The sequence below is a fragment of the Hordeum vulgare genome, chromosome 6H (assembly GCF_904849725.1).
Source record: "Hordeum vulgare subsp. vulgare chromosome 6H, MorexV3_pseudomolecules_assembly, whole genome shotgun sequence".
NCBI classification, from domain to species: Eukaryota; Viridiplantae; Streptophyta; class Magnoliopsida; order Poales; family Poaceae; genus Hordeum; species Hordeum vulgare.
In genome coordinates, this window is record NC_058523.1 from 284643958 (window position 1) to 284716046 (window position 72089).

At 42.8% G+C, this 72089-nt stretch overlaps 1 protein-coding gene across 7 annotated transcripts; it reads right to left on the reverse strand.

Annotated features, from left to right (window-relative positions):
- Positions 1 to 53772: 53772 nt before the first annotated feature.
- LOC123401273 (subtilisin-like protease SBT2.6) lies at positions 53773 to 58449 on the reverse strand. Of its 7 annotated transcripts, none has more exons than XM_045095037.1 (9): positions 58009 to 58449; positions 57765 to 57900; positions 57275 to 57684; positions 56449 to 56774; positions 55836 to 56103; positions 54821 to 54858; positions 54623 to 54644; positions 54381 to 54522; positions 53773 to 54171 (listed from the first exon to the last, which is right to left on the reverse strand). In XM_045095037.1, the coding sequence occupies exons 4-9, from the start codon at positions 56701 to 56703 to the stop codon at positions 53943 to 53945; spliced, it is 954 nt and encodes a 317-aa protein (XP_044950972.1). In that variant the 5' UTR covers positions 56704 to 56774; positions 57275 to 57684; positions 57765 to 57900; positions 58009 to 58449; the 3' UTR covers positions 53773 to 53942. The 7 variants fall into 7 exon arrangements, with proteins under 7 accessions (XP_044950972.1, XP_044950975.1, XP_044950973.1 ...); XM_045095040.1 differs by lacking the exon at positions 58009 to 58449 and having other exon boundaries at positions 53773 to 53902; positions 54018 to 54171; positions 57765 to 57944; XM_045095038.1 differs by lacking the exon at positions 58009 to 58449 and having other exon boundaries at positions 57275 to 57375; positions 57765 to 57940.
- Between the last annotated feature and the right edge of the window lie 13640 nt (positions 58450 to 72089).

Here is a 72089-nt window from a genome sequence, read left to right on the forward strand (position 1 = left end):
AAGTCGTACACCACTCAACACATCAAAAAGTGTCTTGCCTTGGAATAAGAACATTCCCTCGAGGTCTATTACAAGGCGAAGAACATTGCTCAAGTTAGGATGATCTTCAGCAAGGCAAAGAACAAGGGTGCTAGCATAACAACCAATTGGAAGGATGTTGTGGACAAGACCAAGATGAGGAGGGGAGACATCTTTGTGTTTTGGTTCCACCGTCACTTTGGTGGACTCAAAATCATAGTTACTAAACTAGTTTAGGGTCATATGTAAGGAAAATGGACAAGTTATCTAGGTGTTATGGTACTGGTTATGCTAGGTGTTATGGTACTGGTTATGCTAGGTGTTATGGTACTTTTATCTAGGTGTTATGGCACTGGTTATCTAGGTGTTATGTTATGGTACCCATTTTATGGTACTGGCTATGTAAGATCATAGTACCCTGGTTATCTAGGTGTTATGTCATGGTACCCAGTTTGATCAGAATCAAGTTTGACAAGTACCATCTTATTAAATCAGTTTGACAAGTATGATGGTACCCTGTTATTAAATCAGTTTGACAAGTACCCTGTTATTAAATCTTGGTTATCTTTGTGTTATTAAATCAGATGATGGTACCCAGTTTGACAAGTACCATGTTATTTATTCAGTTATTAAATCATAGTTTATTACAGAATCAAGTTGCAAAAGAGCTAGAAGCAAAAATGAGCTCGGAAGTTGCCCATACATTACACTGATACATGCTCACAGTGAAATACATAGTTCAGGTATCATTCTCGCCGTCGATGATATTACACTGATACATGAGGGGAACTGTTTCTAAAAAAAGAAGAGAACTACAACCAAGACAATCTTCCTTACACTACTCGTCATCGTCGATATCATTCTCGTCGTCGCTACAATATTGGAGGATTGTATCGTCAGTCCCAATCTCTTCATCATCCTCGCTTTCATGACCATCCACTACCTCCTTCCTCCTTTTCTTCATTCTTTCTACCACTGCAGCCTCAGCAAACACGACTTCCATGTCCCTTTGCAGTCTGGTTTGCACATTGGCTTCTTGAGCTTGCACTGGAACTTCTGGGGTGTCATCATCTTGGTATGATAGCCCGATACCACCGGGACCATCTCCTATTTCATTTTCAGTCGCACTCCACAAATGCCTATGCTGAAACTTTTGCACAACTCGCCAATTTCCATGCAAACGAGTGTCTCGCACATAGAATACCATTGTTGCTTGTGTTGTTAGAATAAAAGGATCATTCTTGTACCAACACTTTCCAGTGTTAATGCTTATGAAGTGTCCATCATCATTGAATCCTATATAGGTTTTCTTGGAACTCAGATCAAACTAGTCACAACGGAATAAGACGACCGAACGATGGACACCTCTTATAGTGTTGTACTGCAGCTTTATGATGCTTTTGAGCTAACCATAGAAGTCGATGTCAGCGCCTTCATGTTCTCCCTCGGTAAAAATTCCACTATTCTGTGACTTTTGATCTTTCTCGCGGTCAACAGTGTGGTACCGGACACCATCAACAATACACGCAGAATACAATCTCACTCGCTTATCCCGTTCACATGCCAAGGCAAAGAGATCAGCACTAACATTGTTCTTCTCATGTAATTTTCCAATCTGCACAAATAAAACCATGGTAAATAACACACATGGAAAATTACGTGTCAATTGATCAAATGCTAAATATCTCACATGAGTCTTAAACCATTGAGAAAATCCCTTCGCAAGCCATTTATCAACATTGATGATACCTTGCTGGTTCAGCTCTTCCTTGCACAAGTTGTAATGCCAACAAAATAATAAATTAAAGCATCAGGCCTAAATAATGTGTTCATTCCAACCAGATAAAAATGATACAATTAAGTGCACAAGAGATGCCATACTCGATATAGGGTTGAACCTCAAGGCAACTTCTCAGGACATACCAAACCATCTTGTCATAGTCATCACCAGCAGGCACGTAATCTGAAGCTCCAAGAAAGCTCACACCATGCTTGAAAACCGAGAGATCACCACCTTGCGAATCATCCCGCTCTCTGTTTCTACCCGGTCGATTAAATCTCGTTTCCACATCATCAAAGTACCTCGAGCAAAATGTCAAGCACTCATCGACAATATATGCTTCGGCAATGGATCCCTCCGGTCTGGCCGTGTTTCGCACATACCGCTTCAGTGTAAGCAGCCTTCTTTCGATCGGGTACATCCAACCGTATTGTACTGGTCCTCTAAGCATTGCCTCTTCAAGTAAATGGATGGCCAAATGAACCATAACAGTGAAGAAAGATGGAGGGAAAATCTTCTCCAGCTTGCAAAGGATAATTGGGATTTCTTTTTCAAGTATTTTTCAGAACATCTAGCTTCAGTGTTTTGCAGCACAACTCTTTAAAGAAATTCCCTAGCTTAGCAACCACTTTATATATTTCCTTATCCATCAAACCTCGGAGTCCCGCCGGTAAAATCCATTGGAGCAGGATGTGACAATCATGTGTTTTTAAGCCTTGAAGCTTGCATCCATCAGGAGAAACACATTTTGCTAGGTTCGCGGCGTACCCATCTGGAAATCTCACATTCATTATATATTCACAGAATGCAAGGTTTTCTTCTTTAGTCATCGTATACCATGCTTCTGGCATTTCGAATGAGTCTCCGTCTTCAGAAGGACGTAGGTGCAAATCTTCTCTTATGCCCATGTCTTCCAAATCTAGCCTAGAGTTAACCGTGTCCTTTGTCTTTCCTTCAATATTCAGAAATGTCCCTAGAAGATTCTCACATATGTTTTTCTCGATGTGCATAACATCGAGCTTATGCCTGAACTTCAGGTGTTTCTAGTACGGGAGGTCCCACAGAATAGACCTCCGGTCCCAACATTGACCCTGTTGACGCTTTCTTTTCTTTCCATGCTTTCTTTGTCTCACATCGTTGACCTTGTCAAGTTGCTGCTCAAGCTCTTCTTGAGTGAATTCTGTTGGCTTGTCGCGAGTTTCAGTCTCGCCGTTAAAATCCTTGCTTTTCCACCAAGGATGGTTGCGACTAAGAAAACGGCGGTGCCCAGTAAAGCATATCTTGCTCCTTATTCTCTTTGAGCAAGGGTCCTTGTCACAACGAATGCATGCTTGATACCCCCCTGTGGTCCTCCCCGATAAAGTGTGCAGCACCGAGTAATCATGGATGCACCATAAGAACGCAGCATGTAGATTGAACTTTTCGGGACTTCCGGCATCATACGTAAGTACACCCTTCCATAGAAGGAGCAGTTCATCTACGAGGGGCTCCATAAAGACATCAAAATCCTTGCCGGGAAAATTTGGACTCGGAATCAGCAACACCATCATGACGTTGGACTGATCGATACATGCCCATGGCGGAAGGTTGTATGGAATCCCAAATACAGGCCACATACTATAGGATGTGCTCATCATTCCAAATGGATTAAAACCATCACCGGCAATGCCAAGTCTAAAGTTCCTTGGATCAGCGGCAAATTCTTTATCTAATTTGTCCAACTCTTTCCATGCCTCCCCGTCAGCTGCATGGCTGAGTTCACCCTCCACGTCTTTCCGATTTAGCTTGTGCCATTGTACCTCCTCCGATTGTTTCTTCGAAATAAACATCATCTGCAGCCTTGGAATCAAAGAAAGTGCCTCAATACCTTCACTGGTATCCGCTTCTTCCCATCAACATTTTTCCACCTGGAAGCATTACATATTGGACACTCGTCGTAGTGGGCAAACTGCTTTCGAAACAAGACATAGTTATTCGGGCAGACATGGATTGAAACATAGCCAAGTCCCAGTGTGCTAATTATACTCAATGCTTCATCATAAGATTTGGGAATTTCGCTATCTGGATATTGCAAGGTCATGATACGGAGAAATCCGTTGAATTGAACATTGGTCATCCGGTAGAAAGACTTGGCGTGAAGTAACTTCACGGTGAAGGAAAATTTGGACAATTTACCACCATCACTAGCTGGGCGCTTCGCCTCCTCTAACAGCTCGGCAAAGATTGTCTTCTGTCGATCACCTTGCGGTTCTGAATTGTAGAAATCCTTTAACAACTCAGGAATTATGTCATCTTCATTTCCACCCTCCTCAAAACCAGCACCCGCTGGCGGATCATCTTGTACAAAATCATTGCCTTCATCAACATAGTGTCGGTCTGCATCAGGTTCAGGTTCAGGTTCAGCATGTAAAGGTTCTCCATGATAGACCCACCGATCATATGTGCTTGCCATCCCATAAATTAACAGATGGGCCTCTATAGTTCCTAGAGGTTGTTGTGCACGGTTGAGACAACTCCGACATGGGCAAAGAACATGAGCATCCTCGACAGCACTTCTGCGAACAAATTGCCTAAATTCTTTGACTGCTTTTGTATGTTCAGGAGAAAGCCTTCTAACTCCTTTAATCCACCTCCTGTTCATCTTCCAAAGACCAAGAAATGTTGCAACTTAGCATTAATCAAAGCTCCGAGACCAACAGTAGCTAGCAAAAAGCAAACCAAACCTAGGTAAATCATCAGTGAGCAATATTATCAATATTGTTTGCATTCAAAGCTAGCAGTAAAAGGCACAAATTTACTATAATGGATTCAGGAGAGAATTTGTTCATCTAAGACAGCAAGCACATATCATATACTCCAGGAGCAAGCAAAGTGATATATCATATACTCCAGGAGTGAGCAATATTATCAATATTGTTTGCATTCAAAGCTAGCAGTAAAACGAAATGAGAACAACTTTATTTGGGATATATCATATACTCTAGGAGCAAGCAAAGTGATTTAGGCTGATTTAAACAATGGATTATTAAGAGCAATGCTAGAACCCACTACTGCAACATTCATCCATGAAACAAAATACTTAAGCAAATTAATTTGGCCATGTTCAGGAAGAAGCAACATTCATCCATTCATCCATGTTCAGGAAGAAGCAGGGGAAGAAGTAACATCCATTCATCCATGTTTAGGAAGAAGCAGTGGAAGAAGCAACATCCACTCATCCATGTTCAGGAACATACCTCGAAGAAGCAGAGGAAGAAGTGTGCGCCGCCGCCGCCGGACCAGACCTCCACCCCACACCAGCTCCCTCCGCAGCTCCCTCCGCCGCTGCCCGCCCCCGCACCAGCTCCCTCCGCCGCTACCCGCCCCCGCACCAGCCCCCTCCGTTGGTCACGGCCGCACCAGCCACCGCGGTCGGTCACCTTCTCATCAGCCCCCACCACCGGTCACCTCCGCATCAGCCCCCGCCGCGGTCACCAGATCCGCCGTCGGACTCCTTTTCTGAAAACTGCATCCCGACTCTGTTAGATTAGGGAAGGGCAGGGAAGAGCAGTTGTATCTATATAAAGTTACTATATATATACTTAGTTCTATCAACTAACACAAGCAGAATGGCTAGCGCAGTGGTGCGGACCATGAGTTCTGGACAGAGAGATCGTGAGTTCGAGTCCCATGGCGCTCGAATTTTTGCGATTTACCGGCGTGGTGCACACGATGTGCACACACCACAAACAAGCCCATTAGCAAGCCCATATAAAAGTAAGATGAAATAAAATAGCCAACAAAAAAGTGATATAAAAAATTCAATACATTTTACGACGTTTTTATAATCATCGTAAAAATTATGTTACATCATGTTACGATGTTTTTATAATCGTCGTAAAAATTAAGACGATCTAATCTTATGCGTTTACGACGTTTTTGACTCACGTCGTCGTAATTTATATGTAGATTTGATCCCCTCAAACGTCTTACGACAATCTTGGATGAAATCATCATAGATTTATGACGAATTCATCAACGACATTTTAAAAAACGTCATGTATGAGCATATTTCTTGTTGTGATAAAATTTGACCCTGCACGGGTGCCCCAACTAGTCCATCACAAACTACCACAAGCTTCCCTGGAGAGAAAACCTTAGCCTCAAGGTAGCCCGAGGTATCATCGATATCCCAGTGCACAATACGCTCAAGAAAGGTAAAACAAATCCAGCAAGACTGCCCGACAGGCCAGATCCCAATAGGAGCCACGCGTATGCCTTTCTCAGGGCACTACCGGATGAGCACTAGGTACGGTGGCCTGATAGAAATCCCTTGAGTTCCCCTGGGGTGGCCCCGCAAGTGCTTCTATTTAGGACAAACACCATCAGCACTGGCCCTCCCTATATTATGTTGTATTAATCCACGGGTAGCGCTAACTCCCTATGTGTTACTAACGGTGTTCAATATTATGATGTTGGGCAAATATAGTACCAATGTTGGGCCTTGCCGGAAGAGTTTTATCCCAAAAGGAAATCAAGGGGGTCCCCATAACACCCCAAAAATGTTAGGAGAGCTCAATATGGAACATAACACTAGTACACAAGTAACTAGGGCGGCAAAGATGGAACAAAACACCGAGCTAGAAGGCTAAGCCTTCCACCTTTTACCAAGTGTATAGGTCCATTAAATTAAATAGCAATAAACTGTGATATATCAAAGAATCCATGTTGTCACATTTTAAGCAACTTGCATCTGCAACTAGAAATGCTATAAGAAGGGTTGAGCAAACGATAACATAGCCAAACAAAGGTTTGTTGGGATACAGAGGGGTTAGAGGCTTTTCATGGCAATGTTGGTAGGCTTGACATAATAGGTGGTAGGCAGCGAAACATAGCAATAGAAACGAGACAACTAGCATAGCAATGATAGTAGTGGTATCTAGGGAAATGATCATCTTGCCTAAGATCCCATTGGAAGAAGAATGAATCCATGAAGTAGACGAACCGGCATAGTCAAACAAATCCTCACATTACGAAGCGGTTTCGGAACTCTATCAAGAAGAAATAATACGAAAAAAAACAATCAACACACGATAAACAATACAACATATTCATGTCATGATGTGCAAACAAATATGATGCATGTCCGGTTTGAATATGTGGGGCATGACAATCACGACAATCAAATATTACACATTAAGTGAAGCTCAATATGCATCGAATTGCATATTGACGAAACCTCACAATCAATTCATTTAATTCTCTCCGGTTATGTACTCGTTAATGTTAAATGTTGTTTAACATGGGTGGTCATGGCACAAGGTGAAGATGGAATTAAGCAATTTTAAATGGAGAAGGAGAACATACATATAACAAAATAATAACTCTTCATATTTAAGAGGAATGCGGTTGATGTTGTTTTACCTAAACAATCATTTTAAATGTTGTTAATCATGGAAAGAGGTGAAGCATGAACAACTACATCATCTAGGAATTTAAAATGAGGTCGGAAACAACATATAGCTTCTCTCAAACGACCCATATGCGAATTTAGAAATTGTTCATCTGAACTAACCATATTTCAAATTTATAAAACATGAAAATAAAGTGCAACATGTTATTCTATACATTTTTCTAGACAAATTACATATGTGGAACATTTTAATCGGAGAAACTGTTATTTAATTATGATGAAAACCGTTTTAGCATTGCATTATGCAAATTAATGCAAACGACATGTTTAAACATTTTAAACATGGATGAAAATATGTTATTGTAAATCTGCACAAAATTCGATCATTTTTCATATATAAATTATTTTCATCCGATGCACGGTGATTTAGTTATTATCATTTTTAAATCATGCATTTTTCCAGTAATTATTAAATGTCGAGATAAAATGGATAAATCTGCATGCAAGAAAAAAAACGATACTCGGCCGAATCTAGGGCATAGCACATGCGCAACATAGCTATACAGTAATCGGAGCGATATATAGAGAAGGAGCGATGAGCTCACCATGGGCTTCGACCCGTTGGTGGAGCTGGCTGCGAGTACTAGTCTCGGGTGCTGGCGCTGGGCTAGGGACGTTGCAGGGCTACGCATGGGCCTCGTGAGGTTATGCGGCTCACGAGGCAAGATGAGTCTGGGCCGCGAGCAGCTAGCTCGGCCGGCCCATGTAGTAGCCGAAGCGGGACGAGTCGGCACTCCCCCTCATCTTTCTGCACCCGATGCAGGAGGGCCGGTGCTAGCGCGATTGCAGGGCGGCGACGGCGGCGCATCTCCGACGAGGGGGCCTGGACAACGGGAGCGGCAGATCTGGTGAGGGCGCCTCGGATCCGACCGGTGGTGGGGCAAGCCGGCAAGGCAATGCGGAGGTGGGGCAAAGGGGTCTTCGGTGTGGTGGGGCGGCACGAGTCAGCTCCAATCGGCAGCACTTCGGCCAGCGGGCGCGATGGCGGCGGCGGTGTCCGGCGGGGCGAGCGATGAGCGAGTGAGGTGCAGGCTCGCGGGGAGGAGCAAGGGCGCGGCGTATGATACATCCATTTTGCATCATGTTTTCATGTTGATATTTATCGCTTCTTGGGTTGTTATTTCACTTCACGGTACAATACTTATGCCTTTTCTCTCTTATTTTTCAAGGTTTACATGAAGAGGGAGAATGCCGGCAGCTGGAATTCTGGCCTGAAAGTGGAGCAACGTTGAGATACCTATTCTGCGCAACTCCAAACGCCGTAAAAATCAACGAGGATTTTTTTTCCAGATTTATATAAAATACTAGGCCGAAGAAGCGCGAGAGGGGCGCCAGCATGTGGACACAAGCCTCCTTGGCGCGGCCACCCCCGTTGGTTGCGCCAAGGGGGCTTATGGGCAGCCTACTGGCCCACTGGCCCCCCTCTTCTGCTATATGAAGGGTTTTGTCCAGAAAAAAATCAGGGAGGAGCTTTTTCGTGGATTCACCGCCGCCACGAGGCGGAACTTGAGCAGAACCAATCTAGAGCTCCGGCAGGACGATCCTGTCGGGGAAACTTCCCTCCCGGAGGGGGAAATCATCACCATCGTCATCACCAACACTCCTCTGATCGGAGGGGACTCGTCACCATCAACATCTTCATCAGCACCATCTCATCTCCAAACCCTAGTTCATCACTTGTAACAAATCTCCGTCTCGCGACTCCGATTTGTACTTGTAAGGTTGCTAGTAGTGTTGATTACTCTTTGTAGTTGATGCAAGTTGGATTACTTGGTGGAAGAGTTTATGTTTAGATCCTTGATGCTACTCATTACCTCTTTGTTCATGAATATGATTATGCTTTGTGAGTAGTTACTTTGGTTCCTGAGGACATGGGATAAGTCATGCTAATAGTAATCATGTGAATTTGGTATTTGTTCGATATTTTGATGTGTTGTATGTTGTTTTTCCTCTAGTGGTGTTATGTGAACGTCGACTACATAACATTTCACCATTATTTGGGCCTAGAGGAAGGCATTGGGAAGTAGTAAGTAGATGATGGGTTGCTAGAGTGACAGAAGCTTAAACCCTAGTTTATGCGTTGCTTCGTAAGGGGCTGATTTGGATCCACTAGTTTAATGTTATGGTTAGACTTTGTCTTAATTCTTCTTTCGTAGTTGCGGATGCTTATGATAGGGGTTAATCATAAGTGGGATGCTTGTCCAAGTAAGGGTAGTACCCAAGCACCGGTCCACCCACATATCAAACTATCAAAGTAACGAACGCGAATCATATGAACATGCTTTTCTGGCGCCGTTGCCGGGGAGTGAAGCGCCTTTGGTAAGTGGAACTTGGTAAGGAAACATTCATATAGTGTGCTGAAATTTATTGTCACTTGTCACTATGGATACTAATCCTTTGAGGGGCTTGTTCGGGGTATCTTCAGCTCGAACAGAAGCACAAAGAGTTGTTCCTCAACCTGCTGCACCTACTGAAAATATTTGCTTTGAATTTCCTTCGGGTATGCTTGAGAAACTGCTGGCTAATCCTTTTACAGGAGATGGAACATCACATCCAGACTTGCATCTAATCTATGTAGATGAAGTTTGTGGTTTATTTAAGCTTGCAGGTTTGCCCGAGGATGAGGTCAAGAAGAAGGTCTTTCCTTTATCTTTGAAGGATAAGGCGTTGACATGGTATAGGCCATGTGATGATACTGGATCATGGGACTACAATCGGTTGAAATTGGAATTTCATCGAAAAAAATTATCCTATGCATTTAGTACATCGTGATCAGAATTATATTTATATTTTTTGGCCTCGTGACAGAGAAAGCATCGCTCAAGCTTGGGGGAGGCTTAAATCAATGTTAAATTCATGCCCCAATCATGAGCTCTCGAGAGAAATTATCATTCAGAACTTGTATGCTCGGCTTTATCACGATGATCGCACCATGCTTGACACTTCTTGTACCGGTTCTTTTATGAAGAGAGATATTGACTTCAAATGGAATTTATTGGAGAGAATTTAACACAACTCTGAAGATTGGGAGCTTGAAGAAGGTAAGGAGTCAGGTATGAATTTCACATTTGATTGCGTTAAATCCTTTGTTGAGACAATTACTTTTTGTGACTTTGGCGCTAATGATAAGGATGAATTGATCCCACAAAGGATTATTACTACCTATAGGATGGTGATTGATTTTACGAAATTGAATAAAGCCACTGGGAAAGATCATTACCCTTTTCCTTTTATCGACCAAATGCTAGAAAGGTTGTCTAAACACACACACTTTTGCTTTCTAGACGGTTATTCTGGTTTCTCCCAAATACCAGTTGCACAATATCATCAGGAGAAAACCACTTTCACCTGCCCTTTCGGTACCTTTGCTTATAGACGTATGCCTTTTGGCTTCTGTAATGCACCTGCCACCTTTCAAAGATGTATGATGGCTATATTCTGTGAATTTTGTGAAAAGATTATCGAGGTTTTCATGGATGACTTTTCCGTTTACGGGTCTCCTTTTGATGATTGCCTCAGCAACCTTGATTGAATCTTACAGAGATGTAAAGACACCAATCTTGTCTTGAATTGGGAGAAGTGCCACTTTATGGTTAATGAAGGCATCGTCTTAGGACATAATATTTCCGAAAGAGGTATTGAAGTTGATAAAGCTAAGGTTGATGCAATCGAGAAAACTCCATATCCCACAGATATCAAAGGTATAAGAAGTTTCCTTGGTCATGCTGGTTTCTATAGAAGGTTCATTAAAGACTTCTCTAAGATTTCTAGGCCTCTTACCAATCTCTTGCAAAGGGATATTCCTTTTGTTTTTGACGATGATTGTGAGGAAGCCTTCGAAATACTTAAGAGGGCTTTGATAACTGCACCTATTGTTCAACCACCTGATTGTAACTTACCTTTTGAAATCATGTGTGATGCTAGTGATTATGCTGTTGGTGCTGTTCTAGGGCAAAGGGTTGATAAGAAGTTGAATGTCATTCACTATGCTAGTAAAACCCTAGACAGTGCCCAGAGAAACTATGCTACTACGGAGAAGGAATTTTTAGCAGTCGTGTTTGCATGTGAAAAGTTCAGGTCTTACATAGTTGATTCCAAAGTCACTATTCACACTGATCATGCTGCTATTAAGTACCTCATGGAGAAGAAGGACGCTAAACCTAGACTTATTAGATGGGTTCTCTTGCTACAAGAATTTGATTTGCACGTTGTTGACAGGAAGGGTGCTGATAACCCAGTAGGAGATAACTTGTCTAGGTTGGAGAACGTTCTTGATGACCCACAACCTATTGATGATAGCTTTCCCGGTGAGCAATTGAATGTCATCAATGCTTCATGTAGTGCACCGTGGTATGCTGATTATGCAAACTATATCGTTGCCAAATATATACCACCTAGTTTCACGTACGAGCAAAAGAAGAAATTCTTCTTTGACTTGAGACACTACTTTTGGGATGGTCCTCACCTTTATAAGGAAGGAGTAGATGGTGTTATTAGACGTTGTGTACCTGAACATGAATAGGGACATATCCTACAGAAGTGTCACTCCGAGGCCTACGGAGGACACCATGCGGGAGATAGAACTACACACAAGGTATTGCAATCAGGTTTCTATTGGCCCACTCTCTTCAAGGATGCCCGTAAGTTTGTCTTGTCTTGTGACGAATGTCAAAGAATAGGTAATATTAGCAAACGTCAGGAAATGCCTATGAACTATTCACTTGACATTGAACCATTTGATGTCTGGGGCTTTGATTATATGGGACCTTTTCCAAAATCCAATGGGTATACTCATATCCTAGTTGCTATTGATTACGTCACTAAGTGGGTAGAAGTTATCCCCACTAGTAGTGCTGATCACAACACCTCTATCAGGATGCTGAAAGAAGTAATCTTCCCTAGATTTGGAGTCCCTAGATATCTAATGACCGACGGTGGTTCACACTTCATTCATGGTGCTTTCCGTAAAACGCTTGCTAAGTATGATGTCAACCATAGAATTGCGTCTCCCTATCACCCTCAGTCCAGTGGTCAAGTAGAGCTAAGCAACAGAGAGATTAAACTAATTCTGCAAAAGACTGTCAACAGGTCTAGAAAGAATTGGTCTAAGAAGCTCGATGATGCGTTGTGGACTTACAGAACTGCCTATAAGAATCCCATGGGCATGTCTCCGTACAAAATGGTGTACGACAAAGCATGCCATTTACCTCTTGAGCTAGAGCATAAAGCTTATTGGGCAATCAAAGAGCTCAACTTTGATTTCAAACTTGCAGGTGAGAAGAGGTTATTTGATATTAGCTCGCTCGATGAATGGAGAACTCAGGCATCTGAGAATGCCAAGTTGTTCAAAGAGAAGGTTAAGAGGTGGCATGATAAGAGGATACAAAAGCGTGAGTTCAATGTAGGTGATTATGTCTTGCTATATAATTCTCGTTTGAGATTCTTTGCAGGCAAGCTTCTCTCTAAATGGGAAGGTCCCTATGTTGTTGAGGAAGTATATCGTTCCGATACTATCAAGATCAACAACACGGAAGGTAATTGTCCGAGAGTTGTAAATGGGCAGAGAATCAAGCATTATTTCTCACGTACTCCCATAAATGTTGAAAGCGATATTATCGATACCATAACTCCGGAAGAATACCTAAGGGATATTTATCAACCTGTTTCAGACTTCGAAAACGAAGAGGTGTGTGATTCGGTAAGAAAACAGAGTCCAAAACTTTTCTAGTAGGAAATTTTCTCTGTTTTGGAATATTTGAAAAAATACAAAAATCGGAAGTAGTCCGGAAAGTGCGCGAGGAGGCGACAAGCCTGCACGACGCGGGCCCACCCCCTGGTCGCGCCGGGAGGGCTTGTGGCCACCTCGTGGGCCTCCCGGACTCCGTTTTCGTGCGAGGTACTCCTTCTGGTTTGAAAAAAATCATTATATATACTCCCGTTTGGTCTGACCCCTGCATCATGCAGATTTCCTCTGTTTCTCGTTTCGAGCCTGTTTTCTGCCACAGATTTAGAGCAAGATGTTGTCTGAGGAATCTGTGGGGGAGAACAATCTCCCTCAAGTTTATGGAGAAGTAAGTGCTGATCTAAAAAGGATGGAGGTCATTGAGGCTAAGGAAAGTCTACCTAAAGAAACCTAGGGCAAAACCATAGAGAGGAATCAGACGTGGGACGAAGTGCAATCTGTGCTCAACAGGGAAGAAGTTGAGGAAGTGGATTTCCTCCAACCCTACCTCCACCTACTGTCTCCATCCTTGGTTGAAATCTTGAGGTTTTGTGAAACAACTCGTGCTCGCAATACTTGTCTCACTCGTGAAGTTGTTTTGCTGGAAAAACATATCGCAGATCTCCAAGGTATAAATCAAAGATTAATGGCCCTCTTGGAGTCAAAGATTGCAACAACTTATCCACCATCACCACCAAAGGAAGACAACTAAACATGGGTATGGGCAATCCCCTTGGCTTGTGCCAAGCTTGGGGCAGTAGGCCCGGTATCGTATCACCATCACATCTTTTGCCTTTACCTTTATTTTAGTTTTCCTTTTCAGTTTTGTCTTTCTCTAGTAGAATAAAAGTCTTAGTTTTTAGTCTTGAGTTTTGCTTTATGTCACCCCCGATGTATTCGAGCTCGTGAGCCATATAATAAAGAGTGTCTTAGTTGAAGGGCTTTGCCTCTTGCCATGATCAAAAGAGTGAGAATAGAACAAAAGCATGAAAGATCATGTAATGATCTTATGGAAAGTGATGGCTTCACATATAAAAAGTATGAGGATTGAAACTTGTTGAGGGTAGGCAAACGTAGACCTTGGTCATGGTTGCAATTAATAGGAAGTGATAAAGAAGGAGAGGTTCACATATAAATATATCATCTCTGACACCATCTATGATTGTGAACATTCACTAAACTATTGCATGCCTAGAAGTAGATGTTGGACAAGGAAGACAACATAATGAATTGTGTTTGCTTGGTTCCGAACAATGTTATATGATTAGAGATCCCTTAGCATGTGACGATTGCTTCCACCTCATATTAGCCAAAACTCCCGCACCAAGTAGAGATACTACTTGTGCATCCATAAACCTTCAAACCAGTTTTGCCATGAGTGTCCACCATACCTACCTATGGATTGAATAAGATCCCCCAAGTAAGTTGTCATCAGTGCAAGCAATAAAAATTGCTCCCTAATATGTATGATCTATTAGTGTGTGGAAAATAAGCTTTGTACGAACCTGTGATAAGGAAGACATAAAAGCGGCAGACTGCATAATAAAGTTCTTTATCACAAGAGGCAATATAAAGTGACGTTCCTCCGCACTAAGAAGACATGCATCCAAACCTCAAAAGCGCATGACAACCTCTTCTTCCATCTGCGAAGGGCCTATCTTGTACCTTTACTTTTTGCCCTTGAAAGAGTCATGGTGATCTTCACAGATTCCTTATTTCGCATTTATCTTGGCTAACGTCATATGCTTGGGAAAGATCTATATTCATATGTCAACTTGGAAGTAAGTATTCATGAATTATTATTGTTGACATTACCCTTGAGGTAAAAAGTTGGGAGGCGAAACTGTAAGCCCCTATCTTTCTCTGTGTTGAGCTGAAACTTTGATCTCATGAGTACCACGTGAGTTGTAGCAATATTAGAGAACAAAAGAATGATTGAGTACGTGGATTTGCTTTACAAGCTCTTATTTGACTCTTTCTGATGTTGTGATAAATTGCAATTGCTTCAATGACTAAAGGCTATCGGTTGTTACTTCTCGGTAAGGTTCTTGATCCATGCTTTACTTTGTGAACGAATTATCACTTTAGCATGAGAGATTATATGTTGGTTTGGCTGCTCTGATCATGATCATGATGCATGCATGTTCGTATCTTGTTTTGTCGACACCTCTCTCCCTAAACATCTGGACATATTTATTGAGCTAGGCTTTTGCTTGAGGACAAGCGAGGTCTAAGATTGGCGGAATTGATACGTCCATTTTGCATCATGTTTTGATGTTGATATTTATCGCTTCTTGGGTTGTTATTTCACTTCACGGTACAATACTTATGCCTTTTCTCTCTTATTTTGCAAGGTTTACATGAAGAGGGAGAATGCCGGCAACTGGAATTCTGGCCTGAAAGTGGAGAAAAGTCGAGATACCTATTCTGCGCAACTCCGAACGCCGTAAAAATCAACGAGGATTTTTTTCCAGATTTATAAAAAATACTGGGTCGAAGAAGCGCCAGAGGGGCGCCAGCAGGTGGCCACAAGCCTGCTTGGTGCGGCCACCCCCCCTGGCCGCGCCAAGGGGGCTTGTCGGCAGCCTGCTGGCCCACTGGCCCCCTCTTCTGCTATATGAAGGGTTTCGTCCTGAAAAAAATCACGCAGGAGCTTTTTCGTGGATTCGCCGCCGCCACGAGGCGGAACTTGGGCAGAACTAATCTAGAGCTCGGGTAGGACGATCCTGCCGGGGAAACTTCCCTCCCGGAGGGGGAAATCGTCGCCATCGTCATCACCAACACTCCTCTCATCGGAGGGGACTCGTCACCATCAACATATTCATCAGCACCATCTCATCTCCAAACCCTAGTTCATCACTTGTAACCAATCTCCGTCTCGCGACTCCGATTGGTACTTGTAAGGTTGCTAGTAGTGTTGATTACTCTTTGTAGTTGATGCTAGTTGGATTACTTGGTGGAAGAGTTTATGTTCAAATCCTTGATGCTACTCATTACCTCTCTGGTCATGAATATGATTATGCTTTGTGAATAGTTACTTTGGTTCCTGAGGACATGGGATAAGTCATGCTAATAGTAGTCATGTGAATTTGGTATTCGTTCGATATTTTGATGTGTTGTATGTTGTTTTTCCTCTAGTGGTGTTATGTGAACGTCGACTACACAGCACTTCACCATTATTTGGGCCTAGAGGAAGGCATTGGGAAGTAGTAAGTAGATGATGGGTTGCTAGAGTGACAGAAGCTTAAACCCTAGTTTATGCGTTGCCTCGTAAGGGGCTGATTTGGATCCACTAGTTTAATGTTATGGTTAGACTTTGTCTTAATTCTTCTTTCGTAGTTGCGGATGCTTGCGAGAGGGGTTAATCATAAGTGGGATGATTGTCCAAGTAAGGGCAGTACCCAAGCACCGGTCCACCCACATATCAAGCTATCAAAGTAACGAACGCGAATCATATGAACATGATGACAACTAGCATGACAGAAATTCCCGTGTGTCCTCGGGAGCGTTTTTCCTCCTATAAGACTTTGTCCAGGCTTGTCCCTTGCTACAAAAGGGATTGGGCCACTTTGCTGCACTGTTGCTACTTTTGTTACTTGTTGCTTGCTACGAATCATCTCACCACACAATCACTTGTTACTGATAATTTTAGTGCTTGTAGAATTTACCTTGCTGAAAACCACTTGTCAGATCCTTCTGCTCCTCGTTGGGTTCGACACTCTTACTTATAGAAAGGACTACGTTTGATCCCCTATACTTGTGGGTCATCAGTGTGCGGTGGCTGCGGTTGGTGTGGATCTGGGACCTATGGTCGCTTGGACATGTCCGGGTTGGTCACGAACATGTCCGGTGGGGCTGCAGGACGAATCTGGCCCCTGTGATTTTAGATTCGAGGGCTGAAATTGGAGCGGAGAGGGATCTTAGGATTGGGGGATGTGGGGCTAGATGGTGGGGTATTCGAGGGGGGTGGCTGCAATTTTTCGGCAAGGGGAAAACCTAGAGGGTTAGGGGCTCTCTTCATAGGCTGGGTTTATATATAGGGAATGGTCTATGGTGGGATGAATGACGTCCGTCCAATTGCGATCTGATGACCACGAATGGAGGGAGGAGCTAGGTGGGTCTAGTGAGTTGTGTAGATGGGCTAGGTGGGGATGAGAGGGAGGTTTGTGGCCCGTGACAAAGTTTTAAACACAGAAAACGTCTAACCTTAAACCCAGCTATAGTGTCGCTATAGGTTTATCCGTTGGGGTATCAAACAACTTCCGATTGCGATGAAATTTGGCACGGGGTCTACCTACACCAAAATAAGACCGCACACTAACTTTAAACCCAATCCAAGAAAGTTTTGTACACGCTTTTAAAAACAAGGTTTAATAATGTCGCGGGTGCGTGTGTGTGTGGTTGGTCCCGAAACTTTCAATGACAAAAACAGGGGGAACTGGCAACTAATAACGGATGCAAGTTTTGAAAACACACAACAACGAAGCATCATTGCGATGCAGATGATGCGAATGATGCAATGATGAATGCAGCAACCAAACGAATCACACGACGACTATAGAATAAAAAGGGAATCTTGCGGAGCATCGGTTCCAGGCTATTACAACTCTGCTCCACTAACAAGAGATCTCGACCCGAGATCTAAGGACGAAAATGGGAAGAGGAAGAGGAAAGGAAGAGGTAAAATTTAGTTGTTTCTTTGACAAAAAGAGTGAAACCAACTAAACTTGAAGGATGCAAGAGATGAAGAATGATATGAGAAACAAGCTAGAATTGAAAAGAAATTTGGGCATCACTTCGCTGCGAAATAGAGGCAAAACTTGATAAGATGGAAAGTACTTGAAAAGAGAACACAACACTCGATTAAATGGATAAACAAGGAAAGAACATGATCTTGATAAAACAAAACAATGGATGAAAGAGAGCAACCTCACAAAGATTCCAGAACAAAAGAATCGAAATTAGATCATTTGACGAAGAAGAAAAATGACAACTCTACCACAATTGAATTGAGAAGCATCGATACAAGGAATGATTGAATGGAGTTGTTGGAAAATCAATAACGAAAGAAACAATTTGTTTTGGGCTGATGGAAAACATGTCAAAATTACGAGGTGACAACTAGCCACTAACAAAACGAAGATTGCTCGGGGGCAACGCGAGATACGAAACTTCTTTCACCAAGAGGATATATTGAGAACTTGGGTCAACGATAATCACCATAATAGCAACAATCCTAAGGTCACCATAATAGAAACAATCCTAAGGAAAAGCTTTAGGTGAAATCCATTCCAAGGTAACTCCAATGAAGGAAATCATGGGTTGAACACCTCCCATGATCAAAGAATTGGCGGATTTAAATATCTCATTCTTGAAACAAATTCTCTTCGAGACTCCTCATTAGTCAAGAATGCTATAACACACCTCAAAATATAATGGTGGAAGAATTGCACTTTGAAATGAAAGATAAAGAATACTTGAGATCATGCAACAAGAAACTTGAAGAATACTTCAAGGGAGAATTGAAACCTTAAACAACCACCATGAAGAACCTCCGTATACAAAAGGATAACCAAAAGACATGTAGATTGACACGAATAAGATTAAAGCGTTGCAAAGATTTAAATGAGACTTCACGAAGAGATACTTGAGAAAATTTGGAACTCCGGAAAAGAAAAGATGAACAACTTAGAATCGAGAATTAGATATCATGCACAACTCCGGAAAAGGATTGAAATCACTTTGAAAAACAAGAATAAGAGTTATGTTATGCTTATCCTTCAGCAAGTTAAATTCGTGGCTAGCGATAGATTTAACATACCATTTACTCTTCTTGAAAGATTGAAGAGAGATTGCACACACTTGAACAAGTCTTGAACAAGAACACCGAAGGAATTTGGCATGAATGGGAATACAATCAATGAATGGAGATACATGAGAACAAAGAGATCATGAGCGTCCTAACAGGGAGCTTGAACGAAGCATTGGATTAAATGGGATACAAATGAAGGGACAACAATTGAGAAGAATTTGAGAACGAAAGATGAAAGGTGAGAACAAAGAATTCTTCTGAAATGATGGCCTTCTCAGGATTGAGAAACGAAAAACTCTAAAATTCTTCGCATAGATATGGAAGGAATTCCTCATGATTGGAAACGGTTGAGAGGGTAGCACAAAGTTGAAATGATGAATATTCATGAGAATGAACCAAGATTCAAGAGAGACACTTCTTCGGTGTTCAACGCTGAGAATGGTGGCAAGAAACACTACCATGAATTATGGAGACATTGAGTTAGGAAAGGTTGAGCCAATGATGAGAAATAATTCGAAGCGATTTTGGAGAAGGTATAAGACTGATTTAAAAAGAATTTGAGATCTCCGGAATAGATTACAAGAGCGAGGTAAGATCCTATCATAAGCCTATGGGTTATGGGCCCACCAAAAGAGAACTATTGAAAAGATTTCTTAGGAAGAGAGATTGCACCGGTGCAAATGAAACTTGATGAGGTGAGAAACTCGAAATAATTGAAAGGATTTGAACAGAAACATGAAACTTCTGAGGTGCCTACAACACTCCAGATAGAATAGAGAGAGATGAATAATAAGATAGGCTTGCATTAGAATTTCCAACACAGAAATCATTTAATGAATGAAAATGATATGATGAGCACCCAAAGCTTGAATTGAATCCATTGGAGAAGAAAACAAGAATGAAGAAAGATGAACTCAGTACTTAAGCATCTTCACAATATGGAAGAAAATATAATGAAAGCATCAAAAAAACAAATGCACTTGGATGAGAATTTAATCATTGAAGAAAAGGGCGGGAGGGTGGGGAAAACAAAGACAACTTGGGACAGATGAGACGAACGCCGGAAAGAATAAGAGGATTGATATTGCAATATTGGAGAGGATTGAATTAATTTGAAGAGAAGCACACCTGATGTAAAAGAATTAACATGACAATTCCGGTTGATCAAAAAGATTAGCATTCCCATAGGAATATGAGAATACCGCTTAGAAAAGATATGAAATTACCACTTGACATCGGAGCAACTCGAATTATCATACTCCAACAAAACAAAAGATGAGGCTTGCCAGTTAAACTGGAAACAAATTCATGACACAAATTTTGCTCGGTATTTTCGTGGTAAGATTCGCACGGGCTCGATCGTACATCGGATTGTCATATTGAAATGACACTTGAATATGCTCCCTAGGCATAGCGAACTACAAGGACTCTTTAATATACAACAAGAACCGATGTAAGAAAGACTGTGAAGAAACGAATCCACTAGATGTCGAACCGCAACCTCAGATCATGCATCTCTTGAAAGATAAGCCTAGGTAACTATTGGAATTCCCACCTAAGAACTCGTGAAATTTTCTAGTTATGCAATCGGGTCCACGGATACAATGAGTAAAATCCACCACTCAACTCCTAGCATGATACTATGCTCCAAATGTATGACATCCATCAACACATAACCAGAGATCATGGAAACTCATCTACCTCAGACCCTCATAATCACAATGATACCAATTATGGCAGTTCATCTAGACACTCTCCTGAGTACTGGGCGACACCAAACTCCTCTCGACACAAATAGTATTTAATAAATTTCGAACATCCGCGTCCTGAGATACTTAGGAAACTAAATGATAGCTTGTGTGACAAGAATCCCTTAGAGCTCAACTCCCCAGGACACTTCTGTCCCAAATTGATAGAAGGCACTAGGAACAAAATCCCGGTCACAACGACATCATATAGTTTCCAAAATACCCGCGTGATCCTAAAAATATTTGAGTGAGAAGATGTGGGGATCGTGACTCATTAGTCGTGATCACCAAATGCACGTGTACAGTGATCCCAGAGATCAATGCTCGTTGAACACACATAAGCTGAAATATAAGAGTCTTACATCGTTACATACCGTCTGATACAAATAGCAACGGTTACGGTCAAGTCTTACATAGAATGGGCCTCAAAGGCCGACACACCAACATAACTAGTAGCAGAAATCTTGAACGAAAGCATGAACTCATGCCATCTGCCTTAACCTACAAGCATTCTGACTGAGAGGCATCCTAGTTCGCATGTTCATCACCAGGGAATAACTAGTGGCAAACCAATGAGTACTTTGATTGTACTTTCAAGCAACCCATGTCGTGGAACAAGGTAATGACAAAACATGATATAGCGCTAAATAGGTAATTTGCAGAAAGCTAATTTTTCTAGTGCAATGACATGATCAACTTCCCGTGAGGGCATGCATCAAGAGGTAAGAGATATCCATGCGAACAGGTTTCAGATATCAATATCAACTGATGTTTGAACATCCCATGCTCACCCATCATGCCGAATCGTCTGATTTAGCTCGGGTATCATTTTTCTCACACACACGTACACTGTTTGGTAAACATGGACGTAGGCCAAGAGAGGCCATCCGACTGTCCTTGACTGTGGACACGGCTATTCGAATAGTTTTACACTTTGTAGAGGTTGCACACTTTACCCACAAGACTCAGGAAAACTTTCATATCATTCTATGACTCGTGGTATTTCTCATACTCGAGGTAAGTACCCCGAACATTACCTTTCCCATGACGATACTAGAAAAGAGTCCACTCATTGGAGACAATCCCTCGTGATTTCCATCACACATAACATTCACGAGGACACGCAACAGTGTGCTTGGTGTGTGTGTAAACAGCACATGATCGTCCTTTCTTGGCATGAAACCATCTGGAGAGTGACCATGTTACTCCCGCAACTAGTATTGTGGGCTCTCTACTATCACCAACCATAGTAATTAGCAAAGCCCCGTCCATAAGGGGTTTCGTGGTTGTACATGTAAGGTTGGAGTAACGGTCGCAACTTAAACCAATCAGATTTCAAAAATCACACACTCACTAGCCTCGGTACACCACTTCTTTCTCAAGTGGCTACCTAGCTCACACCATCTCCGTAGGGCATTAGTGGCACCCGACGGTGTTTTTAATAAAAGCGTTTGACATCACTTTCCTTTCCGACACCATGCATACTACCATCCCATTTGCATAGCAACTGTTAGCAACCTAACTACTCCCCACTCGCATAACCCTCATAGTAAGGTAGAGTCACGCCCAAGTGCAAGTATCAGCAAGGAGTTTCTAGGGGACAACCACCAAGGGGGACACCGGTTCAACATGCTTCCATGCATTGGAACGGAGTACTACATGGCATGCATAAAAATAGTTTCTGAGACATGGTCAAAGAGCTGCTTACTTCGCTCAACAAAGTCTTCGGGGTCTTCAAAGTCTTCTGGTCCAAGTCCTTAATCAATAGTGCAATCTATCGTTGCAAATATAATAGAAATAATAAGACCACGACAAAAACAGTAAAAATAACACTCATAAAAATATCAACCATTTTTGTAAAATACTAATGTGAGTATATGTACTCTGAAAATTGTTGGGTTTTATTTTGAAGTGCAAAAAATTGTGAAAAACATTTTAACATAAGTTTAAAATGCCCTAAACTAGGTTTTAATATAAAATAATGCATGGAACTTTCTATGAAAATTACAGAAGTGGCAATATGAAATACTAAATAATATTACAAGATTTTAGGTGGATGAATATTGCGATTTGGATAAATACTCATCCCTATGGGACTTCTGCAAAACAAAGATAACAATAAATGGAAAAGGGCCACAATGCTTGGGCCAGAGTCGGGTAGTAGCTGGGCCAGACCAGAGGCTAACTAGCCCAGGCAAGCACGACATTTGCACCACACCAGGTTTAAATCTGACGGGCGGGGCCCGTGGGCCAGTGAGAGAGATGGGCGAGGGAGAGGCACGAGACACTCATGTATGGACCCCACCTGTTGGGACCGTCGTCAACCCCTCGCCAATGGGCGGCGAGGCTCACCGACAGCGACACGGACCACGATGAAGCAAGTAGGTGATAGGGATGGGCTCAGGAGCGAGTAGACGATCAGGTCGAGGTGGAGAGGACTGTCGGAGCACATGGAGCCGCCGGCGACGAGGTCTCACGAGGAAGGTGCTTCGAGAGGTGGTCGTTGGGGCCGTTTCCTACAACAAAAAGGACGGGGAGAGAGGGAAACACATCAGGGGAGCATGGAGGGCCGAAGGAAGAAGAAGAAGGGCCGTAGCGGCTCCCTACCGTGAGAACAATGACATGTCGAGCTGGCGGAGCTCCGGGTCTATCTCGAGCTCACGGAGCTTGGGAGGTGAGATGGGGGCGCTCTCTTTCGATTAGGAGGAGCGAAGAGAGATCAGAGTGGAGAGGGGGTCTCGGGGGAGCTTTATATAGGAGGGTCATGAGACCACCGTGGACCCATGCGCCGGAGTTGGTTGTGAGGGTCACTGGGGGCATGTGACATTAAATTGGTGGCTCGGGGTCTTCCTAGGGGTCGTCCACGACCATAGGGAGAGAGAGGAGAGGGGGGGACCACGTGCGTGAGAATTCATGCATTGGCCGGCTTAGGCGGTAGCGTGCTCACGCGGGAAGGGATAACATGAGGGTCACAAAGGAAGGGCCCCTTGCCCTGGCGTCTTGCGGACGACAGGGTGCTGCTCCAGGCACGCTAGAGGGGCTCGAGGAGGGAAGGCGCGTGAAGTAAATCTCCTAGTGCGGCGCGGTTATCCTGTAGTGCACTCCAGAGCGTGTGTATGGCTGGCATATGATGATTCCACTGACACACTCTGGTCCGGCCACTAACGCCCTTTTGCAGCAGGGGGATTAAACAAGAGAGGGGGGCCTTGGATGCTTCAGGAATTGCCCAGGAAGGAGAGTGAAGTGAGAGAGAGAGGGAAGAAAGTGGTTGTCCAGGGGCTTGCAAGTGGGGTTTTACCCCTACAATCATGGAGTTGGCCGTGAGGAAACTTACTCGGGGTTCTCGGGGTTCCTATGAAGTTGTGGTAAAATTTTGGGGTGAAGGGAAATAGCTTTGGGTACCCTAGTAGAAGATTTGACATTCTGCGAGAAGGTGTTTGATGGGGTTTTGGGCAAGATTAGTTTGCCCAAATGCCGTGAAACTTAATAGCATGGAATTGGGGGGCAATACCACGAGGAATAACCCAGTTTGAGCTCATTTGAGGAAAGTTGGAAATGCAAACATGAAAAACCCTAGAAATGGACAGAATCAGATTCCTGTTAACTTAGGTGATCAAATGAACTACCACAAATGCACAAGTTGGTGTACCATCATTATCTGGGGGCTGGATCACTGCTGTAGAGTTTGGGATCAATTGGATAAACTTGGCAATGTAAAGTTGCTCAAATTTGGTTCTGGACGCAGAAGGTATTCGGGTATTTTGGTGAAGCAAATCAACTTGGATTGGGATGAAACTTTGCAGGATCACCACATATATCATGTGCGACTTCCTAGAATTTTCCTTGAATTTGTTAAGAATATTTCCTATGGAAATATTTCAAAAGCTTGAAATAGGCACAAAAGGTTTCGAGTGGTTTTGTCCAATATTTGGAACATGACCATATGTTGACACTCTTATTTAAGGAAAATATATGTCCGCTGAGTTTCCCTAAATTTTCTCAAATATTTTTGAAGTAATAAAATAATGTTTCCCTCTGAAATACCATTTCTGGCCCCAGAAATAAGTGTTTAAATAAAATAGGAAAATAACTTTTAAAATAAGTATTTTATGGTTTTGGGAAACCTTTTTGATAATAGGTTCCAAATAAAATCTTTGGGGTAAGACATCTCCCCTAAATTGAGGACTTGTAGTGCAAATCTCAAATCACGGGTTTGAGAAAGCTTAAAATAAATAAATGCCTTTTTGTTGAAATAACAATTTATAAAAATCATTTCTGGTCCTATTCACATGAAATGATCATTGGTCAAGGATTTGGGGTCAAGTAGAGGAGTTCTTGAGAGAAGAATAATTTGAGTGATTCAAAACTCAATCAAACACACAAGCAAGTAGCAACGAAATCAATCATCACAAGAATGCCAAAAGTTTCAATTGTCCCTAATTTTTATAAAATCATCATGTGGCAAAGTGGTAAAAACACGGGATGTGACAAACCTACCCCACTTACAAGAATATCGTCCCCGAGATTCCTAGGATAGGCGCTAAAAAGAGAAGGAAACTCTGATCTAAAGTAGTCTTCACGCTCCCATGTTGCTTTTGCTTCGGTGTGGTTGCTCCACTGGACTTTGAAGTACTTGACGGTTCGACTTGTGGTGCAATGTTTCTCTTCAACCAAGATGTGGATTGGTCTCTCACGATAAGTGAGGTCTGGCTAAAGGTCAATGGCATGATGATCGACATCCGTGTAGAGATTAGGGCCGTTGGGAACTTGGAGGCATTTTCGGAGCTACGACACGTGGAAAACGTTGTGCACACCCGAGAGCTCAAAAAGTAGCTCAAGCTGGTAATCAAATTATCCTCGCCTATCGGTGATCTTGAAGGGGCCGATGTATCTTGGCTCTAGTTTTCCCTTGGCGTGGAAGCGCATTTTTCCCTTGAGAGGCGTAACTCGAAGATAGACATAGTCCCCAACATGGTATCTCATGTCTGGGTGACAAAAGTCAGTGTTGCTCTTCTATCTTGACTTTGCAGTCTCTAGATACTCTCTGGCGAGTTTAACTTGCGCCTGTGCTTGACGGAGCACATCCGGTCCAAAGACCAACCCTTCTTCGGTTTCTGACCAGTTGAGGGCACTCTGGCACTTGCGCCCATACAACACCTCAAATGGTGCCATCTTAAGACTGTACTGATAACTGTTGTTGTAGAAGAGCTCGGCAAAGGGCATAGAATCTTCCCACTTGGCTCCATATGCCAAAACACAGGCATAGAGCATGTCCTCGAGCATGTGACTTACTCGTTCCGTTTGTCCGCGTGTCTGAGGGTGAAAAGCGATGCTAAAGGATAGCTTGGTTCCCAAGGCTTCTTGAAATCTGTTCCAGAACCTCGAGGTGAACTAGGTACCTCTATCTAATACGATTGCCTTAGGGACTCCATGGAGGCTTACAATATGGTTGATGTACATATTTGCCAACTGGTTCCTAGTGTAGGTTATCTTGACGGGGATGAAGTGGGGCCACCTTGGTCAGGTCATCGACAATGACCCAAATGGAATCATGTCCCTTGCTTGATCTGGGAAGACCGGTGATGAAATACATCCCGACCTTGTCCCACTTCCATTCAGGCACTTTGCAAGGTTGTAGGAGTCCAGCGGGTCGCTCATGCTCAGCCTTGACCCTCTGGCATATGTCACACTTAGCGACATAAGAAGCTATTTCCCTCTTCATGCCATGCCGCCAGAATCTTGCCTTCAGGTCTTGGTACATCTTGGTTCCACCAAGATGGATGGAATAGGAAGTGTCATGTGCTTCTTGCAAGATCAGGTTCTTGAGGTCAACTTTTTTGGGTACGCAAATGTGATTCCCAAATCATACAACTCATTGTTCATCAACTGAGAATCCCGGGGCCTTGCCATTCTTGATCTTCCTCTTGATGCCTTCGATGCTCTCGTGTCCCTTCTGCGCTACCTTGATATCATCTATCACTATAGGCTTTGCTTCAAGGTTGGCCAGAAATCCTGGTGCGACTAGCTCCCACCCAAAGCTTTCAAGTTTCTCATACAAGGTGGGTAGCCTTTCCTTGATCACAGCGTTCAAGGAACAAGCCTTTCTGCTCAAGGCGTCACCTACCACATTGGCCTTTTCGTGGTGGTATTGAACAGTGAGGTCGTAGTCCTTGATCAACTCCAACCATCTTGGTTGCCTCATGTTCAATTCCTTTTGAGTGAAAATATACTTCAAACTCTTGTGGTGTGTGTATATATCACATCGCTTTCCCATAAGGTAATGTCGCCATGTCTGCAAGGCACGAACCACTGTTGCCAACTCAAGATCATGAGTGGCGTATTTCTCTTCATGAGGGTGCAGCTGTCTGGACATATATGCCACAACTCTGCCTTCTTGCATCAGGACACCACCAAGCCTAGTCCTAGATGCATCACAATATATCACAAACTCCTTGTGAAAATTGGGGGTGGCCAAAATGGGGGTCATTGTTAATCTCTTCTTGAGATCCTGGAAACTCTCCTCGCACTTTGGCGTCCACTCGAACTTCTTGTCCTTCTTCAAGAGTTGAGTCATTGGTCGGCTGATGCTTGAGAATCCTTCGATGAACTTGCGGTAGTATCCTACAAGTCCAAGGAACCTTGTGACTTCCTTCACATTGATTGGAGATTGCCACTACGTCACGGCTTCAATCTTGGCAGGATCCACTGACAATCCATCTGTTGTCAACACGTGGCCCAGGAATCCAACTTCATGCAGCAAAAATTCACACTTGCTGAATTTGGCATAAAGCTGGTGCTCTTGAAGCTTATCCAGAAGCATTCTCAAATGTTTCTCATGCTCTTCTTCAGACTTGGAGAAGACGAGTATGTCGTCGATGAAGACAATGACAAACTTGTCCACATACTCCATGAAGACTTTGTTCATGAGGTAGATGAAGTAGGATGGGGCATTGCTTAACCCAAATGACATGACCGTGTATTCATACAGGCCATACCTAGTTACAAATGCAGTCTTGGAAATATCCTCGGGCTTGATATTCAACTGGTAGTACCCAGACCTGAGATCGATCTCGGATAACACCTTGGCACGATTCAGCTGATCGAACAGGTCTTCAATCTGGGGAAGTGGATACTTGTTCTTTATTGTGACTCCATTGAGAGAACGGTAATCAATACATATCCAGATAGTTCTATCCATCTTTGACACAAATAGAATAGGCGATCCCAAGGAGAGGCACTAGGGCGATTGAATCCTTTTCCAAGCTAACCATCGAGTTGCTTTTTCAATTCACCCAACTCTTCGGAACCCATTCTATAGGGCTTCTTATAGGTGGGCCCTCCTCCGGGCATCAGCTCAATGATGAATTCAATGTCGCAGTCAGGAGTCATTTTGGGCAGCTCATCAAGAAAGACATCCGGGTACTCACATACCACTCACACTTGATCCAACTCAATTCCCGACAGACAATTAATTTGAGGGGCTTGAGTGAAGGTAGGGTTGGGAACATACTTGACTTCGACTCCTTGGCTATTGGTCATGGCAACGGTCCTCTTAGCACAGTCCAACAAGCCTTGGTTCTTATTCAACCAATCCATGCCTAGGATCACATCCATGCCTTTTGATTTTAGAATGATGAGATCTCCTAAGAAGTCTACCCCGTTGATGTTAATCCCAACTCCTTTACACCGTAATCATATGACTACCCATAGGTGTAGGCTACATGCCACTCTTTAGCGCAAACTTTTGGGTAATAAAAGAATGCAAAGCACCACAATCAAACAAAACTATTGTTGGGGTTGGGTTGACAAGGAACGTACCCAGTCTTACATCCGGGTCTTCGTGGCCTTCCTCAGCGGTGACATGATTCACACGGCATTTGCCATTGTTGGGAAGGTTGCAGGGAGCTTGATTCCTGGGTAGCACTCCACGACCTTGTCCTTGGTTTGGCGCATTGGGGCGGTGCAGGAGGCTTCTTGTTGGGGCACTGCTTCGAGATGTGTCCAGGCTAACCACATCCAAAGCATGTAACATGCCCGAAGTTTTTGGTCTTGCCACCAGTAACATTATTGGGGTTGTTGTATGCCGGCCTGGGGTTAGCATACTGCTAAGGCCGGTAGCTCGGATGAGGTGCACGAGTGCTAACCCGCTGAGGCTGATAGTTTGGCTTCGCTAGAGTTGGTTGTCAGGGGCGAGTCTTGTGATTGCTAGAACCACTTCCGTTGATCATCTTGCGTTTGTGTGTGTCTTCCATGGCACGACACTTGTCTTCAAGCATGAGTCCCCCACCAGATCTCAAATACCCATTTAGAGATTTGCCTTTTCTTTCTACTTGTTTAATATACCACTGTTTCAACAGAGACTGTTAAGTTGCACTTCTGCCTAGAACATTAAGCTACATCCATCCACAACTTGACAATGGACTATGCCTTGAATTGCTAGTTTTGTGTGAACAAGTTTCACTCAAAGTCCTAACTAGTACCTGGCTGCCAGTAGGCAACCCCATGGTTTGGAGCATAATGTCATACTCCCTAGTCTCTTCTCAGCTTACTAGAGATTACCCAAATCTCCTAGACTGTGACGTTTGATAATCGGAGATCATATAGGTACATTCTTTCAAGATTGCTGTGTAGGATAGCATATTTGCTATAATAGACAATAGAATCACATTAAGGCATGTTGCCAACCTGCCTTATAGCACTTAAGCCTTAAAACTCTGAGAGTTTTTCATCTTCACTTAGAGACGGTCACTTATTACTCTCCTCTGTTAACCAATAGCTTGTTCTTCCCAGATCCTAATTCACGGGATCTCCGATCACAAAGGTTGGGTTACTACTATGGTGTAACATTTATGGGTCTCAACACCATCTCCCGCGATGAAATATCTATCACATCTCCTGATATTCTCTTTGTGAAAATATCTCTCTCGATGAAATATCTATCTCAACTTCCTGATAGATTTCAAATGTATCTTCATGTGTCTTGATGACTTTGAGTTATCCTTAGAATTATTCACTTTAGCAATAACTATTTGGTTGTCACAAATCATAAGAATACCCGGTATGGGTTTTTCAACCACAGGCATGTCCATCAAGAGTTCACGCAGCCATTCTGCCTCAAAAGTGGCTATGTTTAAAGCAGTTAGTTCTGGTTCCATAGTTCACTTTGTCAACATGGATTGCTTGGAAGACCTCCATGAAACTGCACCACCTCCATGAATAAAACGTACCCACTTGTAGCGTAGAGTACATCAACATCGGAGATCCAATTTGAATCACTATATCCTTCTAGCACAATGGGATGCCCTGTGTAGTGAATTCCATAACTCATATTACCTCTCAGAAAGTGCGAGGCCCTTTCTAGTGCATGCCAAGGATCATCACCTGGATTGGACATGAACCTACTCAGTTTTCTCACAACAAAAGAGATGTGTGGTCTTGTAGCGCTAGCTAGGTCCATGAGAGTATATTAATTGATCTCTCATTTCTTTCTTGTTCTTTCTAAGTGTCACGGTGGGATCATAAGGTGTTGGAGAAGGCTTGCTATCCACAAATTACGAAACAGATGAAGACCTTCTCAACATAGTGAGATTGCGTTAGAGTAATCCCACTCTCATCCTTAATAAATTTTATGTTTAGGATCACATCGGCTACTCCTAGATATTTCATGTCAAAACCCTTTGATAGGAAAGACTTGACCTCATCGATCGCAACAATGGTTCACTACTGGAATCAGAGATTTTGCCATTTGTTGCTTCTTTGTCGTCTGTTGGCTGATGGCAAAGACCCTCTTTGCCATCATCTATCAAAAACCAGACGGCAAAGCGCAGGATGATGGCAAAGATACTATTTGCCATCAGCCAGCTCTTTGTCGTCTGGGAGCTGACGACAAAGAGCATTCAGGCAGACGGCAAAGAGCACGGGCGGCCCACCCCGGAGCCCCTCTCTCCCCCCTGATGGCCTCTCTCTTTGCCGTCTGCTTTTCTCCTCTCTGCCATCGGGGGGCAGACAACAAAGAGGATGCACCCTAACGGCCGTTGTCCCCCACCCCCACGCGCCTCTCTCCCCTAACGGTCATCGCGCCCCACCCCAGACCCCTCTCTCTCACCCCTGAAACCACCACCGCCACCGCGCCCTCCTCCTCCCCGCGTCGCCACGCCCTCCTCCTCCCTACGCCGCCGCGCCCTCCTCCTCCCTGCGTGGCACCATGCCCTCTTCCTCCCTGCGCCCCCTCCTCCACCACGCCCCCTCCTCCTCCCCGGGACCTCCTCCACCACTACCACCGCCGGAGCTCGCCCCTTCTCCACCACCGCTCGCTCCGCCACCACCACCCTCTCCTCCGCCGCCGCGCCCTCCTCCTCGCCACGACCCCCTCCTTCACCACCGCGCATCACCTCCTCCACCACTACCGACCCCTTCCTCCCAGCGCACTGCCTTCTCCCTGCGCCCCCTCCTCCTCTACGGTCGTCCTCCCTGCGCCGTCCTCATCGCCCGGCTGCCCCCCTCCGGTGAGTCCTTATTTTTTTCCTTTTTTCGTTTAATTTTTTAATTAGGTTAGTTAGGTTAGTTGTTTATTACCTACTGTTAGTTAGGTTAGTTGTTAGTGGTTACCTACTGGTAGTTAGGTTAGTTAGGTCAGTTGTTAGTTGTTAGTGGTAATTAAGTAAGTTGTTAGTGGTATTACCTACTGTTAACTAGGTTAGTTAGGTTAGTTGTTAATTACCTACTGTGTGTTAGGTTAGTTGTTAGGTTAGTAGTTGCCCGTGTAGAGCCCTCCGACCGCCGCCTATGCTTGCACTAGCCACAACGTTAGTAAATGTTGGTGAGCTTGTCACGCACCTTCCATCGCTACGACGCCATCGAGCTCACGGGTTGCAATAACTATGTTGCTGCAACCACCCCCATGAGGTCAGTGCAAAAACATTACTGCTGGAACCACCCCCTCGAGGCACCGGTGATATTCCACTTCAGCATCGAGGATACTACAACAGCTCACAAAATTATTTCTCGCACCCACACGACATATCAATGACACCCCTGACACCCGACACGATGCCCGAAACCCCGACACGACGCCCCGACACGACATCTTGACGACAACCCGACACGAATTTTTTTATGGAACCCTAGATGACATCTATATAGGTTATATATTTGTGTTAGGTCATATATTTTTCGACTTTATTAATGAACACAAAATATTTGTGTTGATCGGGTGGATTTACATGTGACAGTTGTCTCGTCGCTGTGAGGTCTGTTCTGCGAAGACCTCCGTTCTACGGGCTCCGCCCCCGCATTCATGCGTGAGTACAAATGTCATCTCCTCCTCGCCCCTTCATTTGATGTGGGTCGGTCTTCGGATGAAACTTTCTAGATATAGGTAATTAAATTAATTTATCAGTATGAGTGACCAGTATGCGTCTCCCGTTCAAAAGGGTTACACTTATAAATATGCATGCATGTGCATATATTTATAAACGTGATTCTTCTGAATTGTCCAACGATATCCATGGACAGCCCGAGTATGTGTAGATTGGGTTCGCTTTCCCATATGCTTTGTTCCGGATCTGATGCATAATTTCGTCAGTGCCTCCCTGTTGTTCTCCGCATACACATCCTCTCTGTTTATTGTGGAGACGTGTATCAGGAGAACAACGGGGAGGTGCTGCCGAAATTTTGCGTTGGATCCGGAGCAGAGCATGGGAAAACGAACCCAATCTACACATACTCGGTTGGGATTAGGACATATCTTTACCTATTAGAGTGTAGGTTGCATGGACGTAATAAAACTGGCGAACTTGATTAACTGATGAATATATATGCTGAATTATATATAAATATATTTATTATGTGTTTAGTAACTAGGCAAGATGAGTGATCGTGCGTGGATATACATGGGTCACCCTAGTCAGAAAGAGATGGCGAAAGAATGGTTTCTAAAAACCAAGGAGTTTGTGAAAGCCGCATTTGCAAATGGCTAGGAAACAAACTGGTGCCGTTGTCCTGAATGCGACAACTATAAAAAGAGGACGGAGGCTGTAATGATTAAACACCTGCAGAGGAGGGGTTTTAAGCCTAATTATACAGTTTGGGCATTTCATGGTGAGTCTATACAACGCACCAGAGCTGAGGTGGTTCGTCGTTGCACCGACGAGCATGGTACCGGGATCAAAGACGTGGTGCAAGACTTTGATGATGCTCGGGATTCGGAAGATGAGATGGAGGAATTTGCAAAGGCCTTCTATTGAATGTTGGAGTCTTCAAAACGTACTCTCCACAAGCACACTGAGCTTTGTCAGCTGGATGCCATTGCACAATTAATGGCTCTGAAGGCTCAGTTCAACTTGGGAAGAGAATGCTACAACGCGATGATGACACTATTTGGACGCTTTCTACCCAAAGGCCATGTCATGCCTGCAAACATGTATCAGTCGGACAAAATACTTCGTGTACTTAAGATGCCCTATGAGAAGATAGATGCATGTGAGAAAGGATGTGTCTTATTTAGGAAGGAGTATGCACACTTGGAATATTGTCCCAATTGCGAGTCTTGCAGGTATCTTGTGGTAGACAACGGTATGGGTGAGAAGAGGCAGGCCAAAATTGATGTTAGTGTTCTCCGTTATATGCCAATCCTACCAAGGCTTCAACATCTTTTCATGGTTGAAGAGACAACCAGACAAATGACATGGCACAAAATGGGCAAAAGAACCGAACTAGATGCGGGTGGGAATAAGATGGCGGTACACACATCGGATGGGGAAGCGTGGAAACATTTCGATGGATTGCATCAGGATAAAGCGGCAGATCCAAGGAATCCTCGAGTCTGCATCGCCACGGATGGTTTTAATCCCTTCGTCATGAAGGCAACCCAATACAGTAGTTGATCTGTATTTGTCATTCCACTCAATCTTCCCCTGGGCAAATTATGCAAAGAAAGAACATATTTCTAACATTGATAATTCCAGGGCCCAATTATCTGGGGAAGAATATGAATGTGTACATGCAGCCGCTTAAGGATGAATTGCAAGAAGCTTGGGATAATGGGGTCAAGACATACGATGCCGCTAGAAAAGAAAACTTCAAAATGCATGTGTGGTACATGTACTCTATGCATGACTTGCCGGCGTATGCGCTATTCTGTGGATGGTGTGTGCATGGAAGGTTCCCATGCCCCACATGCAAGGCAGCTCTTCAGTTTCATTGGTTGCAGGAGGGTCGGAAGTATTCTTTCTTTGACTTGCATAGACAGTTCCTGGATCCTGACCATCAGTTTAGAAAACACAAGAAGAACTTTACCAAAGGTAAAGTTGTCAAAACCTTGGCACCACCTGCGTTGACAGGCGAACAGATCCTGGATCAGTTAAATGCCCTCGAGCCTGATCCAGAACATCCAGGGTATTTCAAGGGGTATAATTCAAAACACGCCTGGACTCACAAGCCATGCTTGTGGGATCTGCCTTACTTCAAAGACCTCCTTCTTCCACACAATATCGACATGATGCACACTAAAAAGAATATCGGAGAGGCTATTTTTGGTACATTGTTTGATATAGATGGGAAGACAAAGGATAATACTAAGGCTAGAGTCGATCAAGAGACACTATGTCACAGACCGTTACAAAACATGCGAGAAGGCAAAGGAAAGCAGAAGTGGTCGAAGACAAAGGCCTGGTTCAATCTTAGAAGGCCAGCTATGAGGGAAATTATCTCGTGGGTCAAAATGCACTTGATGTTCCCCAATGGGTATGTAGGGAATCTAAAGAGGGGACCGAGTCTTGAAAAATAAAAATCTTTGGTCTCAAAAGTCATGATTGGCACATATGGCTTGAGCAGGTAATGTCGGTGATGTTACGTGGCTTTATTCCTGAGGATGAATGGCTAGTACTGGCGGAGCTGAGCTATTTCTTCCGTGTGCTTTGTGCGAAAGAATTTTCGCCTGCCGTGGTAGATGACATGGAGGAGTTTGCACCGGAGTTGCTGTGCAAGTTAGAGAAGATCTTTCCGTCGGGCTTCTTTAATACAATGCAACATTTGATTTTACATCTACTGACCGAGGCAAGATTCGGTGGGCCCGTGCAAAATCGTTGGTGCTATGCAACTGAGAGGGTGCAGAAGATGCTTCGAGCTAAATGTAAAAATAAGCATAGTATTAAAGCATCAACGACTGAGGCATTCATTACTGAGGCGGTGGCAAACTTTGTGACAGCACACTACGAAGCCAAAAGTCATCATTTGCATCATCCGAAGCATCAGTGCAATGATGCAGACCCTAAAGAGGCGGATCCAACATCAGCCTATTCAAAGGGAAGCTCGCACCAGCCGGTGCTTCGAAACCAATAACGTTGGATGTCAAAGAATGGCGAAACCTTTCGTTGTATATCTTCAACAACCTAACAGAAGTACGGTCGTACGTCGAGTAAGTTCTTGCCACATTTTTCCGTAACTTCTAATTCCTTTGAACTGCTCCTATTCCTAGATATTTCATACAGCCGATACGTCGCCAAATTCTCGGATGGAGCGGTGATCCAAAATGATTCCGTCGAAGAGTATGAGCTTCTGGCAAAGCATGGAGGCGACTATCCCGGTTTCATCTCTTGGTTCAAACAAACGGTAATTATCAATAATGGACCATTTCATTTCTTGGTATAACTTTCGGCTAATGCAACAATCATTTCGTATTAAACTTGTAGGCTAATTCAGAGTCGATTGACACCGAATTGAGACAAGACGCTAATGGTTTTGACTATAAGGTCCGTTCATTTGAGAAATACAACATCAACGGGTATCTCTTTCCTACCTTTGACAAAGAGTTATCTATGCCCAACCGGAAATCTACAAATTGTTGTGTCTCTGCTATCGGCGAAGGTCATATCGAGTATTTTGGAAGAGTTGAAGCAATTTATGAACTTTAATTTTATGGTTAAAACCCACGGAACGTCGTAGTCTTCAAATGTTATTGGTTTGAGCCGAAGGAGACTACAAGGACTCACGAACATATAGGACTAGTCAAAATCAATCCAAACACCAATTTAGATGTTCCCGATGTCTATCTTACGGCTCAACAGGTGACCCTGGTGGAGTCCGCAAGCCGAACATTGTCCTTGGTGTGCTTTGCGGGACAAATTTCCCGGGGTTTGTCACGTTGCCTGGTGAGGGTCAGGTTCCTACACTAGGATTTACCTCGGAGCACTACCAGGCTGCGCAGGCCCCGTCGGAGGAGATTATAGATGGTGTCTTGTCCCACACGAGGGCCGAGATGGTGATCAACAGCTTTTGGGTAAATTCTCGTTTTACACAATCTAAAAGTAACGATATAGCTAATTATTGTACTAATCGGTGTTGTCTCGTTTGATTGCATACCTTCTATAGATGTGAGGAGGGATATGAGGAGGAGGTGGCCAAGGTTATCGAGGCCGAGTGTAGGCGGTTATTACAGAACTTACGCCAGGAGGCTCGGCCGCAGGCCATTCGAGACTACTACGCCACACGTGGTATTAAGAAGTAGAAGAAGGAGTGCCGCGGAAAGTATCTGAAGAAGGAGCAGTACATAAAGGTAATTACCTATTCTTAAGGCATTGTACGTAGTTTTCTTGATTTGATTCATAGCCGTAGCGCTCAAAATTCTTTCTAATAACTTATAGGTGCCCCTGAGATGGTGTGCGGATAATATGGATTGTTGGGAGGCATTGGTGGATGAGTGATCACAGGCAACTGGCGAGCCATCCACGACAATGCGAAGGACCGGCGTAGCCAAATGGTTGGTGTGCCACAGCATCAAGGCAGCTCCAACTTACTTCAGTCCTGACGAAACTCGGTATGTGGTTTGCTTCATGATTCATGCAATTCATTCTTCATGCTAGCTTGAGCCCCTTACTAATACTTTGTTCCTCTCTTTTAGGCGCATCACAATAAGAAGGAGAAGCTAGAGTTGTACGACCTTTATGGCATGGCCCATACCGCCTCCTACAAGAAGGCGAAGGCAATCTCTGAGTCTGACCTGGATGATCCAAATAACTTCACCAACATCTCATCCCACCACAAGCTCGTGAAATACAAGGACACGGGGAAGGCTTGGAAAGGGGATACTTTAACCCGAGCCAGGAACCTTTGGATCCAGAGCTAGTGATGATATCTGGTGGCAGTAGGCCCCATGGCTTGATAGCCATTGGAGATGGGATAATACGTTGTCCACTCACTCTCCCAGAGATCAAGGCGCGCCAGTCGAGCTCTTGTCCTGAGATAACGCCTCGTCCACGGCCAGTCGATCTTGCCATCGAGGTTAGTTGTAAGGACTCTGAAAACTTTCATCCATTTCATTATGTGTGTGGCCATCGATCATTACGGTGGTAACAAGGAATGGTGTTGCAGGTTCCTCTTCAGAAAGAGAGAGCGGCAAACCAGGCTGCTCTTGAGAAAGAGAGATTGGCAAGCTAGGCTGCTCTTCAGGAGAGGGACAGGACCACGGCTCGGTTGATTGAGGAGGAGAGGGCCCGGAATGAGGCGGCTCACCTGGCCATGTACGAGCTTATTGTGGTAAGTTTCTTTTTTACATTAGCCAAATCATGTGTGCAATGTTTGTTTCATTACTAACTAATACGACTGACTCTTCAAAACAGAATGTGCAGTCCATGTGTGAGAAGACCTGTCAAGCCCCTCCGCCGATGCCCGTCTTCTCTGCGATTGGCACGGTGATTCTCATTTCAATGGTCATTATAAACTAGTATTAACAATTGAGTGTCATCATGCTAACTAAGAAATTGCAAAATATCTTTTCTGTAGAATAACTCCCGAGCGGCATCGCATGACCCTTCTCCACGGCAACCGTCTCCAAATGAAACCGACGCGAGCAACCCTGGTGTTTCTCCTCCTTGATGACCGATGTGGTAAGTTTTCTCCAAAATGACGTAATAAGCTCCTACTTGATTTCTACTAGGAAAAATGGTTAGTGAAACCACTAGTTTCATAACTTAGCTAATTTAGCTCCAAAATGGTTAGTGAAACCACTAGTTTCACAACTTAGCTAATTTAGCTCCAAATGACATAATAAGCTCAATCAAAATAGCAAAAATGAAAAGAAGGAATAAGAAGAAGAACATAAGAAGAAGGAGAAGAAGGAGAAGGAGGAGGAGAATGAGAAGGATCCCTCCTTCTTCTCCTTCTTCTTCTTCTCTCCTCCTTCTTCTCCTTCTTCTTCTCTTCTTCTTTTTCTTCTTCTCTCATTCTTCTTCTTTTTTTCTCCTTATTCTCTTCTTGCTTCTTCTCTTTCTTCTTCAATTTAGCTTATTTTCCCCAACAAAGACATACTTAGCTAATTATCCTCCAAACTGTATCATTAGCTTAGTTAGGAAAAACATCATAAGAACCTTGGTTAGCTCAATAAAATGACTAATTAAGCTCCTAAAAGACATAATAAGCTCAAAATGGCATAAGAACCTTGGTTATCTCATTAATATTATGTACTTAGCTTGTTTTCCTCTAGAATGACATAATTAGCCCATTTAGCTCCAAAAATACATAGTGAGCTAATTTAGCACCAAGAAGAGGAGAAGAGGAGAAATGAAAAGAAGGGAGAAGAAGAAGAATAAGATAAGAAGGAGGAGGAGGAGAAGAAGAAGAGAAGAAGGAGAAGGAGAAGGAGAAGGAGCCCTCCTTCGTCTCCTTCTTCTCCTTCTTCTTCTCTCCTCCTTCTTCTCCTTCTTCTTCTCCTTCTTCTTCTCTTCTTGTTGTTTTCTTCTTCTCCTCCTCCTCCTTCTTCTTCTTCTTTTTCTTCTCCTTCTTCTCTTCTTGCTTCTTCTCTATCTTCTTCAATTTAGCTTATTTTCCCCAACAAAGACATACTTAGCTAATTATCCTCCAAAATGGCATAATTAGCTTAGTTAGGTAAAAACATCATAAGAACCTTGGTTATCTCAATAAAATGACTAATTAAGCTCCTAAAGGACATAATAAGCTCAAAATGGCATAATAACCTTGGTTAGCTCATTAATATTATATACTTAGCTTGTTTTTATCTAGAATGACATAATTAGCCCATTTAGCTCCAAAAAGACCTAGTTAGCTAATTTAGCTCCAAGAAGAGGAGAAGAGGAGAAATGAAAAGAAGGAAGAAGACGAAGAAGAATAAGGGGGAGAAGAAGAAGAGAAGAAGGAGATGGAGAAGGAGAAGGAGCCATCCTTCTTCTCCTTCTTCTCCTTCTTCTTCTCTCCTCCTCCTTCTTCTTCTTCTTCTTCTCCTTCTTCTTCTCTTCTTCTTTTCTTATTCTTTTCTTTTTCTTCTCCTTCTCCTCCTCCTCCTTCTTATTCTTCTTTTTCTTCTCCTTCTTCTCTTCTTTCTTCTTCAATTTCGCTTATTTTCCCCAACAAAGACATACTTAGCTAATTGTCCTCCAAAATGAAATAGTTAGCTTATTTAGGTAAAAACATAATAAGAACCTTGGTTATCTCAATAAAATGACTAATTAAGCTCCTAAAATACATAATAAGCTCAAAATGACATAATAACCTTGGTTAGCTCATTAATATTATATACTTAGATTGTTTCCTTTAGAATGACATAATTAGCCCATTTAGCTCCAAAAAGACATAGTTAGATAATTTAGCTCCAAGAAGAGGAGAAGAGGAGAAATGAAAAGAATGAAGAAGAAGAAGAAGATAAGAAGAAGGAGGAGGAGGAGAAGAAGCAGAAGGAGCCCTCCTTCTTCTCCTTCTTCTTCTCTCCTCCTTATTCTCCTTATTCTCCTCCTTATTCTTCTCTTATTGTTTTCTTCTTCTTTTCTTATTCTTCTCCTCCTCCTCCTCCTTCTTCTTCTTTTTATTCTCCTTCTTCTCTTCTTGCTTCTTCTCTTTCTTCCTCAATTTAGCTTATTTTCCCCAACAAAGACATACTTAGCTAATTATCCTCCAAAATGACATAATTTTCTTATTAAGGTAAAAACATCATAAGAACCTTGGTTAGCTCAATATAATGACTAATTAAGCTCCTAAAAGACATAATAAGCTCAAAATGGCATAAGAACCTTGGTTAGCTCATTAATATTTTATACTTAGCTTGTTTTCCTCTAGAATGACATAATTAGCTCATTTAGCTCCAAAAAGACATAGTTAGCTAATTTAGCTCCAATAAGAGGAGAAGAGGAGAAACGAAAAGACGGAAGAAGAAGAAGAAGTAGAGAAGAAGAAGGGGGAGGGGGAGAAGAAGAAGAGAACAAGGAGAAGGAGAAGGAGAAGGAGCCCTCCTTCTTCTCCTTTTTCTTCTCTCCTCCTTCTTCTCCTTCTTCTTCTCTTCTTGTTTTCTTCTTCTCCTCCTCCTCGTCCTCCTTCTTCTTCTTTTTATTCTCGTTCTTATCTTCTTGCTTCTTCTCTATCTTCTTCAATTTAGCTTATTTTCCCCAGCAAAGACATACTTAGGTAATTATCCTCCAAAATGACATAATTAGCTTAGTTAGGTAAAAACATCATAAGAACCTTGGTTAGCTCAATAAAATGACTAATTAAGATCCTAAAGGACATAATAAGCTCAAAATGGCATAATAACCTTGGTTAGCTCATTAATATTATATACTTAGCTTGTTTCCTCTAGAATGACATAATTAGCCCATTTAGCTCCAAAAAGACATAGTTATCTAATTTAGCTCCAAGAAGAGGAGAAGACGAGAAATGAAAAGAATGAAGAAGAATATGAAGAGAAGAAGGAGGAGGAGGAGAAGAAGAGAAGAAGGAGAAGGAGAAGGAGAAGGAGCCCTCCTTCTTCTCCTTCTTCTTCTCTCCTCCTTCTTCTCCTTCTTCTTCTCTCCTCCTTCTTCTCCTTCTTATCCTCCTTATTCTTCTCTTCTTCTTTTCTTCTTCATTTCTTCTTCTTTTCTTATTCTTCTCCTCCTCCTTCTTATTCTTCTTATTCTTCTCCTTCTTCTCCTCTTGCTTCTTCTCTTTCTTCTTCAATTTAGCTTATTTTCCCCAACAAAGACATACTTAGCTAATTATCCTCCAAAATGACATAATTAGCTTAGTTAGGTAAAAACATCATAAGAACCTTGGTTAGCTCAATAAAATGACTAATTAAGCTCCTAAAAGACATAATAATCTCAAAATGGCATAAGAACCTTGGTTAGCTCATTAATATTATATACTTAGCTTGTTTCCTCTAGAATGACATAATTAGCCCATTTAGCTCCAAAAAGACATAGTTAGCTAATTTAGCTCCAAGAATAGGAGAAGACGAGAAATGAAAAGAATGAACAAGAAGAAGAAGAGAAGAAGGAGGAGGAGGAGAAGAAGAGATGAAGGAGAAGGAGAAGGAGAAGGAGCCCTCCTTCTTCTTCTCTCCTCCTTCTTGTCCTTCTTCTCCTCCTTATTCTTCTCTTCTTCTTTTCTTCTTCTTTTCTTCTTCTTCTCCTCCTCCTCCTCCTTCTTCTTTTTCTTCTCATTCTTCTCTTCTTGCTTCTTCTCTTTCTTCTTCAATTTAGTTTATTTTCCCCAACAAATACATACTTAGCTAATTATCCTCCAAAATGACATAATTTTCTTGTTTATGTAAAAACATCATAAGAACTTTGGTTAGCTCAATAAAATGACTAATTAAGCTTCTAAAAGACATAATAAGCTCAAAATGGCATAAGAACCTTGGTTAGCTCATTAATATTATATACTTAGCTTGTTTTCCTCTAGAATGACATAATTAGCCCATTTAGCTCCAAAAAGACATAGTTAGCTAACTTAGCTCCAAGAATAGGAGAAGAGGAAAAATGAAAAGAATGAAGAAGAAGAAGAAGAAGAAGAAGAGAAGAAGAAGAGAAGGAGAAGGAGAAGAAGGAGGAGGAGGAGGAGAAGAAGAAGAGAAGAAGGAGAAGGAGGAGAAGAAGGATAAGGAGCCGTGCTTCTTCTCCTTATTCTTCTCTCCTCCTTATTCTCCTCCTTCTTCTCCGTCTTATTCTCTTCTTCTTTTCTTATTTTTCTCCTCCTCCTCCTCCTTCTCCTTCTCCTCCTCCTCCTCCTCCTCCTTCTTCTTCTTCTTCTTGTTTTTCTTCTCCTTCTTCTCTTCTTGCTTCTTCTCTTTCTTCTTCAATTTAGCTTTATTGTCATATATATGTTGTTCTTCTTCTTATTCTGACTTTCTTATTCCCATTTTGTAGATTGGATGTAGTACATGCATGGAAGCCGGCATTGATGGAGTGCTTTAGTTCTAGTTTTCATTTGAGTTCATGAACAATGTGGAATTATATGTATATGTATATATGGATGAACAGTATATGTGGAACTATATGTATATGTATATATATGGATGAAACTTTGTGCTATGAATATGTGTTGTGACCTATATATGTGCTATGAATTATATGTGCTATGTATATGTATATGTGCTGTGACCTATATATGTGCTATGTATATGTATATGTGATGTGAAATAAACAAAAAAATGTGACGATATGGGATCTTTGTCGTCTGCAAGCTGATGGCAAAGGCCTTTGCCATCAGGCAGCTGACGGCAAAGGTGCCACGTGGCACCCAGCTGTGCAACCTGGGGCAGCAGCAGCTGGCCATATAGTCTCTTTCCTTCGACTGCCTTGGGAGGCTGATGGCACAGCGGGAGGGAGGCTGACGGCAAAGGGATGATTCCTGCGCTGGCCCAACTCTGTGCTGGCCCATAGAAGCAGACGACAAATAGAGGGAGGGAGGCAGACGACACATATAGGGAGGGAGGCAGACGACACAGAGAGGGAGGAAGGCAAACGGCACAGAGAGGGAGGGAGGCAGACGACAAAGAGAGGGAGGGAGGCAGAGGTCAAAGCCACCGTTAGCCCTAACGGAGGCGTTGCCTGTCGGCTGTCGTCTAAGAATGTGTGTCGTCTGCTCGGAGCCAGAGACTGACGACAAAGACCTTTGTCATACGCTTGAGGCAGATTAACAGCAAAGAAGGTGATATGCCGTCGAAAGTAGTCGTAGGAACATTGCCGACGGGAGGCTGACGGCAAAGATCTTTGTCGTCGGTGGATCACCTCCTTGCCGTCCATTATGGCAGACGGCAAAGTGTCTGATTCCTGTAGTGGTTGTACCAAAGATCAATATATCATCCACATACAAACATAATGTGACACTATTGCCCCCACCATGGCGATAGTAAACACACCTATCAGCCTCGTTAATGAAAAATCTCGTAGAAGTTAGAGTTGTTTCAAACTTCTCATGCCATTTCTTAGGTGCTTGTTTCAGACCATACAAAGATTTTAACAACTTGCACACCTTTCTCTCTTCTCGTTTTACCACAAACCCATGAGGTTGATCCATATAAATTTCCCCTTCCAACTCTCCATTTAGGAAAGCTGTCTTTACATCCATTTGATGAATGATCAGACCATAAGAGGCATCTAGGGAAAGTAGCACCCAAATGGTGGTTATCCTAGCAACACGTGAATAGGTGTCAAAGTAATCTTCGCCTTCTTTCTGAGTGTAGCCCTTGTCCACAAGTCATGCATTATACTTATTAATAGTACCATCATGCCTTAACTTATTTTTGAAAACCCACTTACAACACACAGGTTTACAACCATAAGGTCCTTCAGTTAACTCCCAAGTTCCATTAGAAAAAATTGAGTCCATCTCATTATGAACAGCTTCTTTCCAATCATCTACATCTGGAGATGCATATGCCTCTTCAATATACTTGGGAGTATCGTCCAAAAGGTATACAATGAAACCATCACCAAAGTATTTTGCAACCCTTTGTCTCTTACTCCTCACAGGAGCTTCATTATTATCCTTCTCACGAACTTCCTCAAGTGGTTTTTCAATATAATCATCAAATGTACTAGATTTGGAATTTATCTCAAAAGAAAATCTAGCAATGCTATGCATATCTTTTATAGGAAATATATTCTGAAAAAATGTTGCATCACGAGATTCCATTATAGCTTCTACGTGCATATCACGAACCTCAGATTTAACTACTAAAAATCTATAAGCAATGCTCCGCTAAGCATTACTCAGAATGACACAATCCACTCCCTTTGGTCCAAGTTTGCATTTCTTAGGAATAGGAATATTGACCTTCACCAAACATCTCCAAGTGTGCAAATAATAAAGTGATGATTTTCTCCTGACCCACACTTCATAAGGCGTTTTCGCTTTATTCTTGTTAGGAACTCTATTCAGGACATGACATTAATTCAACAAAGTTTCCACCCACCATGCCTTAGATAAACTAGCAGTGTCGAACATGACATTCACCAAGTTAGTCAATGTGCGTTTTTTCCTCTCGGCAGCCCCGTTTGATTGGGGTGAATAGGGAGGCGCACTCTCATGAATAATACCATGTTCCTCACAAAATTCATCAAATACTTTGGGAAAATACTCTCCACCATGATCCGACCTAAGACGATTGATCTTTCTTTGTAGTTGATTTTCTACTTCAGCTTTATAGATCTTAAAGCAATGTAGAGCTTCATCTTTAGTTTGCAACAAATATACATAGAAAAATCTAGTTGCATCATCAATCAACGTCATGAAATATCTCTTTCCACCTTTTGTCAACACACCATTCATCTCACGTAGATCAGAATGTATGAGTTACAGATGTGCCAAGTTTCTCTCCTCGGCAACCATGTGAGGCTTTTGAGGTTGCTTAGATTGCACACAACTATGGCACTAAGAACCTTTGGCAACCGTGAAATTAGGAATTAAACTCATACTGGATAGCCAAGACATTAAACTAAAATTAATATGACATAAATGAGAGTGCGAAATACTTGTATCATCATTAATACTAGCACAAATTTTGTTTACTAACTTATTGCAAAAACTCTGAAAGGGAAAAGCGGAACAAGCCTCTGCACTCATACCGTTACCTATAAATTGTCCAAATCTCGACACGATTACTTTATTCAACTCCAAACCTACCTTAAACCCATCTTGACATAGAAGGGAGCCGCTAACTAGATTCATATTCATAGTAGGTACATGCTGCACGTTCCTTAGTAGCACGATCTTCCCCGATGTAAACTTCAGATCCACCGTGCTAATGCCACGAACAGAAGCATGCAACCCATTCCCCATTAGGACAGAAGAATCCCTTGCGACCTGGTAAGAAGTCAAAAAAGAGACGTCAGCACACACATGAACGTTAGCACTTGAATCAATCCACCATGAAGATGATTGAAATACTGAAAGCACAATAGGTAAATTACCATACCCATCACTATTGCTAGTGGTCACCATGTTGATAGTCTTGGAGCTTGATTTCCCTCTGCGGTCTGCACGTTCTTGGAAGTCCTTGGAAAAGTGTCCGAGATTCCCATAGGCGTAGCACTCTAGCTCAGCCTTGTTGAACTTCTTCCTCTTGAAGGCAGTAGTATTTATAGGCTTACTGAAAATAGGCTTGGTATTTCCTTCGTTCTTGTTCTGTGGGTACCTTTGTACCATATTGTTGGTAGGCTGAACCTCACCTCCTTTCTCAGTAGTTTCTTTACCCTGAACTTTCTTTTCAACATCAAGAGATGCAACCAGATTTTCAACTGATATCTACTGTCTCTTATGTTTTAGAGTAGTGGCAAAGTTTCTCCATGAAGGATGCAACTTCGCAATCATGCACCCAGCCACAAATTTATCTGGTAGATCACAATTAAGGAGTTCCAGTTCCTTCACAATACACTATATCTCATGAGCTTGTTCAAACACAGAATGGTTATTCACCATCTTGTAGTCGTGAAAATTCTCCATGATGTACAATTCACTGCCTACATCTGTCACTCCGAATTTAGATTTCAGTGCATCCCACATGTCTTTCCATCTTGCATGTGCATGTACACATCACACAGACGGTCAACAAGAATACTCGAAACGCATCTGACCTCAGTGCATCATCAAATCCAGCCATAGTTAACTCAGGAAATTTCTAGAACATTCTCTGATCTTCATCAGAATCTCCCTGTGGCATACCACCACTAACATGGAAAACATTCACACCGATAAACCAGAGCGTGGATATCACTTCCCACCTCTTGTAGCGCACACCAGTAAACTTAGCTGGCCTCAGTGCATCAGCAAATCTAGCCATAGTTAACTCAGGAAATTGCATACAGTTAGGTTTTTGGATTGTTGGAACATTAGACAAGTTCATGATTAATGCCAATAAATAATTCTTGACAAGAATAGATAATAGCATGCAATACTCTAGCAATCTAGAAGAGCAACAGAACATGCAAATCATCACCGCACACAAAGTAGAAACTACAAAGATAAACATTAACAGATTATAAATAACATACTAATTGTTAGTTGCTGCAGGAGCAACGGTGTTCGTGACGATGTTGGCGACGATCTTTTGTTGATGGTGATGGAGACGATGATGAGTAGCACCGCCCGACTTGACAGTATACGACCCGTGATGACGAATTTGTGCAGTCACGTGGAGCACTTCCCAAAAACCTAATTCCTCCTCTCCTGGTGCAGGATCGCAAAGATGAACGGTTCCGGAGACCTGCTCTTTCGCACACTGCTACTTCTCAAACAACAGCGCCAGAAATTGACACGTTGACGGAGACTAGGCTTGCGCTGGTTTTTTCCCTTGAAGAGGAAAGGGTGATGCAGCACAGGAGCAGTAAGTATTTCCCTCAGTTTGAGAACCAAGGTATCGATCCAGAAGAAGGGTCTCGTCAAGTCCAGAGTACCTGCGCAAACACAAACAAGCTTGCACCCAACGCTTCAAAGGGGTTGTCAATCCCTTCAAGATTGTTTTGCAAAGTGAGATCTGAAGGCGGAAAGTGCAACGAAGTAAAAAGTGTAAGGCTGAAAATATGGTGTGGAGTAGACCCGGGGGCCATAGTGTTCACTAGAGGCTTCTCTCAAAATAGCAAATATCACGGTGGGTGAAAAAATTACTGTCGAGCAATTGATAGAACCGCGCAAAGTCATGATGATATCTAATGCAATGATCATACATATAGGCATCACGTCCAAGACAAGTAGACCGATACTTTCTGCATCTACTACTATTACTCCACACATCGACCGCTATCCAGCATGCATCTAGTGTATTGAGTTCATGATGAACAGAGTAACGCTTTAAGCAATATGACATGATGTAGAGGGATAATCTCAAACCAATGATGAAAATCCCATCTTTTTACCCTTCATGGCAACAACACGATGCGTGCCTCGCTACCCCTTCTGTCACTGGGTGAGGTCACCGCACGTGATGAACCAAAACAAAGCACTTCTCCCATTGCAAGAATCATAGATCTAGTTGGCCAGACAAAACCCACAACTCGAAGAGAATTACAAGGATATGAAATCATGCATAAGAGAGATCAGAAGAAACTCAAACAAGATTCATGGATAATCTGATCATAAATCCACAATTCATTGAATCTCGACAAACACACCGCAAAAGAAGATTACATCGGATAGATCTCCATGAAGATTATGGAGAACTTTGTATTGAAGATCCAAGACAGAGAAGAAGCCATCTAGATACTAACTATGGACCCGTAGGTCTATGGTGAACTACTCGCGCATCATCGGAGAGGTCATGGTGTTGATGAAGAAGCCCTCCATATCCGAATCCCCCCTTCGGCAGGGCACCAGAACGTGCCCCAGATAGGATCTTGCGGGGACAGAAACTTGCGGCGGCGGAAAAGTACTTTCGATGATCTCCTGATTTTTTTGGGATTTTTAGGGAATATATAGGCACAACCCCTAGGGCAGAGGGCGTCCAGGGGGGCCCAGAAGCCTGTGGGTCGCGGCCTCCCCCCTGGCCGCGGGGTGAGGGCTTGTGGGGCCCCTAGGGCTCCCCTGCCTTGGCTCTCAAGCTTCCCAATCTTCTTCCGTTACAGAAAAAAATCTTTTTGGGGATTTTCTTCCGTTTGGACTCCGTTTCAAAATCTCCTCTGAAAGGGGTCAAAAACATGGAAAAAACAGGAACTGACACTTGGCACTGAGTTAATAAGTTAGTCCCAAAAAATATATAAAAGGCATGCATAACATCCAAAGTTTGATAAGATAATAGCATGAAACCATCAAAAATTATAGATACGTTGGAGACGTATCACACACCAATGCACGCCGGTGTTCGAGATGAGGTAGACTACGATGGTGGTGCAAGTTGTGAGACGAGGAAAACCCTAGGTGTTTTCGGTGTGTCTTTGGCCGATCATGGTAAGCAGTATATATAGGAAAGGACCAGAGTCGGTACCATTTCGCGATCAAGATCTCAGAGCAACTTGGTTTCTAAGCCGTATACTCGTAGGACCAGAAATAATTAACTTGTGTGCCAAGACGTAAAAATAAAATGGCAAAAAGAAGTCGCATGCCTGCAAGGCAATGGACTAGAATTCGCCGGACTATTCACGCGTAAGTCGCACGTACACGAGGCGAGGTGAGCGAGCACACGTGCGGTCTTTTCATTTCTCTTCTCAACACACACAGAGTGGTGGGGAGAACTCACTATATAAAGAGGTCCAACTCTTCCTCAATTACTAGCGGTATGGGACTAAACTTTAGCACCACCACTTGCCATTTTACTCATGGGCTCATTTGAGATTACATAATTTTGTAGATGGGCCAAGCCCATTAATTCTAAAAAGGTTTAGCTCTAGGAGTGCATGCATCCTTTGGATTGTTGACGGCTACAACATGATGGACCGGTGGGGAACCAAGATTGAGAAACAAGAGGGGGAGGTCGCTGCATGGCGTGAGAGTGCGCCCTCCTACCTCACGCTGGCGAAGCCCCAACCTAGTCCACATCCTCGCCGAGGAGCTGAGGACGACCCCATGGTCCTTTCCCCTCTGCCTCCCTCGATCTTAAGCTCCGTGAGAGCACCAGTGTGTGTCACACAATGTTAAAGTAGCCACCGCCAACATGTCGGTGCACCGACGTGTCCAGGAGCACCACCACGACTTGCACATCCTCTCCGAGGAATATCATGAGCCGGGATGCCACACGACGACCAAATCGTCCGCGTCTTTAACCTAGATCCGCGAGCCGCCATGGTCGATTTCATCACCTTGCGAGCACCTCCAACTTGCTACCCTGCTCTTCCGCATCTCCGTGAGGTAATCTTCCTCTCACCTCATCCCTGTGGCTTGCGTCCACCCTCTAGATAGCCATCCCACTTTAGACGAAGCTCACCGCCGCCATGTTGCATAGCTGCTATAGCTAGAACACATTGTCGACGCGTTCAAGCACATAGGCGTGGTCCTAGTATCTCTAAGAACCCAATGCGCTAGCTAGCTCGCTTTGCCTCAAATTGCTTTGCCATGGCCATTGCAACTGAGCTCCTCGGTCGTCGTCGCTGCAGGCCACCCTAGCACCTACTGTCGTGACTGTTCGATGCGTGCCTCACTCTCATCAGGGCCCCTCCTACTACCATGTGTAACAAAGAGTAACGGAGAGTGGACTGTGTTAGGCGCCAACAAGGAGTGGGGAGACCGGAGGCGAGGAGAGGCCGAGAAGGCCGAAGGCGGAGGGGAGAGTCGGAGCCCGAGGGTAAGGGAGAGATAAGATATAAGAAAAGAGCATGCACTGAATTATAAATATTTCATGGGTTAATCAGTAAAATTGAATCGATTTTTTAGAATGCCACTTAACTCGGGACAGCGGGATTAATTGTCAAAAAAGAAGGGCCTTTTGGTAAACGACCACAACGGTGAGCAGGGAGAAGCGTTAGATGCTTTACACAAACACACACACACACACACACACACACACACATATATATATATATATATATATAGGAAACATACGTCCTATCACTAGGTGGTAGTTACCCCTGCTCCCATTTGCCGACAAATCTGCCCTTGTATTGGGTTTTGTTTAACGGGTATGGGTTGTGAAATTCAAATAGTTGGTTGCTTTTCATTTTTCTAAATTAAATTTACGAGCTGTACCCTATTTTTGTGGTCGTTTGTTGCCGATGTGTAACTACCTTCTATATATCAAGCCCTTCTCAAAAGTAGTCGTCAACACCATGTTCGACGGGAGATAGGGAGAAAAAGGTATTTATGTTGATTCTGCTTGTTTTTCATCTTATCCCACACGTACGCATACATGATTCATCAACTATCGATGTGGTCTCTCTTCTCTCATGTTGTAGGTTCGAGAATCCAATATGCTTCTTCTACTTAATCGATTCTCCGGTGACATGGACAATGTGGCCGTCGGCGGCCTAGATCCGAGCTGACAACACGACGTGATGACGATGTGCTACCCCAAGCTCCCACGCATTGTTCAGATATTTGCAGAAGTTACATCTCTAGAACGGGCTCTGCCGCATCGACTAGGAGTGGCAGTGCATCGTCTTCATGCACTGCGACGCCACAATGAGCTTGGAGGAAAATCGGTGCACAGAACCCTTCGTGGAATTCTCCTATTCTAGTTGAGTCATTGAAGATCTTGCTGACGGCTTCAACCGAATAGATACAAACCCGAGCAGGTTACTAGAACCTTCAGGCCTCGTTTGGTTAAGGGGATTGAAGAGGTTTTGAGAGGAAAATCCCCGGCGGGCTCAGAAGCCCCACAGATCCTCGGACGCCCATTTGGTAGGAGGGTTTTGCTCAGCCCAATCCCCTCCATTCCCCTTCAATCCCTTTCTATCCATGTGTTTCAAAACCCTCCTCGAGGGACTAGTGAAAACAAAACCCCGGGGATTCGAGAGGATTGGGTGGAACAAAGGATTCACCCAATCCCCTGAAATCCATCCCTCTCAAAACCTTCCCAACCCCCTTAACCAAACGAGGCCTCACGGAGAACATTTTTCCACGTTGATATGAATACATACATGATGTACATCTAAACTGTGTAATGTGCAACAGATAACAGATGCATGCATCAACTGCAAGTACAAAATAAATTTGATATTAACATGTCTTTATCCTCGCCGGCTGCTACATGCTACATATTTTGTACTAGTGTTCTCAAATATCAGATACTCGCTCACGACAACAGACAATATACAACATACTCTTGTTTTATATTCCATATAATCCATTAAAAAAAACTTGGTTAATACGTACTAGATACTTCACACTTCATACTAGTCATTTGCAATACAATATACTTTTATGTGTACTGAGAAAACATACAACATACTTCTCTTTTTGTTATATATACACTTGCACACTAAATTTTAGAGTCAATATATATAACATACTTCCATAAAAAATAAATACATACTGTATACTTGCCGAAGACGCATATACACACGTCTATTTCCACATTATATTAGATCAGATATATATTTCCATGCCTACAAATCATATGCACAAACAAAGAGTTGGATATGTAAATGCACCGAATCTGTTCTCTATAGAAAACTATATATATACACACATGTTTTCATCTAAAAATACTGCATTCCATACATACAGTATTATATTCCGTTCGGAGGGATACTCTTTTTCATTTAAGAGTATGTTACATTCTTTTTGTTGAAGTATGTAAGCCTGCCAACCGGGGGATAATTTCTTAAAGCATCTCCAACAGGCCGCGCAAAAAGACGCGCGCGCTAAAAAACGGCAGTTTACCGCGCGCGGGACTGAAATGCGCGCTTCAGCGACGACGGAAAAACCGCGCGCGCGGGAACAGCTAGCGCGCGCGAAAAGGCGGCAGCCCGCACGCCATTTTTGCGGCGCCGCGTCCCACGCGCCCATAAAAGGCAACGCGTTGCCCTGCCTCTCGCGCCGCGTTCTCTCTCCCTCTGCCTCTCGCGCCGCCGCCGCGTTCTCTCTCCCTCTCGCGCCGCGCTTTCTCTGCCTCTCGCGCGGCCGCCGCCGCCGCCGAGCCACCATGCCGCCGCGCCGCCGTTCTGCGTCGGGCTACCGCGGCGTTCGCCAGCGCCCCAACGGCGGGTTCTACGCCGAGATACGCTCCGGCGATCTCCGGCTGAGCCTCGACACCTACGACACGGCGCACGAGGCCGCCCGCGCGTTCGACGCGGCGACGTGGCGCCTAGGCAGGCTGCGACTGCAGATAAATTTCCCGGACGTCCGCACGCTCCAGCAGGCGTTAGACCTGGCCCCGCCGCCTCGTCTAAACTCCGCACAAGACCGTGCGGAGCACACTGCGCTGCAGCGCCGCCTCCTCGTCGCCCAGGAGGACGAGCGGGTCATGGCGGAGTGGCGCCGGCGCCACCCGGAAGACGTCGCCTACGAGCAGGAATACTGGGAACGACGCCGCGAGGTTGGACAGACGTCGTCGGAAGGCTTTAGCGTGTGCGCAGGCCGACCTCGTCAATGCAGGCGGGAGGTCCTTCTTCACTGAAGAAGATGAACGTTGGTTTGACATCTGACTGTCAACCTCCGACGACACCGACAATGATGGTGGTGCAGATGACTGGAGCGACTAGGATTAGTTTTTTTTTATCGAACTATCTATCTATGTTTTCGAACTACCTATCTAGTTGCTATCTATGTAAAATAACTTTGTAACTTTTTTATTTAATGCAATCTATTTATTAAAAAAAATTGTACGCGCGCTGCATTTTTGGGCACTGCTGGAACGGCGCCCACGCGTTGCATTATAGCGCGGCTGTTGGAGCCAGCGCTGCGCGACGCGCAAAACCAGGCTATCAGCGCGGCAAACTCGTTTTTTAGGCGCGGCGCGAAGCGCGCCTGTTGAAGATGCTCTTACGTTGAGTCTAATCCATTGGTCCATTTCCCGCAATACTATATACATTTTTCCAACTAAAAAGACATCCTATACTATTTTACAATATACGACATATACATACTTCATACTTTCTCCGTTCCTAAATATAAGTCTTTAAAGAGGTTTTATTAATGAACTACATACGGATGTATATAGACATAATTTATAGTGTAGGTTCACTCATTTTGTTTCGTATGTAGACTTTTAGTGAAATATCTAAAAAAACTTATATTTAGAAACGGAGGAAGTACATACATAAAACTATACAAGAGATATTTCCGGCCAGCCCGATAAGGCTACCAGAGTATCTTATCCATTCACCATAATGCAATCGGCGAGCCATGGAATTAGTAGGTGTCGAACTAACTCACGACATTTATTTAATTACTTAATTAAAGATCAGTTAGCTGCCAACTTCCACATCCACTAACAAGTTTTGTTTTGAGATGAGACTGGACACGTGGAGGATGCCCACCTAGCGGTAACTACCATCGATGCTAGATAAAATTTGTCATATATATATATATATATGCATTATTCGTCATCTTGGATGAGGAATAGTTATTTCTTCACCCCATCTATTTTAACATCAATGCATCGTAATTTTAAGTTCTGTAAATTTTATCTTATTTTATACCTAAAAGAGACCAAAAAATATAATCAACATAAAAATATTTATGTCACGTAAAAATATGAACATAAAAAATAGTGCAAAAAATATAATAAATTTAATTTTTTTCTCGTCGCGTGACATATATTTTGGTTTTTCTTTTTTAAATTTTACGTAATAATTCAATATAAATGTAACTATTTGTATTTTAAAAATATTTTTTAAAATTAATGACAAGATTATCTTGGATGAAGAATAAACGATTCTGCACCCTAGCAGATGAATAGTGTTTCTATATACCTATATGTGTGTGTGTAGGGATTGACTATTGGTCAAGAATAGTTATTCTTCACTCAGCCCTTCTATTTTCATATCAATGCACCATAATTTTATGTTCCACAAATTTTGTCTTATTTCATACGTAAAAAGAGACTCGTAAGAAAATATATAACGTAAAAAATATTTTATGTCATGTAAAATTCTAGAAACAAAAACATAGTGTAATTTATACATAAAATCCGATTTTTCTAGTCTTATAAACTATATTTTTGTTTTCGTATGTCAAACATTACATAGTGAATCATCATAAATGTAACTATTTGCGTATCAAATGTAATTTATTTATGAAACAGTTGTAAGATTACCTCAGGTGAAGAATAACATATTCTGCATCCTAGGTGAAGAATAACATATATATATACTAGTTGAGCGTCCGTGCGTTGCCATGGAATAACAAACTTATGTTGCTCACCGTTATTTCTAGCTGTTGAGTCCGACCCAACCTTATCAGTTGTCTTACCGTCATCGTAATAAATCCCTTGTTTCTCGTCGTCGTCAACCAATGGAACATGGGTTGTATCACCCTAGCAACCCCTCCATTACAATCCCTCCACTGAAAGCGTCTATCACATAAAATATCACCATATACTTTCTTGTCCTATAGAGTGTTTCACTAAAACAAAATACATGCGACTCATACTTAAATTTGAGTTGAACATAAGCAAGTCAATAATAATTTATACCAGTACGTTCTTAATCAAAACTCATACAAGTCAATAAATTTATAGTAGCACACCTGAAGAACCATGGGTCTCTCATATTCTACATAAGATCCCTTCTCTTTGTTGCTACAAAATGTATACAAATCAGAAAATATCATAAAAAAGATCAGAGGCTAGGTAGAAATGCTTTCACATTAAAAAAAGTTGGTAGAAATGCTTTCACATTAAAAAAAGTTCTCACAAAAATTGTGTCGACTTCATCACTACTATATGTGAAGGTAAGTTGATGCCGTGCCAAAGTATTTGTCATGCATAGAATTTGAAGATCACCCTTCAGGAAAAGCCCCTCAACAAGTCTCCGATCCTTTAAGCAAAGACCACCATTATGAAACCAACTGAAATTTGGAAATACGACTATGTTAGTGTAAATTTAGGCGACACCTAACATGAGTGTCCAGATAAAAAGACAAAAACACTGTAATCGGTAGCAAAATTAGGAAGGTCATGTCCCAGAGAACAAGGTTCAACATGACCTCCATGTAGGATACAAGACTGCAGGTGCTTGTCACTACAAGTTAAGGAAGCCTTTCGTAGATGTTCATACTGCTGCATAGATTTCATGAATGGATTTGAATAGCCAAGAGACCCTGTAGTTTGTGAGAGGCACTGTGCTGCTTCTTGTGCACCTTTTCTTGTAGAACAGAAAATAAGTGCAGACTTCCCTCTTGAGTGTTGCATCAGTATATCTGTATTCAATATTCACTTTCTATTTTGAGCACTTCATTTTGAAAATTTAACTTATGGGCAGTAGGCAGTGTAATTGACAGATGAGGAGATATGACTTATCGAAAATGAAACTTTGTAGCCTCTGAAAGTGAAAGAAACAAAGGAAATTAAGTTTAAAAAAATTATCCAAACAGTGTCCAATATTTTTAGAAGAAAACATTGTGCAGAAAGTATGATAGAATATATCCGAACACCCCTCCTTAATCCGTACCTAGAATTTCGAAAAAACACACATTATAGGACAGGAATTTTGCGTACTCTCTTGAAGAGGAAGTCATTTTTCGCTGAAGCATAACCTAAATAGCACCATGAAACAATTATTAATTAGGGAAAACACACCAATGGCTGACAGACAGTACTAAATATCATCAGAGATGTTAACTTCTATCAAATTGTTATGGAAAATCCACATGCTCCTGAATTTTTAGCAGCACAAAGTAAAGATCTATTTTAACATCATTTTATGACTCGTAAAATTTGCACCCCTTCAATGCAGAGGATGGACTCAGCCATGAGTAATGTTTTTCTTGCTTTAACACGATTAAACCAAAAATTGAAGCACATGGTATACAAAGCTTTCAAAATAATTGATAAGATCTGGAAGGGTATCAATTCTTTAAGGCAAGACAAAAAAAAGAATAGATTGAGTATTACTTTCACCATGTCGGACCAGCACAACAGTTGGCCTAGAGCATAAGAAAAGTTCAAGTAGCTTCATGATAAACAACCTTATGGGTTGCCAAAGTACGGCGTCAATCTTTCTTATGCACTCATATGCTCATCCAGATACTAAAATAACGAGAAGCCAGAATCATACCAAGAACTTTGGTAGTCAACTTCACTAGCCTCCATGGTGGATCTCTACCGCGCCGGCGGGGGGCGGATCGCACGGGATCAGGTGCGACCAATGGATCGAGGGGAGCGGCGGCGGCGACCTGACACGGGTTTGAACGGGAGAGGGGAGATGTGGGCAAGGCAGAGAGATGATAGGGGGAGATAGGGACGGGGACGTGCGTGCGGTTTGGCCGGTTTGGGGTAAGCAATGAGGGATGAGATGTTTTCTTTCTGTATTTAATCGATCGGTTTATGGAGGGACGGAAAAAAATCGATGGAACTGCTAGCGGTGGCAGTGCTAGTGAGGGGGATCTGTCGTGGTCAAACCATCACGACGGCAGATCTCCTTTAATAGTAGAGATTTTTATAATTGATTGACCATAACATGCAAACAAGCTTGTCTCCTACCACTAAGGGAAAAACTATTGCAAAAACTTACCGGCGTAGTTTGCTTCATCTATTCCATTAGGCGCCCACGCGGACCATATAAGATTGCCAGGAGCGAGTATATCAGGTTTAAGAACATCAACATCTTGAAAGCTAAAATATTTTACATCAAGCCCTCGGGAAGAGAACAACGCGACCTCGGGAGCTGAATTGAATAGTGTTGGTGCCAAACCATCTGCGATACCAACTGTTGCTTGGAACGTTGTAGCCCGTCCAGCCCAGTCTCTTGTTGTAGAAGAGTTGTAATAGTCTATAAGATCCTACATGGCCAAAATTAATGTCATTGTGCTGTATCAGAAAAATCATTATAGAACTTAACATGCATGGGTACTTTAAACAATTTTTCTCATTTGCAATGTCATCCTACAATAGCAGCAGTGCATACATGGTACGGTCCATGAAAGTACCTGCAAGTTAGTTTTGATATTTGAGAACAATTCTGTTGTATGTTAACTTTTTTTTATTCTGGCTTCTAAGTCGCTTATTGAGAAAACAAATAAACAGGCTGACCTACTTCACGCTTGTAGTACAGGTCGCATCTACTTTTACAAATGGTGTTTTGTCCATACAAATCTGCACAATTGACTCCATTGGAGATAAAATACCTTTATTTTGCTGACATTTGTGATGAGAATCTCAGGAATATTGACAGGCACATGATCAAACTTTGTCCCTGGGTAACTATCTTCTACAGCAACAACAAAGCCAGCTGCACCTAGACTCTTGGCTGTTTGAGACACTTTCTTGATTGAAGCTGTCCCAGAAATATAATTAAAAGAATAGCCACACAACAGAATTTTCCCTTGAACTTTCCTCTTATTTAAGAGTTCTGGCCTTTGACAATCTAGCGTACTGTACATGGTTGAAGATGAACCCACAAGAGCATCGGTAGCAGAAATCAGGCCAAACGATTTATTTCCATGTGTTGCAGCTGTAATCAGATGAGATATTTGTCAACTAACCACAGATAGAAGTGTATAGTTAATTGTCAGAATACCAACACCAGTCACAGTACTATAAAATGGACTTGTTGATAGTTATTGCAAGATTACACCAGGAGAACTACAACTCTGCAATCAAGAGCCTACAAAGAGAACAAAACACAGAATGCACCTTCCAACCAAAGTATTTTCACAATCAGATAAAAGATGTTGGATAAGTACTTAAGTAGTATATTAGGATTCCATAAGAGTCTGGGTTAGTATAACGGGAACTCGTGGTAGAGTTCATGTGTGGCCATTAGCACTATAAATGAGTGTGGGGCATAGCCAAGGATACTGTTATGACAGCGTCCATCAATCGACGCAGACACCAGTGGGACTACATCATTTTCCAGGGCAAAAAAAAAGAGAGCCAAGATACTGTTTACATGTTACAAATGCAGGATATTTCTTGTAACACAGTATGCACCAAATATCCAAATGAACTTACGTGATACTCCAAGTCCAGCAATACGCTTTCCATTTCCTAGTATCAAATGATTCTTGTATCTGCAGTCATCAACTCCAGCAGCAACAGTGGTTATCCATGGGCTGAATGACACCAGTGTTTTTGGAAATGGTCAATCTAATTCACGTTTTTACTAACCTATATCCTCAGCCTTAGGGATAGTTGCAGGAACTGCTATGAATCAAACATTTGCCAATGGAGCAGATTTCATGTTGCCAGGTCGAGAAAGCATTTTTATTCTACTGGCCACTGCTTCCAGGGCAGCTCCACGTGGATCATTGAGAAGATAAACTTCATCAATAAGGACCAGAGCAATATCACTGAAGAAACCCAATCTTCCATCCCTTATTCCATTATGACTCATAGAATCAAGCTTCTGCACGCAAATGTTGCTTGGGAAAAATAGGTAAATAGTTTGCAGAAGCAGAGGTTTATGTAGATCATATGATGCAAAACAAGTAGTGACATATACCTCAGGAGTGGTGAGGATCAAATTGGAATCATGTATGGCCTTTGCAGTATTCGCTATCACCAGTCATCTCCAAGCAATTTATCCCCAACGAGCCCAGCTTCACTTTCCAGTCGCGCATCTTCTCCTGCACCAACGCCTTCATAGGAGCGATATAGATCTAACCACGCAACCCAAGTGAAGCACGGATCGGGAGAGCCGCTGCTCGATTTGTTTTTACAGGGAGGAGAGGAGTCGGGACACATACCTGGATCAGCCGACCGGAGCCGCCGCCGGACCAGAAGAAGGAATCCGTGTTGCCCTGCTCTGCTTCTCTTCTCTCCAACTCACCTCCTTTCTCTCCCTCGTCTGTTCTTCCCAGGAGGCCGAGCCGCCATGGCCGTGGAGCGCCGGCGTTCCCCGCCTCCCGGAGGCGTGCCTTCTCTCCAACTCACCTCCTCTCTCTCCCTCGTTTGTTCTTCCCAGGAGGCCGAGCCGCCATGGCTGTGGAGCGCCGGCATTCCCCGCCTCCCGGAGCCATGCAGCCATCCTCCATGGCCTGCATGGTGAATCTCTACCGCGCCGGTGGGGGCGGATCCCGCGGGATTAGGCGCGGCCGATGGATCGAGGGGAGCGGCGGCGGCGACCTGACGCGGGTTTGAATGGGAGAGGCAAGACGTGGGCGAGGCAGAGAGATAGGGGGGAGATAGGGACGGGGACGTGCGTGCGGTTCGGCCGGTTCGGTGTAAGCAATGAGGGATGGGATGTTTTTTTTTCTGTATTTAATCGATCGATTTAATGAGTGACGAAAAAAAATCGATGAAACTGTTAACTGTGGCAGTGCTAACGAGGGGATCTGTCGTGATCGAACCATCACGACGACAGATTTTCTTTAATAATAAAGATAGACCTTATTCTAATAACAAACCGCTTATTCTCACAACACTTCCTCACACTACTCCATCCTACCGAACTCGACCGCACAACGACGCGTGAAAACGACATTAGCCCAAAACCACCACCTTCTACCCCCGCCCGAACCCCACCTCTCTGTCCACCTTCTTCCCCCCACATAACCCACACTCTCAAACCGACACACCACCAGTATCGCCGCCTTCAAAACTACCTCACCCACCTTCCGGCGGCCAACGCCGTCCGTAGGCTTCCTCAACCAAAGCCCTGACCTTTCACTCCCCTTCCTCACCTCTACCCGCAACCACCTCCCCATGTGTCCCGTCTGCCTCCACCAGAAGTGACCCCGCGCGGCTGCCGGCGCAGATCCAAGCGCGCCGCCCCCAGGTTTCTCCGCCATCTCATTCTTCCTCCACAGCCGGCTTCTCCACCGATCCTGTCCAGTTAGCGGTAGCAAGCGATGAGGATGGGCATGATTGGTTGCGGTTCTATCGGCATGGCCCCGCGTGCCCCGCCAGCCGCGGGTACGGCCACACTGGCCTTAGATCCGACCGCTGGATCCGGTTGTTCGCACGATAGCGCACCGCCCATGGGCCAGGCTTCTAACCTCATCTACCTGGTGGGATCCCATCGAGTTCTCCACTAGAGCACATTCGAGTGGGCTCGTCAACTACGTGAAGCCCATGACACGGTGCTCGACCTCCTCCATGGGCTACCCCCGGCCTCCGCCATCCCGCGCTTCCCCGACGTGATAGGGTCTGGTTGGTTTCGGCACCAGTGGCTGCGACCTCCTAGTGGCTGTGCTTCTCGTGGTGGCCACTGTCGGCAAATGCCTCGTGAGTAGATCGTGCGCTTCTGCAAGCGAAACCTGCATTTCTGCAAGCAGAACCAACAGCTCCTCCAGCATGCGCTTGCGGTTTGTGTGTAACCATACTGTAGTCCATCATCACTGAGGTGCCTTGTTTTGCAGCTCACTCTTTTTCTTCTTCCGGGCATCATTTGCAGTGCACTCAGTAAGAAAGAGAAGATAAGATCGATATTCATTTGGAGTTCATTTTATTGTTTTTGAGAAATGCACATAGAAAAGAGCCTGAAAAATGGGTGGTCATTTCGTATAAGCAATTCTCGGTCTAGTGTAGTTCAGTTGGGCATTGCATTGTCGATTCTGCTGTGTACTGGATGGTTGTGTGACAGTGTAAAACATAATGAATGGATATATATGTTGCGTGACAGTGTAAAACATAATGAATGGATATATATGTTGCGAAGCTCACTTTTTTCCCTCACAAAGTTTGTTGTAAAACTTCTCCATGGTTCACTTTGTAAACCGAAACAAAAACACCTCGCAAGAAGGTCACTTCTCATCACATGTGGTTCACTTGCTCAGTTCATGCGGTACATTTGTCATGACTATGCATGTAAAAAGTAAAAAATTGAGAAAACACAACAAAAACTCATACGACGAACTTCCAGTAGTGCCATGGTTCACTTACTCCTAATGTGAAGTGCGTGAAAATGTTACATAAACGACAAAAATCTAATGAGGTTCACTTCTCGATAGCGTTGTGGTTCACTTACACTCGTACACTCGATGTGAAGCTCACTCCACTTCCTTGTTTTAGAAAATTTATGTCTTGACGAAATAAGCCATGAGGTTCACTTACCTTTTTGATGCTGACAAAATAAACCATGAAGTTCACTTACCTTTTTGATGCAGTGTGGTGCTCAGTCAGAACTAGTGCGTTCTTCTGTATGATGCAATTCACACGTCGATTTTGGTGTCGTGAAAAACACAATGTTCACATTTTGGTTATTTCAGAACTGGTCTTAAACCATACTGAAAAAGTTCACCCTCGTCGATATATTTCCAACGCTGTATCATTTGCACTGCTCCAATGAGCGGTTTGAAAAAAATCACAAAAATACGCTCGTTGCCACTAATTGGCCCCCACACCGTTTTTAAAATTCATTTAAAATCCTGAGGAATTTAAACAAATCCCCAACATTTGAAAGTTGCATTTATTTCATAGTTTCCAACGCCGTATTACATGCATCGTTGCAACAAACGGTTAAAAAACTGTAGTGAAAACCGTATTGAAAAATTCACAAAATTTGAAAAACAGAATTCCGCGTTTCGGTAAATTTGAAACTGCTCTTAAACCGTAAAGAATTAGGGAATGTGTTCTATATGAAAAAGTTATGCCACGATGATATCTTCCCAACGCAGTTTCATATGCTTCATTCCGATGAACTGTTTATTAAAAAAGAATACGCTCAATGTCACTCATCGGACGCCCATCATTTTTGAAACTGCTCTTAAACCATGAGTAATCTTGAAAAGTGTTCAACATGGAGAAAGTGTGAATAGTCCATAGCTATCCAACAGTGTATTATGTGTCTCATTCTGACAAATGTTTTAGAAACTGGAGCAAAAACAGTACCAAAATAACGTGTGTAGTTATTAGCATAATAGTTATTCTGCCAACACTTACGAACCTTCGCCGGAAGCTAAAAGAACTGCCCTCCTAGCCAAAGTACATTGCAATGTTAGCAGAAAAATTGCACGTATTATTTTGATACTATTTTCTCTCCATTTTCTACACCATTTGCCGGAACGAGGCGTATAATAAACTCTTCGAAAGCTATGGATTATGCACAACTTTGTCATGTCAAATACTTTCCGAGATTCCTCATGGTTTAAGAGCAATTTTGAAAACACTGGGCGCTCGATGAGTGGCAGTGAGCATATTTTCGCATTTTTACAAGCCGCTCATCAAAATGAAGCAAACGAAATGGTGTTCGAAAGTTACCGCTAGTTCTTTACGGTTTAAGATCGAAATTCTGTTTTTTTTTGTGATTTTTTGGTACAGTTTTTGCTGTAGTTTTTAACCTTTTTCGACACGAGGCATGTGATACGCCATTGAAAAGTCATGGAATAGGCCCAACTTTCATATGTTGGACATTTGTCGAGATTTCTCACGGTTTTAAATTAATTTTGAAAATGGCGTGGGAGCTGACGAGTGAGACCAGCCGTTTTTCGTGATTTTTAAACCCGCTTGTTGGAATGATGAAATTGGTACGCCGTAGTAAAGATATCGACAAGGCACGACTTTTTCATGTAGAACACTCTTTCTAATTCATTACGATTTAAGAGTAGTTTGAATTTTACCAAAATACAAACATTTTGTTTTTCAAGACACCAAAATCGGCGAGTAAACTGCATCAGACAGAAAATCATACTGGTTCACGCTCAAAACTGCACTTTATCACACAACGGAAACAAACTACATGTTTTTTTGTTCTTTTTTCCAACATTTTTAATGAACGAGAGTGGACCATTTTTATAAACGAGGGTGGACCGCACAGACGAGGGCAAGGAATCACGACACTATCAAAAACTGAACTACATTAATCTTTTTGTTGTTTCTCTAACATTTTTCGCAACACTTCATGTTGGACCCAAGTGAACAACATCATTCTCCAAAGTGAATTGTAATACTCCTTTTTCTTGTTTCTCTAACTTTTTTTGCACTTCATGTTAGCCCAACTAAATGGCATCACTCTTGAAAATAAACCTCATTAACTTTTTGTTGTTTTCCAAACAATTTTTATGTAACACGTCTTGATGGCTTGAGGCGGCAAACTCAATTGCATTTTTTACTAAATATTGTTTTTCTGTTGTGGTGTTTTCTACCATGCTTCTTTTCTGAACAATTACAAATAGGGTCCCAATCTTATTATAAAACAACCACTAAAAAATGGAATACATAAAAGCAATTGTTTGTTCACACACATAAACCGGCCCGTGCAAGTCAACAACACGTGCTTGCGGGCCGAACTGCACGAACACGACAACCACACCACTAGGCAACTCACCTGAAGTACCTTGTTAGCGGAAGCTCGGTGATCAATAGCAAAAAATGAACTGCAAGCACGGTGGTTTGCCAGATATGGGGTTCGGGGATGGTAGCATTGGTGTGGAGGTGCACCGCAGCACCGCCTTTGTGCACTTCAAAAGGTAGAGAGAGATCCGCGTGTGTGCCTTCACAACATGGAGAACGATCGACCGGTGAGGAGGGGAAGGAGGGGAGGAGGGGTTGGTTCCCGGTGGCAGTAGAGCCTGTCCTCACCTCGGACGGAGCAGCAGGACAAGGTGCGGAGCGGCCAGCGCCATGGATCTGAGTGAACTACAAAACAAAATTTACTAAGCTTCAAAATAAAATTGAATAAACTGCAAGCAGCAAAAACATGCGACTAGGAGCCATGTCGCAACCATTTGCCGATGGCTGGGATCTAGCATATCTAGGGATGGGGAGAGGTTGCCCTCCCGCACGTACGTGCAACCTATAGCTGAGTCCAATGAGGAGGGGAGAAAGTAGGGGGAGGGGGGTATAGGCTCGCAAGTCAACGATAGAGGAGGACGCGGGACTGAGGGCATCTCCAATGGTTGTAAGATAGTTGTTGGTAATTTTGACACATAGGATTTTTGATGATGTGTCATGCAATAAATGAGGAAAGAGAGCAAGGTTGTATGTAAATTAACCAACACCCTTGCACAAGCTCCAATGTAGAATGAGAGAGCACCTTATTTATTACATCACATCTTATTGGGCAAACTAGATACAACCCATTGGAGTAGTTGTATGTTAAGGTGTTGGTTGATGACATGGCATATTTTACCAACAACCTAACCAACAAACTGTTGGAGATGCCCTGAGAGGACGCCGGGCGAGCCACTGCTTCCTGTCTCCAGCATGTTGGACCTCGCCACCCTCCTATCCGACCACCACTCGTGGGAGGGCGCAGATCTATGATGAGTGGGGCCGCGCAAATGCTATGTTGGTGGTGGTGGAAACCCGTTGGCCACGACCTACTGCACCCGCGAGAAACAACACGGAGCCGTCGCGAGTGTCCACATCTTCGTTCTGTTTACATCACCTGGTGTGCCGGGAGGGATGCTGGTAGGCCTTGCTGGAGGAGAGACCAGGAACCAGCATGGGGGAATGGAGGTCCTCAGATCCATCACTCGGACGCCTGATTTGGTCGAGGGAAGCAGAAGGTGGGGATTGGTTGGTCGAGGGTGGGGGGTAGCATTAGTGTTGCAGCGTGGGGTGCGGGGTGTAGCTGTCAATGAGGTGTGCTTCCGTGGGTGAGGATGTAGCTGGGGGAGGATGTTTGCTGTAGGAGGTGGGGATGTAGCCGGGATTGAGGTGCACCGCCCGCGGCTGGGAGGTGGTTGGTGCGCGGCCACAGGGGCGAGGTGTTGTGCCGAGGTGGTGGTGGGCGTGGGGACGTGGGAAGTTGGTGGTGGGGTGGGGCGCTGACTGCGGCTCGGGGATGGTGGTGGGTAAAGGGAGGAGGGTGGGCGGTCATGGGTGGTGGGGCGGGGTTAATTCTGTTTTGCTTTATGTGTTTTTCTGGTTCGGGGTGTTAGCACAATAAGAAAAGCTCTCATTCTAACAACACCCTACGCCCACCCAAACATACACAGAAACAAAAAAAGGTACGAATAACCCACCTTACCACGTCCCCTACCATCTACCCACCCACCTCCCACTAAACCCAGCGGCCTAGTACACGACACTTCCTCCCCAATCCCCCACCAATTTCTCCCCGCGCCGCCTCCTCCCACCCGCCGTCCACCACCTCCCACCGACCGGCCACCACTTACCACTGCGCTGCCTACGGTATGGTCACCACCTTCCATCACACCCCCATCTCCTCCCCCCATGCCGACATCTTCCTCTTACCAGGCGAACCATCGGTGCACCCCCAAGTGGTCGTTGGACTTTACACCTTCCTCATGCCAGCGCGCAAACCATTACCCACCACCTCGTACCTTCAACCCAGCCCAACCCTACCAACCCACCCCCTTCCCCAACGCCGGGCATCCTGGATTCCGACGAGTATTTCCTTCGGTTATGAAACTAAGGTATCAACCTAGTAGTACGATCCACAAGACTATGTAAGCAACACCTACACACAAATAGCAAATCCTCTCAACCAAACGCATGGAGGGGGGTTATCAATCCCTCGTGGGTAAAGTAAGGATAGATTGATAGATGTGAATAAGGGTGATAGAAAATAGAACACAACAAGGTATTTTTGGGTTTGTTGATAATATATATTTGAAAGTAAAAGAGAAAATAAAATAGGAACACAAATAACAATGTAGATATTGCAAATAGATGTTGTGAAGTAGACCCGGGGGCCGTAGGTTTCACTAGTGCATTCTCTAAAGAAAATAGCAAACGTTGGGTAGAAAAATTAATGTTGGGCAATTCATAGAGGAGGAAATAATCATGACAATGTTTAAGACAATGATCATTTATATAGGCATCACATCTAAGAAAAGTAGACCAACTTCTGTGTGCATCTACTTCTATTACTCCACACATCAACCGCTATCCAGCACGCATCTAGTGTATTGAGTTCTTGGACTAATTTCAGTGAGATTCATCACTTTGGGACTAATTTCATTTAGAGCAAATTTCCTTTGCAAATAACAAGCTCTCAAGCAAATATAAGTGAAGAACGAGAGCACAAGTTTCCTTAAAAAATTCAACTCTCAAAATAATATAAGTGAAGCAAGACGGGATTTCTACAAAAAATTTACTACTCTAAAAATAGTGTAAGTGAAGCATGAGAGAAAATTTCTTAATAATAATAGCACCACCGTGCTCAAAAAGATATAAGTGAAGCACTTGAGGAATTCCATGGCTCAAAATATTTAAGTGAAGCATAAAGAGCGATTCTAACAAATCATAGCATAATTTGGTTCTCTCAAATGGGTGTGTCGAGCAAGGTTTATTATGACAAACTAACCAACAAAGGAAGCAAAGACAGAAATGTTACAAGACTCTCCAAGCAAAACTCATGATATGCGACGAATAAAATATAGCTCCAAGTAAAATTACCGATGGTTGTTAGAAGAAAGAGGGGATGCTTTCCGGGGCATCCCCAAGCTTAGTTTCTTGGTAATCCTTGTATATTACCTTGGGGTGCCATGGGGAATCCCCAAGCTTAGGATTTTATCACTCCTTATTCCTACATCCATTGTGATCTCACCCAAAACTTGAAAACTTCAATCACACAAAACTCAACAATTTTTTCGTGAGATCTGTTAGTATAAGAAAACCAAACTTTACTTTAGGTATTGTTGAAAACGTATTCCAATTTTGTTTTTGAATTATACCTACTGTTTCGAACTTTACCATGGCTTATACCCCCCGATACAAACCATAGAATCATCAAAATAAGCACACAATACAACGAAAGCAGAATCTATTAAAAACAGAATAGTCTATAAAAACTCAAAATTTATTCATACTTCTGTAACTCCAAAAATTCCGAAACTTTAGGACAACGTAGGAATTTTTTATGTCAATCTCCTTTAAAAAATTCAGACACTTTTGACGTTTGTGTGATTTTTATGATTTTGTCTACTGGACACAAAAGTTTGTGTTTTTCAAGAGGATTAAAGCAACTAACACCCCACATGACCCCAAAGGCTTTACTTGCCACAAACACTAAATAAAACATAAAAAAACACAATTATAGCAATAGGATAATTGTGAAAACTCAGGAACAAAAAGAAAGAAGCAAAAAATAAATTTTATTCATTGGGTTGCCTCCCAACAAGCTCTTTCTTTATGGCCATTAAGATAGGGTTGAGATTTTATTGATGCTCACATGAAAGATAGTAGTTAAAACACAAAGAGAGCATCATGTAGCATAATACAAACACATTTAAGTCTAACATACTTCGTATGCATAGGCATCTCATAAGCAAACAAATTATCAAGACAAGAAATAACTAACATATGCATGGAAGAAGAAAGAAACCATATCCATCTCAATATGATATGAGATAATTTAGTAACATGAATATTTCTATAACCATATTTCCCTCTCTCATAATAATTACATGCACGATCATATTCAAATTCAACAATATAGCTATCACATAAAATATTCTCTTCATGATCCACATGCATAAAAGTCTTATAATCTTCTAAGGTAGTGGCATTAACATTAACTAAAGTCATAACCTCTCCAAACCCACTTTTATCGAAAAATTGAAGAGCTAGATAATTCTCCGTAATATTGGGATCATTATTACCTAAAGTTGAAACTCTTCCAAACCCACTTTCAATACTATTGCAAACATTATTATCAATATCATATTTATCACGAGGATTAAATAAATTTTCAAAATCATAAGAAGCATCACCCCAATCATTATCATTATAACGAGTAGTGGACATGAAAAAATTGCTATACCCAAGCTTGTAGTTTTGCATATTATTAGCACAATTGATATTAAGAGAATTTATAATAACATCATTGCAATCATGCTTTTCATTCAAGGAGATATCATGAATCACTTCATAAGTTTCTTCTTTTAACACTTCATCACAATATTAGATTCATGATTTTCAAGCAAAACTTTACAAAAGTAATCAAGAGCAGTTGAGTCACTAGAAATTTGTTCAACATAATTAGATATTTTGAAAAGATTAGCAAGTGGATGAAGATCCATATGTCTTTACTTTTCCTATTTGTTTTTCTATTTTTGAGTGTTGTCATGAAGGCATTAGAAGGAAGCAAGCAAGAAAAGGCAAACGAGAAAAGGCATACAAAAGGATTTTTTTTGAAGTGGGGGAGAGGAAAACGCGAGGCAAATGGAAAACAATGTAATTGCAAGGAGATGAGATTTGTGTGTATGAACCTGATAGATCTTGACTTGATCTTCCCCGGCAGCGGCGCCAAAAATCTTGTTACTCCTCGCTGATGTGTTGGTTTCCCTCCAAGCTTAAAGGATAATGTTGCATAGCGACGACTAGTATTTGCCTCAATTATTAAACCTAGCTATCAATCAAGTAGGAATATCCACAAGACTATGTAAGCAACACCTAGACACGAATAAAAAATCCTTGCAAGCCAACACGTGGAGGGGTTGTCAATCCCTCGTGGGTATAGTAAGGATAGATTGATAGATGCAAGTAAGAGTGATAGAAAATATAACACAACAAGGTATTTTTGAGTTTTTGATAATAGATTTGAAAGTAAAAGAGCAAATAGAATATAAACGCAAATAGAAAATTAGATTTTGCAAATAGATGATGTGAAGTAGACCCGGGGCCGTAGGTTTCACTAGTGGTTTCTCTCGAGAAAATAGAAATAGCGGGTAGAGAAATTACTGTTGGGCAATTAATAGAAGATAAAATAATTACCATGATATTCAAGACAATGATAATGTATATGTTGGCGTCACATCCAAGACAAGTAGACCGACTTGTTCCTGCATCTACCTCTATTACTCCACACATCAACCGCTATCCAGGATGCATCTAGTGTATTGAGTTCTTGGAGAAGTGGAGTATTGCCTTAGGAATGATGCCATGATGTAGACAAGATCTATTCATGTAGGAATATACCTCATCATTTTATCCTTGATAGTAACGATACATGCGTGTCATGTCTCTTTCTGTCACTGAGATTGAGCACCGCAAGATTGAACCCATCACAAAGCACCTCTTCCCATTTCAAGATAAAAGATCAAGTTAGCTAGAGAAAAAACCAAATATCACAGAAGAAATACGAGGCTATAATCAAGCATGAATATATTTTCATATATATGATCATAAACTCACAATTCATCGTATCCTAACAAACACACCGCAAAAGAAAGAGTTACATCATACGGATCTCCATTAGACCAATGTATTGAGAAACAAAACGAGAGAGAAAGCCATCTAGCTACTACCTACGGACCAGTAGGTCTGATATGAACTACTTAGAAATCATCGGAGGAGCACCAATGAGGATGGTGAACCCCTCCATGATTGTGTTCCTCTTTGCAACAAGCCCTAGATTGGATTTCGTGGCTTTGCAACTTGCGGAGGCTGAAACGATTTTTCGTCGACTCTCCTAGGGTTTTTTGAATATTGGGGAATTTATAGAGATCAGAGGCAGTGGAGCAGGCCTGGTGTCTAGTGCCCCCCTGGGCCTCTTCTACTTCTCATTCTTGGCTCCCAAGTTTCATTATAGTCCAAACAAAGTCTCCGTAAAGTTTCATGGCATGTGGACTTCATCTGATATGGATTTTATGCAAAGGAAAAAAACAGCAAAAAACAGCAACTCGCACTAGGCACTATGTCAATAGGTTAGTCCCAATTTTTTTATAAAGCTGCTATGAAATTTATCATATAACATGCAAGAATGGTAATATAACAACATGGAACAATAAAAATTATAGATACGTTGGAGAAGTATGAGCCCACCACTACAATGATGCACTACTCCTAGGTCTGCCATATCCGCTGGTGCGTGTGTTGGGTCCTGACACAACTTCAACATATCGATAATTTGTGAAGTATTTATGCCAATATTATACAATTTCCATATACTTTTGGCAACAATTTAGATTATGTTTTGGGACTAACTTATATATCTAGTGCCAAGTGTCAGTTCCAGTTTTTTGTGTCTTTTTCGCAGAAATCCGTATCCAACGGACTCCAAACATCATAAAAAATTACGATGATTTTTTTGGAATTTATGTGAATGTTGGTAAGAAGAATCAATGCTGCATGATGCCCGAGGCTCTCACAAGCCAACAGGGCGCGACCTGGGGGTTGGCCACGTCCTTATGGCTTGTGGCCAGCCATTAAATTGGTTGGGGCCCTTCTTTCACCGCATGAAAGATATTTTCTCGATAAATATCTCGTCAAAATTTCAGCCCAATTGGGGTTACACACAGAGAGAGAGATCCAATCTCGGAGGGGCTCTCGCTCCTCCGGTATCCATGATACCAAGGACCAGAGGGAGAACCTCTCCCTAGATAGGGATAGGCCATAGGAAGCCTAAGGGGGAGACTATTTGCCCCTCTCTTCCGGCGGCGCCGGAGTACCCCTGGGGGAGCCATCGCCCCGACAATTGTCTTCATCAACATCACCTTCTTCATCACCTTCCTCATCTCCTTTCAGTGGTCCACTCTCCCGCACGCTGCTGTAATCCCCAACTTGAACATGGTGTTTCACGCCACAGATTATTAATCAATGATGTGTTGCCATCCTATGATGTTTGAGTAGATCTATGTTGTCCTTTGGGTTGATTGATGATCTTGATTGGTTTGAGTGTATGTTTTATTTCAGTTCTGTCCTAAGGTGCCTTCTGTTAGGCACACACGTGAAGGATTCACGCTGGAGGGTGTTGCAATATGTTCATGATTCGCTTACAGTGGGTGGCTGGAGTGACAGAAGCTTATACCCGAGTAAGGGGGTTATTTACGTATGGGTGTAAAGGGGACTTAATGTTTAATGCTATAGTTGGGTTTTCCTTATTGATTTCTAGTAGTTGTGCATGCTTGCTAGAGATAAAATCATAAGTTCATATGATCCAAGTACGCAAAGTATGTTATCTCATGCCTCTCCGTCATATAAAATGCAAGAATGATTACCAATCTTGTTATCAATTGCCTAGGGTGATTCCGCACACCATACCATCATAATTCTACACTTGCTATTTGTAATATACTGTAATATATTCTAACTCTATTTAGTGCAGCAACTATTTTCATATTTTAGTTCTCCAATATCATGCAAAGCTATCCTATTTATACCCATAATGTAGTTTTATTTCTCATTACTAGATAGAAGCAAACGTTTGGTGCATGTACAGTCGTATGAGTGGCAGATAGGACTTGAGAGAATATTGATCTTACCTTTAGCTCTTTGTGGGTTTGACACTCCATACTTAGCACTTCCATCTTTGGAAAGTGCTATGGTAACTAGCACTTGGGGATTATCAAGCTCTTTTCTGGCCCCGTTGTCGGGGAGCAATAGTGTGGGGTTAATATTTTCGTGTATGCTTGTTTTCTTCTATCACTAAGTATATTTTATTTCCCTTTTGTTTATATTTTCTTGCTTTATTTATTTAGTTGCGGGTGATTTTTCTGAAAAATTAAAAACGTGTAACGTCCAGGATGCGACACTATCCGTACTTGGGGAAGAGGCCCTAATATGGATAGAGGCACATCTCGGCGTTTCGCAAGTATAGAAATCATTCCATATAAATTTAAAGAGCAGATGAGTATATGAGTCGGCTTACACTCGCCACATGATAAATTACAAGTCATACAACATTTATTCAAACATCCATGAGACAGGGTCTGGCTACGGACGAAGTCAAACGATAAAATGCAATGAAGTCTACCTCACTATCCCAAGAGACGACCAAGGACCTTCTACTCATCGAGGTACGTCACATACATGCGCGTGCTCTCCTCATTGTACTCCCAGTAGATCTGCGAAGCATCAATTGCCTGAGGATCTTCGGTACTTGAACCTGTGGTGTTGTACTAATCTGTGAGCCACGGGGATGCAACAATCTCGTGACCAAGATATTGGGACTAATGAAGTTATTTGGGTAAGGCATGGTTAAGTGGCAAGGTTGCACCATCACTAAGCATTATTTGGTGGCTAACTTATGAGAACATAACTAAAATTGGATGGTCTACGCATAAATGAACTTGAACTAGTAATGATCAAGAAGTGATCCTCAACACCTGCTTACGTTAGTCATAACCCCACCGTGTCCTCTCTCAGAGTAGAAACTTACGAGCAGAGACAATCATGGTTGCACACACAGTTGGCATATTTTAATTGGGTTTACTTCAAGTTGTCTATAATCTTATGTTAAACAAATTTCCAAGTTGCCACATAACCGCGGTCAAGGCTTTCCGAAAGATATTAAATGTGCAGGAGTGCTCCAACTAGTCCATCACAAACTACCACAAGTTGCATACCATAGAAAACCCGTGATCTCCTCGTATTCCTGGTGAAAAACCTCAACCTTGAGATAGCCCTAAGTAACCTCAGAATCCCGATGCACAATATATATCGAGAAGGGTAAAACAAATCCAGGAAGACTGCTCGATGTGTCGACGAACCCGATAGGAGTCGCATATCTTGTTCTCAGGACACAACAGATGAGCTATGGTTACCACGCCAAAACACGGAGTTGACCAGGGTAGCACTAATAAGTTGCTCTAGGTTGGACAAAGACTCATGAGGAGCACTGGCCCGAGGGTTGATTAATTATCCACGGGGTACCTATTCCCTATGCATTTTATTTAGTTGTTTAACAACTATAAATCCAATGTTGGGTCTTGCCGGACAAGGTTTAAGCTAAAACGATCTATTAAAGTGGTCCCCATAACAATCCCAAGAATGTTAGGAGCGCTCAATATGGAACTTAACACCGGTAACCATAAATTAGAAGCATATTCTTCATGGGACGATACTGAGACTCGTCCAGCAAGCCCCGTTCCTCCTCGCGTGCTGAACACCAGAGAGCTCCTCCTCAGTCTTCACCAGAAGGTGGATCGCAACCACAAATGGGTCAAACGCCAGTTTGGTGCCATTGTGAAAACCC

Bases quoted from the DNA above. Each gene is read 5' to 3' on its own strand.
- LOC123401273 (XM_045095037.1), bottom strand. From the start codon at position 56,703: ATGTACAGTACGCTAGATTGTCAAAGGCCAGAACTCTTAAATAAGAGG. The intron at 56,104-56,448 runs GTATTTTATCTC...TTGGCCATGTAG, and splicing joins CAAATGTCAGCAAAATAAAG to GATCTTATAGACTATTACAA. The intron at 54,523-54,622 runs ATAAGTCATATC...TATTGAATACAG, and splicing joins GCTACAAAGTTTCATTTTCG to ATATACTGATGCAACACTCA.